Source organism: Nerophis lumbriciformis, linkage group LG16 (assembly GCF_033978685.3).
Source record: "Nerophis lumbriciformis linkage group LG16, RoL_Nlum_v2.1, whole genome shotgun sequence".
In the NCBI taxonomy this organism is placed as follows: domain Eukaryota; kingdom Metazoa; phylum Chordata; class Actinopteri; order Syngnathiformes; family Syngnathidae; genus Nerophis; species Nerophis lumbriciformis.
This window is the reverse complement of record NC_084563.2, coordinates 36,124,923-36,197,011: the sequence shown is the minus strand read 5'-3', so window position 1 is coordinate 36,197,011 and position 72,089 is coordinate 36,124,923. Positions and strand designations below refer to the sequence as shown.

The 72,089-nt window shown below is 39.6% G+C and overlaps 2 protein-coding genes across 2 annotated transcripts; both read left to right on the top strand.

Annotated features, from left to right (window-relative positions):
• Nucleotides 1-2,275: 2,275 nt before the first annotated feature.
• LOC133617219 (N-acetylaspartate synthetase-like) lies at nt 2,276-20,892 on the top strand. The gene is made up of 4 exons (XM_061977064.1): nt 2,276-2,431; nt 5,169-5,456; nt 8,592-8,756; nt 19,638-20,892. Exons 2-4 carry the CDS (start codon nt 5,267-5,269, stop codon nt 20,027-20,029), a joined length of 747 nt encoding a protein of 248 aa, XP_061833048.1. The 5' UTR covers nt 2,276-2,431; nt 5,169-5,266; the 3' UTR covers nt 20,030-20,892.
• Nucleotides 20,893-28,393: 7,501 nt separating this feature from the next.
• LOC133617218 (uncharacterized) lies at nt 28,394-63,235 on the top strand. Its single transcript, XM_061977063.1, has 7 exons — nt 28,394-28,592; nt 28,696-28,794; nt 33,868-33,966; nt 41,903-42,694; nt 45,286-45,431; nt 62,650-62,759; nt 62,864-63,235. Exons 2-7 carry the CDS (start codon nt 28,725-28,727, stop codon nt 62,997-62,999), a joined length of 1,353 nt encoding a protein of 450 aa, XP_061833047.1. The 5' UTR covers nt 28,394-28,592; nt 28,696-28,724; the 3' UTR covers nt 63,000-63,235.
• Nucleotides 63,236-72,089: the final 8,854 nt, after the last annotated feature.

Sequence of the window (72,089 nt, the reverse complement as noted above, 5' to 3'; positions counted from 1 at the left end):
CAGGGATCAATAAAGTACTTTCTATTCTATTTTATTCTATTGACGGCACTCGAGGATCTTGTGCGATGGCGCTGGCTGCTGCCAGCTTAGTAAGAACAAAAAAAGAATGACCGTCAGAAACGCTAGGAGCACTTTTTTAATTCAACAAACTCTCTCCCTGTATCCGCTGTCAAAACTGTAAAGGCCGACTGCACAGTTCCTGTCTTCACAGTAAAAGTGCTGCTCTAACTAAGCCCGTGACCTTCGATCCCTTAGGCTGTACTGCATCAACAAGCGACATCAGTGTGCAAAGGATATCACCACATGGGCTCAGGAACACTTCAGAAACCCACTGTCAGTAACTACAGTTGGTCGCTACATCTGTAAGTGCAAGTTAAAACTCTCCTATGCAAGGCGAAAACCGTTTATCAACAACACCCAGAAACGCCGTCGGCTTCGCTGGGCCTGAGATAATCTAAGATGGACTAATACAAAGTGGAAAAGTGTTCTGTGGTCTGACGAGTCCACATTTCAAATTGTTTTTGGAAACTGTGGACGTCGTGTCCTCCGGACCAAAGAGGAAAAGAACCATCCGGTTGTTATAGGCGCATAGTTGAAAAGCCAGCATCTGTGATGGAATGGGGATTAGTGCCCAAGGCATGGGTAATTTACACATCTGTGAAGGCGCCATTAATGCTGAAAGGTACATACAGGTTTTGGATCAACATATGTTGCCATCCAAGCAACGTTACCATGGATGCCCCTGCTTATTTCAACAAGACAATGCCAAGCCACGTGTTACATCAACGTGGCTTCATAATAAAAGAGTGCGGGTACTAGACTGGCCTGCCTGTAGTCCAGACCTGTCTCCCATTGAAAATGTGTGGCGCATTATGAAGCCTAAAATACCACAACGGAGACCCCCGGACTGTTGAACAACTTAAGCTGTACATCAAGCAAGAATGGGAAAGAATTCCACCTGAGAAGCTTAAAAATTGTGTCTCCTCAGTTCCCAAACGTTTATTGAGTGTTGTTAAAAGGAAAGGCTATGTAACACAGTGGTGAACATGCCCTTTCTCAACTAATTTGGCACGTGTTGCAGCCATGAAATTCTAAGTTAATTACTATTTGCAAAAAAACATTAAAGTTTATGAGTTTGAACATCAAATATCTTGCATTCAATTGAATATGGGTTGAAAAGGATTTGCAAATCATTATATTCTGTTTATATTTACATCTAACACAATTTCCCAACTCATATGGAAACAGGGTTTGTAGACCACATTGCTTAGTACAGTGGTACCCAACCTTTTGGTAGCTGCGGACCGGTCAACGCTTGAAAATGTGTCCCACGGACCCGGGGGTCCGTGGGGGGTATTTTTTTTGTTGTTATTTTTTTTTGCTATAAAGAAATACAATCATGTGTTCTTACAGATTGTATCCCTGCAGACTATATTGATCTATATTGATATATAATGTATATATTGTGTTTTTATGTTGATTTAATAAAGAAAAAAAAAGGTTTATTTGTTTTAATTTTCTTTTATTTCTTGTGCGGCCTGGTACCAATCGGTCCGGTGGTTGGGGACCACTGGCTTAGCAGATTTCAGTGATGCAAATGCATGTCAAGTTGATCAATAGATTGTATTATTCTCCAGTGCAATAACAGTACTAAAATTAAGGCTAAAAGGGCATTATTGGGAGCCTTAAAAAAAAAAAAAAAAAAAAAAAAAAAAAAAAAGAAGAAGAAGTAACTTAATAGTTACTTTTCACAGTAACACATTACTTTTTGGTGTAAGTAACTGAGTTAGTAACTGAGTTACTTTTGAAAGAAGGTAACTAGTAACTGTAACTAGTTACTGGTTTTCAGTAACTAACCCAACACTGCATTTGAGTAATGGGGATCCCAAATACACAGACAGGTACATCAACATGTAAGGGGAATTCATTTGTAAAATGTGTTGTAGCAAAATATTTAAAAAAATGATTAAAAATAAAAATATATTACCCCTACATATTAATAAAAAAAATAACTGATTCAAGAAATAATGGCTTGGTGGAACCCTACTTTTTATGAAGAAAGCAGCTGTGGTACAATACAATGTCATGTGTACACAATCCAAACAAGTCAAGTTACCTGTTATCGAGGAAACATCTAAAGTAAATACTGTGTCTGTTTTGAAAGCGCTCAAATTTGCATGCAAAAAGATGAAACTTTTATCATAAATGAGCCAAACTTGACAACACATCCCGCCCCAGACCAGGCGTCCATCAGAAGGCGGTGTCAGGCAGGGTTTAACTGTCTTATATGAAACGTGTTGGTAAACATGATCTGCAGACTGGAGAAGCATAACTGACATGAACTGACACGACTGCGTCAAGTATTTGCAGATGTCACTGACAGTTAACTGGGAGGAAACCACTGAAGAGACAGAAGCAACTTTTGCTGATGGTAGGTACAAATGATTTACTTTTTTAAGACACTGATGTTGATTAACGCTGTAGTTTGATGAACTGGAAACGAACGTCTTTGATGCAAACTGCATAGCATCTAAAGTGCTTTGTATCAAATGTTGTGAAATCATTCAGCAGGAATGTGTCACATAACAGACGACTCTGTACATTCCAAGCTGCTCTTTCCTATGTGCATGCTTTTCATACAGTTAATACTGCACTTATAGCTCCCTTTCTATTGGTAATCCGTTCCAGAAGATCAGACTGAAACAGGGTAGTCCATAAAAAGAAATGTTTTCCCCACAAAAAGTAATATAATTAATCAATTTAATCCAGACACCCAAATATGAGCTGCATAACACAACCAATTCAGCTCGAATCCCGAGGTACATGTGTATGTTATGTCACAATAAAGCCTACAGTCTACACATGGTACTGCATGCAGTGCAGGTCAAAGAGGAAACAGTTTCGATGTATGTTTACTTTACATTATGGAGTTTGCCTTGCTGTGATTATGTAGTATTATTGAGTATTAATATGATGTTTTGTCGCAGTAATTTCTACTCCAAAGCCAGGGGTGTCCAAAGTGAGGCCCGGGGGCCATTTGTGGCCCTCAGCTAATTTTTTTAACGGCCCCCGGCACACTTTAAAATACTACTGAAAAAGAAAATGAAACATAAAAAAGTGTAATAAAAGAGCAAACAGGTGAAATGTAATGAGAAAATGTTGCAATTTTGTCTCTAATAACACAAAGCTGTTATGCAGGCATTTTTTTCATTTAAAAATGTCATAATAATCTATCAAAATGTAATATTTTGAATTATTGACCTATTTAAAGCTCCAATTACTTCACATCAAAAATGAAATATATTTTTTGGGGAAAATATTGCTTAATTTATGTGTTGCCATATAAAAAACTAAGTTTTCTTTGACGTAAAGGGTATAAAATAAACAAACAAACCAAAACATTTCTAAAATAATGAAACCTTATAAGCAACAGATAGCTCTGAAGATGATCTAGATACTCAAGCATTGGAAAAAAGCAAAAAACTTATTTTTAACACTTTCATGAGTGGGACCCTTTTGGATGCCCAAATATTTTAGTGGGACTTTTTTTTCTTTTTTTTTTAATTGTCATTGCTCAAAAAAAAAAAATTAATCAAAATCAATTGTGTTATATTCATTATATAATATTAAAAGATTGTATATTTTGTGTTTTTGCCAAAAAAATTGGATTTGAGAAAAAAAATAACATATGACTGATTTAACATTTTAATGACTGGGACCCTTTCATGTCCCTGTGACCAAACTTGAGGGAAGCCATAAAGGTAAAAGAAATCTATATATTGTATAGGTTTTAAAAATTACAAATATTAAAATGGCCCCTGCATGCTTTAATTTTTCAGTGCGCGGCCCTCAGTGGAAATAGTTTGAACTCCTCTGACCAAAGAGGAACAAATAGTTAAAATATTTGTGTGACAGAAAATCGGCGCACCTTGAAAAAGCACAGAGAGGAGCTACTGCTGAGGAACTACTGTTATGTCGTTAAGTCTGTTGGGACGTCACCTGTGAAATATTAGCCCCAAGCTAATTTTTTAACAGGGAGAGACACATTCGAACAGAAATATTATCATACTATCAGAGCGACTCCAAAATGTTGTCACATTTGCTAAAATCCGATTCCCCCAGGCCCAAGATATTGTCCATTTCGTTGAGAGGAAAGTTGATCATTACATTGTTTAGATTTTAGAGAGCCGTGCAAAAAGAGGCAACAAGAAAGTTAAAGCGAGACAAAACAAAGGAGCAAGCAGGTGAGTTAAGGAAGAGGGAAAGGGGAGTGTCCGCTTTCAATGAACGCAAACAGGCGAAAAGAGAAGACGTTGAAAAGTTGCTTTTAACACTATGTTGACATGAAAAAAGTTTATTTTTTTCTTTAAAAAAATCTATACCACTGAAATAAACCAAAAACATATGTCCGCTGTCGAGGACGTTGGTTATATGGGGGATTTTTAAAAGTGTGGTATTCTGAGCCTCGCATTACTTTGACAACACAGTTTGTATGAATATTAATATTTCTTGTGTTCACACAATATTAAAATATAATAATATTCCTAAAGTATTCTAGTTATTATTTTGACCTATTTTTCATCCCATTCAAAATGTCGATGCCATTCATGACACGTGTGCTACTGTACCATATTTATTTATTTTACACAAATTTCCACGTTTCCAGGAATTCCATTTTTGTTCCCTTATTCGAAATGAACAAACAATTTCTCAAACAATTCAAACCATTCCCAAGTCATAATGCTCCTAGATAATGTTAATCAACTGCTTGCTTTTGGAGCTTCATTTTCAGGTATACATCTCAGAGTCAGAAATGTCGGTACTTGACACATTCTCACTTTTCGCAGGCTAATATTAGAAAGTTAGCTTTTTATTTGAGGTAATTTTTACTGTGACACATCACAGAGATATAAAAATGTTGTACTTGAAGTGTGCGAACTGTTGGCATGCTAATGTTAGCATGCTAACGTATCATTGTGCAGCTATTCATGTAAGATTATTTTTGGCTTTGGCTTTTCTGCATTTGCACACAACTTCTAGGATGACTTCATTATGACACACAATACACCTGATGATTTGTACATATGTATTCATTGTTATTGTTATTTTTTTTTTATTGATGATTTGGTCATCTTTGTGGCTAACATGGTTATTCACTTTGCTTGCAGACGTCCTGGGCATCTTGTTCTGACTGACACTTGACTAAACTCACAAACCCAACCAGCATTACTTTCCACAATCAGCAGCAAGTACTTCCAGATCTGTCATGGAGGAAAAACACATACAAGGAAAAAAAGTAATACAGTTCAATGGTGTTGTGCGTGAGTTTAAGCCTGAGGATCGAGTGCACGTACAACGCATCTTTTCTGAGGGGATGATGGAGATGATATACGACACGTCTATCAGAGGCTTCAGATATCATCCTGAGAGCCTCCTGCTCTATTCAGCTATGACAAGTGCAGTAAACATTACACTTTATACACGTTCACTTTATACACATTTTACTTTATACACATACAGTACCCTTAATACGCCTTACACTTGATACAACTACACTGTATACACCTTACACATACAGTACACTGTACTTTATACACACACATATGCTTTTTACACTTACATACACCTTACACTTTAAACACATCACACTTTATACACATCACACTTTATCAGTGGTGGGCCGTGCGTTTCCCACCTAGGCCTTCAGCGATGTCCAACTTCAATGATTACCCCTCAAAATACCATCATGTATGTCCCCATATGACCATTGCTGGAGAAATACTATATGTATATACACATGTACGCACTACTGAGCATTGAAGACCTCAACACTGTACAAAGCGGGTTATTTTCTGGCGCATTTAAAAATCAATAAACCCGCATCAGCAAATAAAACATATCTTGTGTGGTACTGTCACAATTAAAATAGCAAAAAAACATATTAAACATGAAAAAAATAAAGAAAATATTTGAACTCACAGTTTGTAGCACCCATTTGACGCCGTATAAGCCAGTGGTACCCCTCGTAGTCGGTTGATTCGAGTGGAAATGGCGGGCATTTCCCCATTTCATCGCCGGGAGAGCTGAGCTAGCTTCCGGGATTGGCCTACATCGTCTCACAAGATGTAGTTTCTCTCTAAATGTCCTTCTTGAAAATGGCCTTGCAAATATATATCTGCCACCTAATCGATCCCTGCTAGCCTGGTATGGCTATGGCGCAACACTTCCTGCTTCCTGCTAAATTGCAACTTGTGATTGGATACTCACTTTGGAGTGACAAGTTAGTATCCAATCACAGCCTCCTTATCATCAGGCTACCTAGATAGGCTACTGTCAACAACTTGTGATCTGATTGGCTATAGCAACTGTCTATCAACTGTATGTGTTCTCAAATGCATCCACTAACGGACAAATGGCTCTGCTAATCTGCATAGCACCGCCAAGGCTCAAACCAGTGAGTATCCAATCACAGGACGCGTAAATATCACGTTCAACCTCAGGCCAGCTAGAAGGCCTTACTGACAACAACTCGATCTGATTGGCTATTGCAATTATCTATCAACTGTATGTGCCCGTTCACTTACAGTGCAGAGACGCCCGTATTTTTGATTCTGAAGGCACCGGGCACATTTGGTACAGCATGGCAACATAAACTAGCTGAATTCTGATTGGATAAAAACTCTAACCTAAAAACAACAGCACTGGGACGAGCATAATATGACATGAAGAGAATATGAATACTTTTAGATATTCAGGGAAAGTAAATAAAAAAATACTTGTATCTTTAATTATGATCATGATTTCTGGTTATGTTAGGCCAGCGGAGAAGGCCTTGTTGGCTCTGACAGCACACCACTTTGCACATCTCACTTTAAGTACAACATACTTTATACACATACACTTTGTACATGTACACTTTGTACGCATACACTTTATACTACACATGCACTTCATCATTTCATGATCAACTGATTTTGAATGGACATTCCTTAAACTGTCTCGTTACAGTACGAGAGCAAACATGTACATGAACATAGGCCCAGTCTTGTATCGTAAAACTGGAGCTGAAAGCTGAGAACAAAAGAATGTTTATACACATGCATGCAGACACTGTAGGTTAAATAGCTAGTTAGCTTACATAAGTTGTTAGCTTACCAACCAACAAGCCTCTGCAATATAAATATAGTATTTAATATGTGACACAACACCTACAGTGTGAATGTAATATTTTAGTGCATGGACCTCCTATTGTTGGTCCATTTTTTCCCAGACAAATCTGGTGATGTATTTTACTAGGCAGTAGATGATAAGAGATGATATTATCTACTCATATACGTCATCTGGTGGTTGTTTGCGCACAATGCAGCTCCTCCTAGAATAAAATTTAAAAATTAAACCCCCCAACCCTCCCAACATCAGACTGGCACATGAGATCAGATGGTTTGACAAAAACAGACTATTTGAATCTCAGTAAGAGTAAAATAATGGTATTTTGGTAACAGTAGAAGAGAAAGTCAAACACAAATACAAATAGACGGGATAGAAATTGAAAGAGTAAATTAAACCAATGTTTTAGATATAATGATTGATTTAAATTGAACTGGAAATCTCATGTAAAAAATATACAACATAAATTAGCAAGAAACACATCAATAATGAATAAAGCAAAACATGTTCTAGACCAAAAATCACTTCATATTCTCTGCTGCTCGCTAGTGTTACCATATCTAAGTTACTGTGTAGAAATATGGGGAAATAACTACAAAAGTACACTTCTTTCATTAACGGTGTTACAAAAAAGATAATAAAAGAATAATACATAATGTTGTATATAGAGAACATACAAATCCCTTATTTATTGAATCAAAAATACTGAAATTCCACAACAGAGTGAATTTGCAAACAGCTAAAATTATACACAAATCAAACTATAATCTGCTACCCAAGAATATACAACAATTTTTCTCAACAAAAGAGAAAATATAATCTTAGAGAAAAATGTAATTTAAAACATTTGTACGCACATACAACACTTATAAAATTATGGAATGGATTAAGCAAATCAAACAATGTACTAATATGATCCATTTCAAGAAACTCTTCAAACTTAAAGTGTTTACAAAATACAAAGAAGAACAACCATGATAAACACTCTGAATTTATCTCATCCATCCATTCGTTTTCTAGATAATCTTACTCATCTCACCATATGAAATATAACTTACTTCACCAATTATTATTGATTTATTTATTTTGATTGTTATTACTTATGGAGTATATTGTGAATAAATTGAGAACAGGATGTGAACAAAAATTTTAGCAACTGCTATGTAAAGGAAAAGGGGTAGGATTAAATAAGCTCTGCTTCTTCCTACTCCTTTTCGAACATGTTGAATAGACAAACTGGAAATTGTGATGTATCATGTTGTATGCATGCATGTTCGAAATAAACTCAAACTCAACTCAACTCAACTCAGAATCAGATTTAGAATCTGCTTTATTGGACAAGTCTCCACCCAAGAATGGGGCCATATGAATCCCGTCCCTACTGTATGTGTATTTAAAGATCTGTCCTTATCTTCCACTGTCAGTTGCTGGCTTCGTGCTCACCAAGTGTTGGTGGATGATAGTACTCCTCCCTGTGCTGGTGCTGTGTGGCCGTTATTTGTGCAGCAGGTGGGTGATTCTGGCTTATCTGACGGAAGCCATGAGGACTGACATGAGCCACATGGAAGAAGTCTACATAAACTCACCAAGTAAGTACTGTTTAAAACCAAAATAAATTACCTTTTATTCTGAAAAACAAACTTATAGGAAGGTTGCATATGACGTCACATCTCTTTTTCACATGATGGTCAAGCAGCCTGAGTGTAGCATCAAAACAAGTGAGAGTGAGTGTAAAGTTTGAGCAGAAAATGCCGTATTGCTGTATTGCTGTTCTGTTCTTGGGTGTTCCAGTCGTTCAAATAGAGAGATAGAAAAAAGCTTTCATAGAGTCCCGGAAGAAGGTAATAAAGTCAGGAAGAAAACTAAAGTGTGTCAAAGAAAATGGCTCTTAAAGATATCCCTTTCATCATCTTGTGGAATACAATCGTACCATGCTCGTGTCTGCAGGGATTACTTTGTAAAATATTTGAACATTTGAAACTACTACTGTATTAGTAGTGCTTTATAGCAAAACTAAACGTAAACAAAGGACAATCGATCACATTATTTTTTTGTTCTTTTTAAATATAAATACGAAGACCTGGTTGTGCAAATAAACTCACGTCATGTTAAGTCCTAGTAACAAATATTGTGATTGTTAGTCCAAGCCACCATGTATTTATTGCCGATTTTCATAATGGAAACTTTGGTGATGTTTGTTAGGATCAAAAACATATCCTTAACCGTATTAAAAAAACTAGATGAGGCTCAACAGCAATATCACATTGATATTGCTAGCAAACATTGCAGCGGGGACATCTATAGCTAAATAATGAGATATACGAAAATACAAGCATGTTTAACACATGTATCATGTTGTAATTGTATGCATGTTCGAAATAAACTCAAACCATAACCATAAGCTAAACATATAGATTACTTTCTTTAATGAAGACAATAATATAAGTTGGTGTATTACCTAACCTTATTCTGATGACTTGCATTGATTGGAGTCAGACAGGATTCACAGCTGTGCTCCATAACTCCTCTTTTTCGAATTTACATTATGGAAGTGAAAACAAGTCTTCCTTTCTGTCCAATACCACATGAAAGTGGTTGGTTTTTGGCATCTTATTTGTCAAGCTTCCATACTCGTTTTTAAACACTTTGCAAGACATACATCGACGGCAAACTCCGTAATTTGCCAGCTTGTGTGTGCTAGCTTTTTGAGACTTATTTTGTTAGCGCAAGCAGGATGAAGCAGCACTTTTATTGTGGAGACAGGAACCGTGCGGTCGGTTTTCAAGCTTGTGACAGCATGTGTATTACGTACGCTATATTTGTGTCTCAATGTTAAGGTCGCAAAGGCAGATTTTGAGTACAGAAAAACATGTTTTGCAAGGACATTATATTTTGAAAATAAATTAAACTCACGCAAAAAAAAGAGTGAATATAGATGTATTTTGTGCACAATAACATGCTTGCTTGTTTGCTATTATCCATATTAAGGCTCAATAATTAGTGCTGTCTGCAGTCAGACGGATGAGCTCTCTCTCTTCCGCTCTCTCAACCTCACCCTTCTGTGCATTCAACTTTTTTTTCTACGTTCGCTCAAATTCCTGCTCTGCGCTCACGCAAGTTTAGACATATAGTGTTATACTTGTATCAAAAAGGCAACCAATCAGAGAACTGGACACGTGAACTCTGATTGGCTGCTTGGTCTCCAATCAGATCGCTTGTTATGTTATCCCGGAAGCATCCGTTCGCACCTGATGGAGTCAATTGTCGGGTCCCAATTCGGGGGCTGCATCTTTGTGGGTCATTGAGAGAGTCCTTCAGTCGCAGCTGGAGCGATTTTATTTGGGACGGACGAGCCTTTAAAAATCACAGCACTTCCTGTTTGTGTCACATGGCCTTGTGGTTAGAGTGTCCACCCTGAAGTTGGATAGGTTGTGAGTTCAAACCCCGGCCGAGTCATACCAAGACTATAAAATGGGACCCATTACCTCCAAGGGTTGGAATTGGGGGTTAACTCACCAAAATGATTCCCGAGCACGGCCACCACTGCTGCTCACTGCTCCCCTCACCTCCCAGGAGGTGAACAAGGGACTGGGTCATATGCAGAGGTTAATTACACCACACTTAGTGTGTGTGTGACAATCATTGGTACTTTAATGTTCACATCCTCCAGCTCAGGTCCACAAAGTGAAGAAAAGAAGATAAATAAATCTAACAAAATATTAAATTATGAAAAATTGTTTTATATTATCCTGTGTAATCTCCTGCTCATAGACAAATCGGTTATTTTTTAAACATAGCCTATATATACTATATAGTGTAACCTAAATTGTATAGAGCACTCTGGTCAACTTTATTTTTAAAATATGCTTTAAATATGCAGTGAATTTCGGCAATAAGAGGTTTTTAGGATTTTTACATGTTATGCATTACATTTTGTATTATTTATTCATTAATTAATTTGTATTATCTGGATCGAGGTATAAAGCAAATAGGTATTGGTTAGTTTATGGAGAAATGTTATACGAAGGTTGAGTTAGTTTTTAGATAAAATTGTAATATGCAATACAACAATCAGCTTAGCAAATTGACTTGAGGTAGTTGGACATATGTGCACCCTCAAAATGGAGACAATCTAGATCAGTGTTTTTCAACCTTTTTTGAATCAAGGCACAATTTTTTCATTGAAAAAATCCGGAGGCACACCACCAGCAGAAATCCTTAAAATATGAAACTCAATAGATATAAAAAGTCAATGTCGCTATTGTTGGATATGAATTTAAACCATAACCAACAGTAACATCACACAGTACTACTCAGATATTATTTTAAACACACAAAATTGGCCCTAGTGTGTGAATGTGAATGATGTCTATCTGTGTTGGCCCTGTGAGGAGGTGGCAACTTGTCCAGGGTAAACCCTGCCCTCTGCCCGAGTGCAGTTGGGACAGACACCCGAAATCCCGAGAGTAACTAATGGAAAACCCCTTGAGATGCACCATCTCGTTTTCAAGGGGGACCAAAGACATTTAAAATTAACACAATGCAATACAACAAAGGACAAGTTACACAACAAACAATTACAGACAATCATTGAAGACAATTTTGCTCAGATACCTCTCAGCTCACACAACTCTCTCATGTAGAAAAAAACCATATTGTTTTTACCATTTTTCCCCAGGAGATTTCCCATATTTTAAAATGCAAATGTTGATGCTCCTCTTAAATACGTGAACTGAAAGTGTTTGTGAAATTCCTTGATGATTTTTGGTGCTAAATTGAACACAACATTAGTGCCGCATAAAACATTGTGACGCTATTGCTCTGAAGTCTTCTAAAAAAAAAAAATGTTAAAAAGAAAAAAAATACTTTATGCCTTATCCAGCTTTTTACTGACATGTACTATTGTTGTTTAGCTAAATTTTACTGCATTTTTAGTGGATTTTTAAAAATGTGTATTTAATTATTTTTAAAGCAATCACTCGTTTTTGAACTCTCCTTTAAATTACCTGAAAGTTACTGAGTCTGTAGTAGTGATCTTGACTTTTCTCTGTTTTGTTATGAATGTTATTGTGGTTTGATTGTATGTATACACAAACCTGTCTGGGACTTATAGATTTGGCTAAAACCTGACATATTTACAAAATTTGATCTTTGTTTATTAATATGGACTGTCACTAAACTAAATAAATAATTGAAATTGAAATTGAATTTAATATTGGCTTCAAATATTGGTTTTCGGACTCCTTGACTACTAATAATTAGTATCGACATCGGCCCTGAAAAAAAAATATCGGTCAATCTTTAGTGCTGACAGGCATGCTCATGAAATATTTCAATACATCATCAAATTAGGAAATAGTTATTTAAATCATGAAATCATTAACTAATTAATGAAATAAATAAATAAATCATAAAACAATAAATTAATTAAATGATTGAATAATTGATTACATTTAGTAATGATCAGTGTTGGGTTAGTCACTGAAAACCAGTAACTAGTTACAGTTACTAGTTACTTTATTTCAAAAGTAACTCAGTTACTAACTCAGTTACTTACACCAAAAAGTAATGTGTTAATGTGAAAAGTAACTATTTAATTACTTATATTTATTTTTTTAAGGCCCCCTTTAATGCCCTTTTAGCCTTCATTTCAGTACTGTTATTGCACTGGAGAATAATACAATCTGTTGATCAACTTGACATGCATTTGGTTATTTCAATTAAGAGGAGAAAACTATAATTTACGGGGATATTGATTTTTAAAATAGGTAAAGTAAGAACAAATATAAAATACAAATGCATTTCAGTTTTAGGAGTTAAATGGTGGAACAAGCTCAGTGATGAGTTGAAGACATGTTAAGGTTTAAGAAAACCTTGAAAGGTGAAATAATTGAAAATGATAAAATATAGTAACAATTACTTTCATCCCATTGATTTTTTTTTTAATGCTGATGTTCCAGGCAATCTAATGTTCAGTGAATGTATAGGATAGGCAAATATAAGCTTTGGCTTCAACCTATTCCTTTTTCGGTAATTATTTTTCTTTTCTTTTTGTGTGTAAATGTGTATGATTGTTAATATGTCTAATCTGTACTGTTAACTGGTCACACAAAATGGTTGATGGTTGATTATATGACCGAAATAAACTTATTTAATTCATTCATTTGCATCACTGAACTCTGTTAAGCAAAGCGGTCCTCTCCAAGGTTTCTCATAGTCATTCACATCGACGTCCCACTGGGGTGAGTTTTTCCTTGCCCGTATGTGGGCTTTGTACCGAGGATGTCGTTGTGGCTTGTGCAGCCCTTTGAGACACTTGTGATTTAGGGCTATATAAATAAAGATTGATTGATTGAAAGTGGTCTACATACAACACACAAAGACAAATATATGTTTCAAAGGGTCAATTTGTTTCAAGCCGGAACAAATAGACCAAACTATTTTAAATAGCTGCAACATAACATACATAAGTAACAAACAGCATAATAACAACATAGCTGTAAACCAAGGAAGGCACACACGACATACACTGGCCCACTAGCATCCCTCTTTATGTTTGTTAACTTTATAGTCTATACATTTCGAGTGACGTGATAATCAAACACTCTAGAAGTCTAGAATGAAAGAGTGTATAAGAGAATTGACGGAGTGTGTGTACCTTCAGTGCTGCAATGGCTCTATCAATGTTGTCCTGGCTAGCAGTGCCTCGCTAAAATCCAGCCGCTGTTGCTTAGGAGGTGAGGTGTGTCACTCTTTACTAGCTGTGTCGAAGCATGTTGCTTTTGTAGCTGTTTCAGCAGATTTGAATTGTTAGGATAGGATCTTTGATCCAAGACACAACTTACATTTAAATAAAATGTTATTTTCTTTGTGGTCGACAAAAGAAAAGTAGTGAGATTATCTCCATGTTAAGAAACTCAGCTTCGGGCTTTGCCATGTCTTGTTAGTAAACGTAGACACGCCCCCTCCCACACACACACAAAGCACACTTTTTCCTTGTCGCCTCATCTCCGTCTCCTCTTCTGCAGCTCTCCAATAAAACACACTCAGATCTTCTCAGTTTCTAGCCGATACTACATAAAAAGTAACGTAAAATAACGCAGTAACGCATCATGTAGTAACGGTAACTGAGTTACTGAATATAAAAAATAACGCGTTAGATTACTATTTACCGCCGAAAGTAACGGCGTTACAGTGTTAGTCCCAACACTGGTAATGATTAGTTGAAATTATTAAATAATTAAATGTACTATTTAATAGCATGCATTTAATTCCAATTCCAAATATTTATTAAATGAAGTCCCATTTTACCCCATCATACGAAACATTGTCGCCCATAGACATTAATTTAAATCAATGTACAAAACCTTCCAATTTTAACATGTAACATGCCTTATACAAATAGATGAGAAATATTGTAGGAAAAACCATACTGTAATGTAATGTAATGTAGTACAACTACAGTAGTTTTATGACATAATGTAAAAGTACAATGCTTACCTTAGAGAGTGCACTTCTGCAGTGTTTCCTTTGAGCTGCTTGCCCGTCAAAAACGCTATCAGTAGGTTCTCCATATGTTCATGGATAAATGTCCTTCCCAGAATTCCCTGCACCACCAACTCTTCCGGGACGCTACAATATAAACAAACGCCATTGGTGGATCTACACCTTAAATCCACTGTAATGATACCAAGTACAGGATCGTATCTAGTCGATATTACTATGATTACATCGATATTTTTTAGCATCACAAAATCTTGTTTGTTTTTTTTTGTTTTTTTTTTATATTATGTTTATAAACTCAGGAAATATGTCTCTGGACACATGACTTTGAATATGAGCAATGTATGATCCTATCATACATTCTTCTGTTGTATCAAACAACAGAAGAATAAGTGATTATTACATTTTAACAGAAGTGTAGATAATCAATCAATCAATCAATCAATGTTTATTTATATAGCCCTAAATCACAAGTGTCTCAAAGGGCTGCACAAGCCACAACGACATCCTCGGTACAGAGCCCACATAAGGGCAAGGAAAAACTCACCCCAGTGGGACGTCGATGTGAATGACTATGAGAAACCTTGGAGAGGACCGCATATGTGGGTAATGCGACATACCAATACGTGCTTTGATACGCTCTAATAAAATATTATGATCGACGGTATCGAAAGCAGCGCTAAGATCAAGAAGCAGCAACATAGATGACGCATCAGAATCCATTGTTAGCAGTAGATCATTAGTCATTTTTGCGAAGGCTGTCTCCGTAGAGTGATTTGCCCTGAAACCGGATTGAAAAGGTTCACAGAGATTGTTAGACACTAAGTGTTAATTTAGCTGCTGTGCGACAATTATTTCGAGGATTTTCGAAATAAACGGAAGGTGGGACACCGGTCGGTAGTTTACCATGAGGTCAGGATCGAGATTAGGTCTTTTGAGCAGAGGATGAATAACCGCTTTCTTGAATGCAAGGGTAACAGTGCCAGAGGAAAGTGATAAGTTTATAATATTTAGCACTGATGGACCTAATAATACAAAAAGCTCCTTGATAAGTTTCCCAGGAAGTGGATCAAGTAAACATGTTGTTTGTTTTATCCCACTTACACGCCGTAATAGTTCTTCTAATGTTATTTCATCAAAAATAACAATAATAAAAAGAAACTTACAATCCTGCGCGCGCTCTGAGGTCCGAGAGCCAGCTCCAGCTCGTGGTGTCCAAGACGAGACTTAAAACCAGGGGAGACAGGGCCTTCTCTGTGGTCGGCCCTAAGCTCTGGAACACTCTGCCCCTCCATGTTCGAACTGCTCCCACAGTGGAGTGTTTTAAGTCTCGTCTTAAGACCCACTTTTATTCTCTGGCTTTTAACACTACGTGAGTTGTGTGGTCCTCTGTTGTCCTCTGTGTTTTTAAAATTTTGCTTTTGCTTTCTATTTACTGTTTTAATTGGTTTTACCCTTTGAAATAGTTTTTAATCACATTTATTTTATATTGTTTTTAATTGTGTTTAATATTGTTGTGCAGCACTTTGGAAACATTTTGTTGTTTAAATGTGCTATATAAATAAAGTGGATTGGATTGGATTGAAAAAGACAGAGACTATTTTGGATTGCAGTATCCGTCGTATATACAGTTGTATCTGTGTTAATAGAACCCAGTTGTAGCTGGGATGCATTGTCTTTAATCTCCTTTCTAATGAGTTCAATTTTCTTATTAAAGAAATTCATAAAGTCATCTGCCGAGTGGGTGGAGCTATTGGGAAGAGTCCCTTGTTGGGTTAGCGATGCTACTGTACTAAACAAAAATTTAGGGTCGTTTTTGTTGAGGCGGATGAGATTTGAGTAATATTTAGCTTTAGCTAAGGTAAGCATGCGTTTATAAGTTATTAAACTATCACTCCATGCTTGATGGAAAACCTCAAGCTTCGTCGCGAGCCATTTGCGTTCCAGCTTTCTACATGATAAGTTATGAGCTCTAGTTTCTTCTGTAAACTATGGGGTGCGCCTTTTAGGGGCCCTTTTTTGTTTTAGCGGTGCTATACTATCAATAGTTTCGCGCAGGGCATTGTCAAAGTTGTTAGTGAGGTTATCAATAGAGCCGACATAATTTGGGAATGGTGCCATTACCGAAGGCAGTAGGTCAGCAAGAGTCATCGATGTGGCAGCATTAATGTTGCGGCTGCTATAGCAATTATTATTATTATTAGCTTTTTGACAATGAGTCAGAACTTTGAAATTTATAAGGTAATGATCGGACATTACTTTAGTATACGGGAGTACCATAACTTTGGAGGTAGTGACACCCCTGACCAGCACTAGATCTATCGTATTACCGTTGCGATGCGTAGGTTCATTTGTTATTTGTGTAAGACCACAGCTATCAATTATAGTCTGGAGCACCACGCACTGAGGGTCCGATGGGGTATTCATATGGATATTAAAGTCCCCCATTATGATTATATTGTTGGCGTGCGTCACTAGATCAGCAACGAACTCTGAGAATTCATTGATAAAGTCCGAGTAGGGCCCTTATGTTTAAAAAGCCCATATTATAAGTATTGGGCTGTTTTGACGAGTTTTTGTTGAAATTATCCGTAGGAGCAATATTAATAATGTTGCGTTTATTATGCGTAGTGCACTTTAAATAGTTTCGACCATATCTAGGAATTGATATGACGGGAATTTTTAGATTGTTTGCTTGGTGCTGCGATAAACTGAACGCATCATAATTTGCCACCTCAGTAGAATGCATATCTACCTCTGACACAGTCACAACAGAAAAAACATTATGTGAGTTGTGTATTATTTTAAGATAATTGCTATGCGTACAGGGATTATCCAGCCTGGCGCTGGCTAGTTCTATCTTAACTGACTCCTCACCCGGACTAGCAGGCTCTGTAATTGCCTGTGACCGGGCTTGCTCTAGTGTAGTTAGTCAAGTGTGACTTAAACAGTAGTCTATGTTTTTAGACAGGATGATGGCGCCTTCCTGGTTAGAGTGAAGGCCGTCTCTCATCAGCAAGCCTGGTTTGCCCCAGAAAGAGGGCCAATTATCAATAAACGTTAGTCCCTGTTGTCTACAGAAGCTCGCCAGCCACTTGTTAAGCGAGACTAATCTGCTATATCTCTCATCATTGCCTCTCGCAGGCAGGGGGCCAGAGACAATTACTCGATGCCTGGACATCTTTCTAGCGAGATCACAAGTCCTGGCTATGTTTCTCTTTGTAATCTCTGACTGTCTCATTCTAGTGTCACCACTATATTCGCATAACTAGTGGTGCGATTAGCCTGTCGTACGTGTTTACTAGGCCTGTTGCGAGTTAGCTCCCTAAGATTAGCTTCAATGTCAGGTGCTCTGGCCCCGGGAATACACTTAATTGTGGCTGGTTTGCTAAGCTTTATGTTTCGGGTGATGGAGTCCCCTATGAGTAAAGTGTGGTGCCCGGTAGACTGGGGTGTAGGACTAGCTAAAGAGCTAAATCTATTATGCGTCTCAACCGGTACACCGTAGCTTGTAGGTCGCTTAGGACAACTACAAGCTGGGCTAGTTAGCTCGCTACAGCTAACGCTAGCAGATGTGTAAAATTACGAGATTACTCTGCTCTAACTGGCGGACACGGCCCTCTAGCAGAGCCAACCTATCCATGAGTAAGGTGCACGAAGCGCAGGAAGTCATACTCACGCGGTATTTTTTCTGTCACCAAGTGAAGTTCCTGCTGTCTTCCGGGAAGTCGTGGTCACGGTGTGCGGGAGTAGCTTCCTTCCGACCGACGCCGCCTTTCTCCACGCTAGCTTCGTTAGTTTAGCAGCTAGCAGCTAGCTAGCTGCGGGAGGGGTGGTGAGACAGAGATCGGGTGATTTGCAAGTTAAATAGTACTACTAAATATGTTTAGGAAGTAGTAAAGAAAGCTGCAGAACAATTAAAAGCACACAGATAGAACGATACTTAGCTTTCTCGAAACAGCAAGCAGTCAGCGAGCAGTCACGCACGGTGAACCGGAACCGGAAGTCTATAGATAAAACATGTTAAAAGAGAAAATAACCACATAATAACAGTTAATGAACCAGTAGATTAATAATTTATTTTCTACCACTTGTTTTGACAAAATAATAGAATGATACATGACACAATATGTTACTTTATATGTCAGCAGCTAAATTAGGAGCCTTTGTGTGTTTACTTACTACTAAAAGACAAGTTGTCTTGTTTGTTCACTATTTTATTTAAGGACAAACTTGCAATAAGAAACATATGTTTAATGTACCGTAAGATTTTTTTGTTAAAATAAAGACAATAATGACATTTTTTGTGGTCCCCTTTATTTAGAAAAGTACTGAAAAGTATTGAAATAGTTTTGGTATCATCCAGTTATAGCTAAAAACCTATGTAATATTTTTGATGATTTTTTTTCTTTAATTCAATGAATATTATTTGCTTCTTTGTCTCAACACTGTCCTTCACCCTCACTTACCTACTTCCCATGCTTGGAAATACTCAATTATGTACATTTCTGGCTACAGGCTAACGATAGCGAGGATGACCTAATGTTTTGGTCGATCTTATGGGGTTCACTGTGACATTCACTACGCTAACTGGCGATGGGCACGAGTGTAATCAGAATGTTTACTTGGAAATTAAAGCATAATAATTAGCCAAGGTACTACTGCATAGGATGCAAATTAAAGTGATTGTTCGCTGATAGCAGTTTTCCAGACATTATTGTTTTTCTGATTTCCCCTCTTTGTGTTCAAACATTGCCAACATTTACGATACTGTTTAGGCTATAGATAATCTGATACTGTGAAAAACTAAGCATCCTGAATAACACGTACATTTTGTCTTTGAATCCATTGAAAAGTGTTAATGAATCACTGGTGTGAATCATCGACTCCTAACATATTTGCATCAGAATCACGTCATGTCTGTTATTTTTATGTCCTTCATTCATTCATCTTCATTATTTCCTCAGACTCGTGCCTGTGGGTCGCCGTTCTAAAAGACCAAGTGGTGGGCGTCGTAGCGGCAGTTCATGAAGGAAAAAATTCTGCCCGGCTGAAGCGCATGTCAGTGGACAGGAGGTTCCGCAGATGCGGAGTGGGCAAGGCTCTTGGGTGGAAAGTTCTGGAGTATGCCGTCGCTCAGGGATTCTCCACTGTTGTGCTGGGAACCACGGCCTACTCGGCCGCTGCCCACAAACTCTACCAGGGACTGGGATTTCAGTGTGTTGCAGTTGAAAATGGGCACATGGCGCCTAGTGAACCAACATTTCCTCTGATAGGAATATTCTACAGGGTCTACCTTAATCACTACATCCTGGAAGTGCAAAATATACCTGTTGACCTTTGTAAGAGACAAGAATAGGTGCGTAATCATCATTTTGAAACATCCTGGATTAGCGACATCGTGTGACTGGACGAATAACGAGTGTGTAGAAGATTAGGCATTCCGTCAAATTAGAGTCTTACTGTATCACGTTGGGTGTTGTCAAATTTGGCAATTCCTTTTGCCTCCGAACTTTAGGCAAGGGATGAGTATTGGCTGAAACATGTACTCAAGTTACTTAAACGTTTGTGGTATAATCTAGTCCAGATTTGACCTGGACTAATGCGGTCTGCATGCTTTAAAATGGGTTATGGGTGTCTTCATAGCGTTTTCACAAATGAATTAAAGGTTTCAGGTTCAAGGTTTGAAGAATTTATTGTCATATACACAATATGAAACATGTTTCGCCTGTACAATTCTTTCTTTGCTGAACACACTAATGCCAAGTAATAATATAAAGAGAAAAGAAATAATTATATATTTTATGCAGAGAATATGTGGCAGTGTGCATATTTTGTAACGTGTACAGAAATCAGTGTGCATCTGAACTTGTGTAAAACTGCAGTATAGATCAGGTACTGCGTATGATGTTGATATAGTGAGAATACATGACTGTGATTACAACTCCTGTCAGCGGTTTAGGGGTATGATGGTTGAGGGAAAGAAAGCGTTTTTTTAGTCACCAAATGATTCCCAAGCGCGGCCACCGCTGTTGCTCACTGCTCCCCTCACCTCCAAGGGAGTGAACATGAGGATGGGTCAAATGCAGAGCATAATTTCACCACTCCTAGTGTGTGTGTGACTATCGTTGGGACTTTATCTTAACTTTAACTTTAACAGTTTAACAGTTTGTGCTGGGGGTGGTGTCGTACGTGGACCAATAAACATTGAAAAAAAAATGGTTGTTTTCTTTGTCACATTGTTGTTTTTCGTCGTTATTTTGCACAAGTGACCCAATTATTCAATGATCATAACATGTCAAGTAAAAAGTATCAGCCTGGTATCAACTGGTATCAGTTCCTCCCACCATCCGAAGAGCTGTCAAACCAGTCTGACTCGTCACGGCTTCGCAAACGTTTGTACTAAACAGAATTCGTAATGTCATCATCCAATAGTGATATCAGATGTCAGTATCACATTATATCTTCTTGCATCTAAATGTCCCATACAAGCAGTCCTGCAGCGTGTTTACTTGTGCAAAGCTGGACAGCCAGTTAGCTAAGGATTCATTGCCAAATGTCCTCCAATCATCACACAATGTTGGTCTTTTCTTGTACTTTAGTCAAGTCGTTTACAAACGATAAACATGGTAGACCAATGGCTACTATGAGCTAGCAGCTAGATAACAGCTAAGCACACAATAGCACACAAGTTAAACATATGTAATAAGTGTACACATGTTGCAGTTTAAAGCAGCACATTTGTCAATATACACAATTATCACATAGTTTTAGTTGTCTATTAATTATACAAATACTCCAAGGCAGAAGCGTATTAGAAAGTATTCAGTTACAAACATGTCTGCATCATTCAACTTCATGAGCTTAATTTATAGAGAAACAATTATGCAAAACTAACGTTTCTTACCTATTGGTACCTTTTGCTGTGTTAAGGGCTTTGTATCAATCCCTAAAATGTGAAATCAAACCATGGAGGCATGGCGAAGATATTTATAAAACAATCTTGCCTTCCTCATACTACCTCCAAACTAGCCATTTAGCCGTCGTAGTCCGACATTGTAGTCAGTACATACTTGCCAACCCTGCCGAAATTCAGCACCTCTCCCGAAAACCTCCCGGGACAAAATTTCTCCCGAAAAAGCTTTTAGAGAGTGCAGTGCACAACTGCGCACACAACAAGGAGACGAAGCAGAAGAACGAGGAAGATACAGCCGTGGCGACGCCAACGACGAGTAAGATGAAGAAATACGCTTGTAAGTTCCAAGCCACAGCTCCGTTTGGACCTGGATAGCCTCCGGGAAGAAGTAGTGGACTACCAAGTGCTTGGCAGTGAAGATCTTCCTCAGGAAGCAAAGATTGACCGGTTTTGGGCCATGCTAGGGAGAGATGGAAGATTACAGACTCTAGTGCATTTGATGAGAGCACTTTTGTGCGTGCCACACAGCAATACATCATCAGAGAGGGTGTTCAGCATGGTTAGAAAAATAGTGACAGAGAATAGAACGAGGATGGACAATTCAACCCTTAACTCAACAATGAGTAGATAGATGAGTGTTATGTGTGTGTATATGTGTAAATAAATGAACACTGAAATTCAAGTATTTCTCTTATTTATATGTATATATATATATATATATATATATATATATATATATATATATATATATATATATATATATGTATATATATATATAATAAAATATATATATATATATATATATATATATATATATATATATATATATACATATATGTATATATATATATATATAGCTAGAATTCACTGAAAGTCAAGTATTTCTTATATATATATATATATATATGAAATACTTGACTTGGTGAATTCTAGCTGTAAATATACTCCTCCCCTCTAACCACGCCCACAACCACGCCCCCCGACCACGCCCCCACCCCCACCCCCACCTCATGAAATCAGAGGTCTCAAGGTTGGCAAGTATGAGTCAGTAAGTCTTCTTAGTTCTCTCAAGCCACAAAAATAAGACCGCTCACAAAACGGTGCATCTTAAACAAAACGGTTAGAAAGCGGCTTGAAGATGGTCTGTAAAACATAATCTATTCACATTTTTGACCACATAACCACAATTGCATGTTACATGTTGTGCAGACCACAAGGAAGTGATATAAATGTAGAAAAAAAAAATCATAATATGACCCCTTCATCAAATATTGTGACCAATAAGTGTTGCAAAAAATGTATATATTAGACTTAGACTTAGACTTAAACTTCCTTTTTATTGTCATTCAAATTTGAACTTTACAGCACAGATAAGAACGAAATTTCGTTACGTAAACTCATGGTAGTGCAGGATAAAAAAGCAATAAGGTGCATATATAAATAAATAAATAAATATATATATATATATATATAAATAATATATAAATATATATATATAAAATATAGTATATATATATATATATAAATATATATAAATAAATATATATAAATAAATAAATAGATTACTGTACAGATAACTATATTGCACTTTTTCACATGCGTCCACATTTATGGATGTATGTTATATTGTCTTTTTTATTCCAGCGAGTTAATCCATTTGGGGGGGGGGGGGGTTGAGGGGATAATTTAATTATGATGCATTCAAGAGTCTTACGGCTTGAGGGAAGAAGCTGTTACAGACCTGGAGGTTCTGCTTCGGAGGCTGCAGAACCTCTTTCTAGAGTCCAGCAGTGAAAACAGTCCTTGGTGGGGGTGGGACGAGTCTTTGCAGATTTTCTGAGCCCTGGTCAGGCAGTGGCTTTTTGCGATCTCCTGGATAGGAGGAAGAGGAGTCCTGATGATCTTTTCCGCCATCCTCACCACTCTCTTCAAAGACTTCCAGTCTGAGGCATTGCAGGCTCCAGTCCAGACAGAGATGCTGTTGGGGGGAGGGAGCTGTGCTCTTTTCATCCGACGCAAAAAGTGAATGCACTGCTGAGCTCTTTTTACAAGTTATCAGTTATCTGCACCCCCAGGAACTATTACTATCTCCACCGCTGTGCCGTTGATGTAGAGTGGAGCGTGGCTGGACTGGTGCTTCCTGAAGTCAACGATGATCTCCTTGGTCTTATTGACATTCAGGACCAGGTTGTTGGTTCTGCACCAGTCAACCAGATGTTTCACCTCTTCCCTGTAGTCCATGTCGTTGTTGTCACGGATGAGGCCCACTACTGTCGTGTTGTCCGCATACTTCACAATGTGGTCGGTAGTGGACCTAGCGCAGCAGTCATGAGTCATCAACGTGAACAGCAGCGGACTCAGGACGCAGCCCTGGGGGGTGCCGGTGCTCAGGGAGATGGCACTGGAGGTGTTGTTGCCCACTCTCACAGATTGGGGTCTGTCTGTGAGGAAGTCAAGCAGCCAGTTGCATAAGGAGGTACTGAATCCAAGGGGGGTCAGTTTGCTCACCAAGTGCTGTGGGATGATGGTGTTGAATGCTGAGCTGAAGTCCAGGAACAACAGTGTGTGTCCTTTCTTTCCAGATGTTCTAAGCTCAGGTTGAGTGCAGAGGAGATGGCGTCCTCTGTGGAGCGGTTAGGGCGATAAGCAAACTGGTATGGGTCGAATGTGGGGGGAAGTCTGGAGACAATATATTCTTTTACCAGCCTCTCGAAGCACTTCATTATGATGGGGCGGTAATCATTGAGGGAGGAGATTGTGTTTTTTTTAGGCACTGGGATGATTGTGGCCGTCTTAAAACATGATGGTACCACAGCCTGGGTCAGCGAGATGTTGAAGATGTCTGTGAGAACCACAGCCAGCTGGTCTGCACATCCCTTAAGTACCTTGCCCGGAATGTCATCAGGTCCCGGTGCTTTCCGGGGGTTCACTCTCCTCAGGGTTTTCCGGACATCCGCTATATCCAGGTTGAGCGGCTGCTCATCAGGGCGAGGGATGGATTTTCTCGCCAGAGTGGTGTTAGGTGCCTCAAACGTTGCAAAGAAGTTGTTAAGTTCATCTCGGAAGCTGATACCTCGTTACCTTGCGTAATGACAATAAAGCTGATTCTGATTCTGATTCTGATACTATTGTCACAGGGACAGGGGACAGCTTTATAGTCCGTGATGACCTGTATGCCCTGCCACATTTGTCTAGTGTTTGGAGGGTTCTTGAAGAAGTCCTGCACTTTCTGACTGTGAGCAAGGATGGAAGGAAGCGGCGTTCTGTGGGGATTAGCCTTCAGCTTTGTTGTTAGCCACGCTCGGCATTCCCGCTTCTGCTTCCGATCACACCGCTTACGTGTCTTTCGTTGACGGTCCCCGCTGGTACTTGACTCCGCTGCGTCAAAGGCCGCTGGATGTAGCCGTCGTAGAATTCCGATGCTAGCGAGGAGGTCCAACGTACACGCATCTTTCAGTTCGAAACAGCCCGATCTATCCACATCCAGAATTGTCTGTCGGTCGTATGTGACCACGGAGTGTCCATGCTGTAAGCCAGCCATGAAATTTACAGAATTGTCCAGTATTTTTGCCAAATGTTATATTTGTACCATGAGCGTCTGCAAGCCGCAGCCCGTCAGGGCGCCGCCATCTTGACACATATATACCCCTCAACTTTTAATTTAAGGACAACTTAAATCACCATACGTAATGGTAGGATAAATAAAAGTGTATCCTATCGCATCCTATAGCTGGGTTGCAATCACGTGACCAAGAGGCACATCCGGGCACTTCCGGGTTTCAGGGTTTGATTGATTGATTGAAACTTTTATTAGTAGATTGCACAGTGAAGTACATATTCCGTACAATTAACCACTAAATGGTAACACCCGAATACGTTTTTCAACTTTTTTAAGTCGGGGTCCACATGATATGATTCATGATACAGATATATACTATCACATATATACTAATATCATAATACAGTCATCACACAAGATAATCATCAGAGTATATACATTGAATTATTTACATTATTTACATTATTTACAATCCGGGGTGTGGGATATGGAGGGGGGGGGGGGGGGGGGATTAGGTTTGGTTGGTATCAACACTTCAGTCATCAACAATCAGTATCAACAATTGCATCATTAGAGAAATGGATATTGAAACAAACAACTGACTTGGTAGGATATGTACAGCAAGTAGTGGACATAGAGAGAGAGATCAGAACGTATAAGAAAAAGTGTCTACATTTGATTGTTTACATTTGATTATTTACAATCCGAAGAGGTATTATGTGGAAGGGAGGGTGTTAGTTTAGGGTAGTAGTTGCCTGGAGGTGTTCTTTTAGTGCGGTTTTGAAGGAGGATAGAGATGCCCTTTCTTTTACACCTGTTGGGAGTGCATTCCATATTGATGTGGCATAGAAAGAAAATGAGTTAAGACCTTTGTTATTTCGGAATCTGGGTTTAACGTGGTTAGTTGAGCTCCCTCTGGTGTTGTGGTTATGGCGGTCATTTAAGTTAAGTTAGTAAGTAAGTTAAGGAAGTAGTTTGACATGTACTTCGGTATTAGGGAGGTGTAGCGAATTTTATAGACTAGGCTCAGTGCAAGTTGTTTTACTCTGTCCTCCACCCTGAGCCAGCCCACTTTGGAGAAGTGGGTAGGAGTGAGGTGTGACCTGGGGTGGAGGTCTAGAAGTAATCTGACTAGCTTGTTCTGGGATGTTTGGAGTCTAGATTTGAGGGATTTGGAGGTGCTAGGGTACCAGGAGGTGCATGCGTAATCGAAAAAGGGTTGAACGAGAGTTCCCGCTAGAATCTTCATGGTGCTTTTTTTGACCAGAGAGGAGATTCTATAGAGAAATCCCATTCGTTGGTTGACCTTTTTGATTACCTTGGGGATGGTCTAAGCCCCATTAGGCTACTGTTTATTTACCTGAATCAGTGCAGATGTAGCCTTATTTTTGAAAGGTTTAGAGGCAAATATAAAAGCTATCATGAAAAGTGGATTTTTACACTCTCATAACATTTTTTTTTTTCAAATATTTATACCATTTATCATCACCAAGAGGTTACTCTGTATACCTCACTTCACTTGAAACTCACGGTATTTAGAGAAGAAAAGATTGGAGGCACATTATGTCTTTACATCTGAGGGGTCCACAAATTAAGTATTAATCGGTGAAAGACAATGTTGGACTTATTTGTGCATCGCTAAGCAACATATTTCATTGACATAACGAGTGTCGTGCGGCTGTGATAGTGACGCTAATGAGAAAAAGGATATGTTTGTTTGCAGTTGATTTCCTGCTACAAATATTAGTCTCAGCTACAATTCATGTCTGCAGTTGTTTTTATGCTGTGAAGTTCATATTTTCTCTCATTATTTAGCTGTAGACGTCCTTATTGTTCAACAATGTTTGCTGGTGATATCAATAGTCAGTATATGTTGTTGAGCCTACAAGAGATTTATTCATAGTTTATTAATACTATTAAGGCTATTTTCTTGATGCTAACGAATAGCACTAAAGACGCTATAATGTGGTTATCCATGTCGAATAAAGCACTTGGCTTTTCTGCACAACAGCAACTAAGCTTTTAGTTTCTGTTAAGAAAATTTAACAACGAAAACACGGTGGATTGGACCAACAATCACAATATTTAATAATAGGACGTAACTTCACGTTAGTTTATTTGCACAAGCAGGTCTTTGTGGTTATATTTAGGCATATCAACCACAAAAGGACACAAACTAATGTGATCTATTGACCTTTATTTACTTTTAGTTCTGCTACCAAACACTACTAATATAGTAGAGAATAAACTTGATTGCATCACAGAAAGTTTGTCAAACAAATCAAATGTTCAAACAAACATTTTCAAAGCAATCACTGCAGACACGAGCGGTCCAATTGTATTCCACAAGATGATGAAAGTGATATTTTTAAGAGCCATTTCCTTTGACACACTTTCGTTTCATCCCTCACTTTATTACCTTTATGAACCATTTATTTCGGGAATATATGAAAGCTCTTTCCTATCTCTCTATTTGAATGACTGGAACACCCAAGTACAAAACAGCAATACTCAAACTGTACACTCACTCTCACTTGTTGGAATGATAATCTCAAGCTGCTTGACCATTGTGTGAATTAAGCCGCAAAGAACAAAAACCGAATGTGACGTCCCATGCAACCCTCCTATTCCAGGCGGTTAATAATAAATGGTTCATGTTTTTTACACCTACTATTGTTTTCTGTCTTGACTAATTTCACTTGATCAAACCTTTTCTAACTTTCCACACTATGAAATGATAAAAAAATGAATCATTTGTGCTGGTATCATATCATATCATCATCATTGGTATCATATCAAAAGTAAAAAAGTTGTATCAGTGTAATCCGAAATAAAACTAACATTACCATCAGACTTAATAAAATCAAACGCAACATAAAAAAGTTCAGGAAAGGGAGTTGGATTCTGCTTTATTATGATATATTATATATAATATAATATACCGATTAAATGAATGTGGGTGATTTTGCATCATTTATATTTATATAATTTACATAATGCAGAGATTCATGGTGTGTAAAATATAGAAAACAAAAGTCAAAAACTGGTGTTGAGGTTTCTGTCCGAAAATGTAATTGTGCATAAATGTGTGGAATCAGCAAATTTGAGATTCTTTGTGTAACAAATAAAAATGTTGGGAAAGTTAAACAACTGACTCAGACTTCTTTTTTTTTTCAAAAGTTTGACGGTATAAAACTGATCATTCAGCATCTTTGCGGTTTGTGAAATCGCTTCTTCCTGATATTGTTTCATGTTGTGAAATAGTGAGCTTCTGAAATCAAGCTGCTTTATTTCTCACGATGTCAAGTGCAGAATAGTTTGACTCTAACTCAGACTTTTACCAAGAACTGCTCTGCACAATATATATTATATATACTCTGTACTTCTACTGCTTTTGCTTTGCCTGTTAAGAAAACAACTTTTATATCATCATATCTACAAGGACTGGTAAGTTTTCTTTCCTTAAAACTGACATTCATTATTTGTTTCAAATCAAACACTAAAACTTTTATTCATACTACCACGCTGGATCAACTATTGCATTCAAAAGGAAACTTGAGTGTTTCTACAGCGACAACAATGGACATTGAGGAAGACAATGCAGGATACAAGCGTCTAATAATGAATGGCACCAAGCTTCCATTTTCAGGTAACAGAACAACTGTTAATAACCCGTTTTAGATAGCATTTTATATGTTGCAGTACAAACTGTTACTGTTTTATATTATGATTTATTTTACGACTATCGGTATAACCAATGATGGTTATGGTGTTCGTTTATTTCGAACATGCATACAATTACAATATGAGATGTCACATTTTTCCAGTTTCTCATGACAACATGTCCGAAAAGTTGTAGGAAGGAGCAGAGCGTATTTAATCCTACCCCTTTTCCTTTCATAGTCATTTCTAACACATTTGTTTGTACTCAATATGTAACACAACAGTTACTTTTAATAAACTAGTACGTAAATACATAAATGAATTAGTAAGTAAATAAATACCAATACATAAATTGACAATAAATAATGTTCTTATTAATTAATGGTTAGGAAGTTTAGATTCACACAATGAGATGAATAACATTTTTAAATAAGGTTCAAAATGTTCATCAGGCTTATTCTTTCTTGTACTTTCTAAACACTCCGACACGTCACTTTCTGTTTTCCGAGGACGACAAAAACTAGAAGAGCTCCGCTCCTGACACCACAAATTAACTAAAAACTGTAATCTCCTGACTACTGATTGTGATAACAGCTACAGGACAGCTTGTTAACATATTCGACTTCAACTCATAACCGAAGGTGCCGAAAAGCTGGGGGCTAACTAGCTAAATGCTCGTAACCCAAAGCTAGACCACAAAACTGAAAAAGTTGGACATATTTTAAACGCTTCTGACCACACAAGTGATCCACGGTGAAAAAACACCTTAGAGCCGCCACTTGCCGTGGAAGCGAACAACACCAACTTTGCTGCCGACCAACCATGAGCACGACAAGAAGTCGTCAACAGGGCAATAATACAGCCTTACCAGAGGTGGAACCGGACTTAAAAGCGCCAATAGGAACCAACAATCTCCATGAACATATTATCAATGGTGTACAAAAATATCTTGTAAATCTCCAAGAACAGATTATCAGAGACAGAAAATAATCTCGTAATGATATGATGGAATTTAGAAAGTTCAGAGAAGAAATGAAGATTTTCAATGAAGACAACACAGCATTAAAACAGGAGGTGGAGAAGCTGGAAGAGGACAATGCAACATTGCGCCAACAGTCGAATGCCAAACAGCAAGACAACAACCATTGGGACAACAGCAGTGTTGTGGAGAACATTAAAGTGGCGATAGAAGCAGTGTGCCAACAGTTGCTACAAGATAACACTGACTTCAAGAACTTACCATGAATTGATTAACGTGGACCCTGACTTAAACAACTTAAAAAACTTATTTGGGTCAATTGTACGGAATATGTACTGTACTATGCAATCTACTAATACAAGTTTCAATCAATCATTCAATCAATCAAGGGAAGAGATTTTAGACAACAAAATATCACCAACCTGGGGAATATCAGTGTTTTGGAAAACATCAACCAGGAAATGGATAAGTTTACACGACAGAATGACATCATTGCAGGGCTATGCATCAATCTTCGATTCTATTCAAGAGCAGTTGACAATGGAGGAAAACCAAACGACATAGACACCGCTTCAACGGAGCAACAAGTGGTCAACTTTCTGCAATCAAAGAGAATTGATGTCAATATTAACGCCATCGATGCGTGCATGGCCTGAATAGAAGAGGCAACAACACCATGCCAGTCATCATTGTGAAGCTTGCCAACAGGAAATCCGAAATGGCATTGCTGACACAGGGAAAAAAGCTGACCGGTACAAATGTATACATGAATGACTTGAATACTTGAAGAAATGGTGGAAAATTCAGGGAATTGGAGCGCCAACTGCAAAATCTACATCAAACTGAATAGGGGTCCAGAAGCAAGAGTCCTTGTTGTCAAATACATCAAGGACCTGGACAAATTTTGAAACACAGAGAGCAACCCAAACAACAACAACAGCAATAATGGAGTTCGACGGAAAACAAATATTGACATTTAACTATAAAATTACAACGCTCTAAGGGAAAACCGAACAAGAAGATCTGTGCTGAGGTGCAAATTAATACATTCATTGAGAAAAACAAAAGACTGCTGAACAGAAATATATGGAACTGAAAACCTTCAGCATATATACATATAGTCCAGAATTAGATGAGGATATAAATCCAGATGCAATTTTTTTCTTTCACACAAGTAATACTTGTTTTTATTATGCAGACGAACAATATAATGGAAACATTACAATCGGAAACAAACTGTTGATTATTCATCATAACAGCAGAAGTTTGTATGCAAACGACAACAACATGAAGCATGTTTTGGAACAATTCAATGATGTGATCGCTATCTCAGAAAAATGGTTAGATGCGAAATAAATTGATTTTGAACTGGAAGAATATAAACAAAAATATATCAGATAATTATAATGATATCATATAGAACTAACAAGAACGGAGAGAGAGTAACTGTGAAAATGATGAAGAACTTAAACTACAAAGTGGTAAAAAAAATATGTACATCAGTGATCATCTGCTAGTTTTCACAATCTATGACGGAAACTACAAGAAAAGGAACATCCATGACTAAAAGACATTTCGAACAATCTGCACAGAACAAAGTATGACTGCTCTCAGAAATGATCTGAGAGATCAAAGTTGGGACCATGCATACAGTGAAAATGATGTAGATGATGCATATGGTAATTGTTTTTATACTTACGTGATGCTTTATGACAAACACTGTCCATTGAAACAAATTCGTAAGAAGTAAACGAAAAACAGTCAATCAACCAGAAGAATTTATTATCGTCAATCATATACTTTATTAGTCCCGGAGGAGAAATTCAGATTTTAGAACAAAGAACATTTATAAAACAAAGCTCTACAGAGGCAGAAAACAAGTACAAAACATATAATAACAAGCTAACTGGCATATTACGAACACATAGGAAATATTTGTCAATTATTAGACTGGAACAAAAACAATGTGAGCGCAACATGGGGCATCCTAAATAGCATTATTAAAAATGGTGCTCAGAATGATTATCCTAAATACTTCTCAGACGGAAATGTTGAAGATGACAATATGAACAAAGTAGTTGAAAACTTTGAGAAGTACTTTGTGAACATTGGACGAAATCTAGAGGAAAAGATTCCGGATCCCAAATCAGTTGAGGACTTGATGACACCCCAACTCGATGTTCCTAGAAGGTGTGACAAAAGAGGAAATAATTAATATTGTAAAAAAAGGTAAAGCCAAGACCTCAACTGACTGTAGCAGAATTTATATGGACTCTTTATTGAAAAGATTTCAGAACCTTTAACATATATCAGCAACCTATCATTTTAAACAGGCAAATTCCCAAATAACATTTGTAAGACTGGAAACAAACACCAGTTTATAAACTCTGCACCTGTTTCTCTACTTCCACAATTTTCTAAAACCAAGGAAAAACTGTTTAAGATAAGATTGGACGAATTCATGAATACAAATTAAACACTGACAGAAAACCTATACGGATACAGAGCTAATATTTCAGCATCAATGGCATTAATCGAAATAACGGAAGAGATCACCAATGCAATAGATAGTAAAAAATGTGGTGCTGCATCCATCCATGTACCGCTTGTCCCGTTTGGGGTTGCGGGGGGTTCTTGTGCCTATCTCAGCTGCAGTGTTTATGAATTTAACAAAAGCAGTTGACACAATCAATCAGAATATCTTAATAAACTACAAACCCTGTTTCCATATGAGTTGGGAAATTGTGTTAGATGTAAATATAAACGGAATACAATGATTTGCAAATCATTTTCAACCCATATTCAGTTGAATATGCTACAAAGACAACATATTTGTTGTTCAAACTGATAAACATTTTTTTTTTTTTTCAAATAATCATTAACTTTACAATTTGATGCAACACGTGACAAAGAAGTTGGGAAAGGTGGCAATAAATATTGATAAAGTTGAGGAATGCTCATCAAACACTTATTTGGAACATCCCACAGGTAAACAGGCAAATTGGGAACAGGTGGGTGCCATGATTGGGTATAAAAGTAGATTCCATGAAATGCTCAGTCATTCACAAACAAGGATGGGGTGAGGGGCACCACTTTGTCAACAAATGCGTGAGCAAATTGTTGAACAGTTTATTTCGTCAGGAAATCTAACATCAGTACGACTCAGTTGCATGCTTACGGGCACAGCCGTACACGTCTTTGGTACCAAACATGGCGCCAGTTGTTAAGTTGTTCAGACGTCCTGCACACAACTTTGGCATCTCGTATGTGTGACTGCCATCACCATGCACCGGTCACACTTATCACTACACCATGTACCAAAAAAATTGATTCGAGGTCTTGAAGCACAACCAGAATTATTCCGTACATTAGGCGCACCGGGTTTTAAGGCGCAACTGTCTGTTTTTGAGAAAATAAAATGAATTTATAGTCCAAAAAATATTGTAATTTATGGAATGGATTAGTAAATAACTCAAATAGTGTAGCCAATGTGATCCAGTTTAAGAAACAGTACAAGCAGATGGTGTTTACAAAGTATGCAAAAGAACTGTTGAGTTAAGTAAAGTGTCTGATATTGCTATCATATACTCATTAAAGGACTGGGGTAGAATTAGAATAATTTCTGCTTTATACTACTGTACTCCTTTTGAAATATTTATTTTTTTATCTATAGCTGATCTCTGTGGTTTTTAAGTCTTTCTCTCTTTCTATACACAACTGCTCGAGACGGACGGCCACCCCACAGAGCCTGGGTTCTGTCCAAGGTTTCTTCCCACTGGGGAGATTTTCCTTACCTCCGTTGCCGCGTGCTTGCTCATGTAGTGTTCAGCTGGTTCTTTCTTTATGTTTTTTTCCCTGCTGTTTATGGCACAGGGGTGTGGTACCAGACAAGCTTTGCTTTTTTCCACACATTTTGGACAGTCGATCACTTGAGCAAAATTTGTGCTTGAAAAGTTTAAACATGTTCCAAATAAATTGAAATTAAAATTAAATTGAAATGAATAATGATCCGTGGCCGATCGATCGGCGTATATCTATAAAATGTGCAATATTAATTGTAGTTTGATATTTTTCTTTCAGTCTATGCATTGAAAAACAGTCCTTTCAAGACTGCGACGCTCTGCTTTGGTGTGCTGTGTGCTGCCCTGGTGATTGGGCTCATAGGTCAAGCAGCCTATTGTAAGTATATTTTTATTATATTTGCTACACTGTAAAAAAAAATCATTATGGTAAAAAAATGTCAGCTCAATCAGTAGAATTGTATCATTAACAAAAAGGTGGTACTGTTTTTCTAATTACAGTAATTACCTATAAGAAAATTGACCGTACATTTTGACAGTAAAAAAAACAACTGGCAGCTCCGTTGCAATAATTTTACAGTAAAACTAACAGTCATGCAGTTTTTCCACTTACAGTACACAACAACTGAGGTTTTTACGGTGAAGAAAAGTAGCAACTCACTCACTAGAATTTTAACATAAATATAACATTAGAACTGTTTTTCTTTTGGAATTGCCACAAAACACATTTTAAGATATTCAACACTCTACTGCCATCTAGTGAAGTGAAGTGAATTATATTTTATAGCGCTTTTCTCTAGTGACTCAAAGCGCTTTACATAGTGGAACCCAATATCTCAGTTACATTTAAACCAGTGTGGGTGGCACTGGGAGCAGGTGGGTCTTGCCCAAGGACACAACGGCAGTGACTAGGATGGCGGAAGCGGGGATCGAACCTGGAACCCTCAAGTTGCTGGCACGGTCACTCTACCAACCGAGCTATATATCCCCCACTTTACTTTAGCCCCTATGCTAAAGTAAAGTGTAACCCTCCCAATTTGTCATGTTTCAAGTGTCAGGTAAACCGCAACAAATGGGGCTTTATGAATGCCCTTCCTACTGTACAGTGATGCACTGTAAAAACAACGACCATTGATCTTATGCTAGAAGACGAAATGGACAGCTCAATCACTAGAATATTATCATAAAAAATAACAGGAGGTATCATTTTTCCATTTACAAGTTTGTACATTAATACATTGTTAACCTGACTCTCGCCAGATCCTTGTAGTTTGCTGAGCTCAACAAAAGGGTCTGGGCTCGAAGGCATTGCAAACTCCTTCAAGATAGCAAAAAATAATGAACCAATCAGGATCGCCGGGCGTGATTTCATAGATGTGACGTAGCGCCGAAGGGAATGTTTGATTCAAACAACAATGACGGCACGGAGCGAGGAGTCGTGTGCTGACATTGATTCTGTTATTGCAACTGTTTTGGGACATTGATCGAATATTAATTATTTAAAAGATAAACAGAGAACGGTTTTGAAGGCATTTATTGGTGGCAAGAATGTTTTGGCTCTTCTTCCGACCGTGTTTGGATTTCCCAGCGCTGCTCTCATCAGCGTCACGGGTTGATTTCGATGTGAGTGGTTGAAGTAGCACGTCATTCAAGATAACGGACAAGTGGTTTATCCAATTGATTGATTGATTGAAACTTTTATTAGTAGATTGCACAGTACAGTACATATTCCGTACAATTGACCACTAAATGGTAACACCCTGTGGTGCTCTTCCTTCCCATCATGGCCTCCGGCACCCCTAATAAGGGAGACAGGTGATTAGATAACCCGCTTCAGCTGGGAAATCCACTCACCTGTCAGCTGCTTTGTAGCTGGCTCCTGCACACGCCCTTCCCGCAGGAGACGCGCCGACCACGCCCCCTCCACATACCTCTACCGCCAGACTCAGGCTGGGCAGCCTTTCGGCCGCGCCCCCTCCCGCCCCCCCTCTGTAGAGGAGCGTGAGAGGAAGTCGGCCACGGCCATCTGCGCACCCGGTCTGTGGACCACTCGGAAGTTGTAGGGTTGCAAAGCGAGATACCACCGGGTGATCCGCGCGTTGGCATCCTTCATGCGGTGAAGCCACTGGAGGGGTTTGTGGTCCGAGCAGAGGCTGAAGGAGCGCCCCAGCAGGTAGTACCGGAGGGCCCCGACCGCCCACCGGATAGCGAGGCACTCCCTCTCCACCGTGCTGTACCTCGCCTCCCGGTCCGAGAGCTTTTGGCTAATGTATAGTACGGGTCGGTCGACGCCCTCCACCCGCTGGGACAGCACCGCTCCCAGCCCCCTGCCCCCTGCCCGACGCGTCCGCCTGCAGACAGAAGGGGATAGCAAAGTTAGGCATGTGCAGTACCGGCTCCTCGCAGAGGGCTGTTTTTACCTTCTCGAACACCTGCTGACACTGCTCCGTCCACCGGACCAGATCTGGAGCACCCTCTCGGGTGAGGTCAGTCAGTGGGCTGGTCAGGTCCGCACACAGGGGAATGAACCTACAGTAGTAGCCGGCCAGACCCAAAAACTGCCTCACCTCTTTTTTCGTCTTGGGGGGTGGACAGGCTGCGATCGCTGCTGTTTTGTCTATTGGCGGGCGCACCTGCCCTCCTCCCAAGTGGTATCCCAGATACCGTACTTTCCTCCGGCCAACCGCGCACTTCGCCGGGTTGGCTGTGAGCCCTGCCTGCCTAAGGACTCGAGTACTGCCCCCACCCGCCGCATGTTTTCTTCCCAGCCGCCATTATGGATGATGATGTCATCCAGATAAGCGGCCGCGTATGCTTTGTGAGGGCGCAGCACCTGGTCCATGAGGCGCTGGAACGTAGCGGACGCACCGAACAAGCCGAACGGAAGGGTCACAAATTGGTATAATCCTTCTGGAGTGGAAAATGCCGTTTTTTTCCTTGGACTCTGGTGACAAGGGAATCTGCCAGTAGCCCTTGGTCGAATCCCGTGTCGTAAAAAAACAAGCAGTGCCCAGCTGATCCAGGAGCTCGTCGACCCGGGGCATTGGGTAAGCGTCAAAACGTGATATCTCATTTACCTTGCGGTAATCCACACAGAACTGCATTGACCCATCCTTCTTCTCTACCAGAACGATGTGGGATTCCTCTATTGCCCCCAACATCAGCATGGATTTTAAATTACTCCCGAACCACTTTGCGTTTGTGTTCGGGGAGCCTGTAGGGCCGAGACCGCACTGTAACACCCGGGCTGGTCTCAATATGATGTTGGATGAGGTAAGTGCGGCCGGGCCGAGTGGAGAACACATCAGAAAAGCGCTGCTGCAGTTTGGCAACATACGCTTTCTGCGCTAACGTGAGCTAATTATCACAGAAGAGGGGGAGGGCAGGACAGAGCGCCGGACCTTTGGTCTGAACTCCTCCCCCTCCTCTACGCCGTATAATAATTCAAAAGGAGAGAATCCTGTGGAGGACTGGGGTACTTCCCACATTGCAAACAGTAGGGGCTCTAGCCATTTATCCCAATTTTGTTTGTCCTTATGCGTAAACTTACGGATCATGGTTTTCAGCGTTTTATTTAGCCGCTCCACCAGCCCGTCAGTTTGTGGGTGGTACACGCGGTGCGGATCGCTTTAATTCCCAGTAACCCGTATAGTTCCTTTATCGTGCGTGACATAAAGGACGCACCCTGGTCAGTCAGAATCTCTTTCGGGATTCCGACCCGGGAGATGACCTGAAACAGCGCTTGTGCTAAATTCTTTGCAGAGATGGAACGCAGCGGCACGGCTTCGGGATACAGAGTTGCGTAATCAACCAGGACTAGCACAAAACGATATCCCGTGTGCTCGGTTGAAATGGTCCGATGAGGTCCACACCAATTATTTCAAAGGGGACCTCCATGAGTGGCAATTGGCGCAAGGGCGCCTTGGGGTTTGCCGCCGGGTTCACCACCTGGCAGTTTGGGCAGGCACACCAGCGGTGCACATCTGCCCGGATGCCCGGCCAATAGAATGGGACCATTACCCGATTGAGTGTCTAATCATACCCCATGTGGCATCTCAGCAGTGCCTGGACCCTGGAAGAAAGGAGGAGCAGAGGAGAGATTAAAACCCCAGGACCCCCCCTGGTGAAGCTGTCTGTTGCCATTGGCGCGTCCTGCGCCGCGTTGTCATGGGTGTATGAAAACCTGGTAGCAGGTCGAGGCCGCGTCTGCCGGGCGGTGTCGCGGAACCAGTGGCGCCGCCTCCTCCTGCTGTGCGTGCCATCTGCGCGGGGCTGGTACGGGGCGCTCGGCCGTCCTCTAGGTCACCTGCTCCCGCCGCGCTTCCCGGTGCACCGCCAGGTGATCCTTGGCCAGCGTCACCGCCGCTGTAAGGTCGCGTGGGCGGTAGTATCTGACCCACGCTGATGTCCCCGCGGGTATGGCTTCCAGGAACTGCTCCAGCAGGATGAGCTCCAGTATTGGGTTGTCGCTCGTTGTTGTGTGCAGCCACCGGGTCGCCGCGTCTCGAAGCTGCTGCCCGAGCGCGAATGGGCGGTCCTCTGCTCCCAGCCGCAGCGCCCGGAACCGGCATCGGTGGTCCTCTGCCGACCCGGGCCAGTATTGCCCTTCTCAAGTCCGGGAAGTGCACCCGGGAGGCCGCCGGTAGGCGAAGCGCTGCCAGCTGTGCTTCCCATGCCAGCAGCGGTAGCAAGTGCACCCCCCATTCCTTTCCAGGCTACCCGCACGATGCTGCCGTGGCCTTGAAGATGTTGAGGAAGGCCCGGGGGTCTTCGGCCTCCGCCATGCGCTGCATGGAGGCCGCTGGACCTGGTGGTGGTGCCGCTCACATCCGGCCGGCCATCGCCTACAGGATTTAGTCTTGCTGGGCCATTTGTTGGCGGACATTTTTTCCAGCCACAGGCCAGTTGGGCGCCAGTTGTGGGGATCTCTGTCTGTGTGGTTTCGCTGTGGCGTGTTGGATTGAGGGGACCTCCAGTCCAAGGTTCAACAAGTCTTTTATTTGAGGTATTTTCAGATTTTTTTCTCTCTCGCTGGCATGTGCTTTCTCTTTTCTCTCCGCTCTCCCTTCCCATCATGGCCTTGGGCGCCCCTAATAAGGGAGACAGGTGATTAGATAACCCGCTTCAGCTGGGAAATCCACTCACCTGTCAGCTGCTTCGTAGCCGGCTCCTGCACACGCCCTTCCCGCAGGAGACGCGCCAACCACGCCCCCTCCACACACCCGAATACGTTTTTCAACTTGTTTAAGTCGGGGTCCACGTTAATCAATTCATCACATACAATGATTTTTTTACAAGGGCCCGCCTTCTGAAATACATCTCCTATTGAGATGTCCCAGATTCTTGAGTGGAGCTCAGCGCACAACAAGGATCTGGCGAGAGTCAGGTTAATACATTGTAAAACAAAAACTAGATTTTACAGTAAAAGAAAAACAGCAGCTCAGTTGCTGTATTATAACAGTGGTGCTGTTTTTCAATCAATCAATCAAAGTTTATTTAATCACATATGCCTCGAAGGGCTTCACAAACCACAACAACATCCTCGTTCTGATCCCACATCATGGCAAGAAAAAACTCAACCTAACGGGCACAATGAGAATGGGGATCCTCTTGTATGTAGACAAGTCCGCAGTGTAGCAACGTCACCAACTGATGCTCAGGGGAGTGGTCCCTAATTGGACAGCTAGCACTTCATCCATTAAAACTGATCTGTGGCCACCTGATAACCTCTCTTCGCAGGAGAGGGAAGCAGAGCAGAAAACAGAAACGGCAGATCACTGGTCTAAAAAGGGTTCTATTTAAAGGCTACAATATACAAATTAGTTTTAAGATGGGACTTAAATGCTTCTACTGAGATAGCATCTCTAAGTGTTACCGGTAGGGCATTCCAGAGTACTGGAGCCCGAATAGAAAACGCTCTATAGCCCGCAGACTTTTTTTGGTCACTGGGAATCATTAATAGGCCGGAGTTCTTAGAACGCAAATTTCTGGCCGGGACATATGGTACAATACAATCAGCAAGATAGGACGGAGCTAGGACGTTTAGTATTTTATACGTAAGTAGTAAAACCTTAACGTCGCATTTTAAGTGCACGGGAAGCCAGTGCAGGTGAGCCAGTATAGGCGTAATATGATCAAACTTGCTTGTTCTTGTCAAAAGTCTAGCAGCCGCATTTTGTACCAAATGTAATCTTTTAATGCTAGACATAGGAAGACAAGAAAATAACACGTTACAGTAATCGAGACGAGACGTACCGAACGCATGATTAATAATCTCAATGTGGATGGTGGACAAAATTGGACAAATTTTAGCAATATTACGGAGATGAAAGAAGGTTGTTTTACAAAGTAGTAACACTCTTAATGTGTGACTCAAATGAGAGAGTTGGGTCAAAGATAATACTGAGATTCTTTACCAAGTTGCTTTGTGTAATTGTTTGGCTGTCAAATGTTAAGGTGGTATTATTAAATAGGTTTTGGTGTCTAGCAGGACCTATAGTGAACATTTCCATTTTCTTAACGTTAAGATGCAAAATGTTGCTGGACATCCATTGTTTGATTTCATTTAGACACACCTCCAGGTGACTACAATCTGGCATGTTGATCAGCTCTAAGGGCATGTATAGTTGGGTGTCATAAAAGTGAAAGCTAACACCATATTAGCATGTGATGTCACCTAGCGGCAGCATATTGATACGGAGGAGTGCATGGCCAAGAATCGAACCCTATAGAACTTCTCACGTTACCTCAACATACTCCAAGGTCAGGTTGTTATGGAAGACAGACTAAAACCTGTTAGTAAGTAAGAGTTAAGCCAAGAAAAGGCTAAGTCTGACATACCAATACATGTTTTGATACGTTCTAATAAAATGTTTTGATCGACGGTATTGAAAGCAGCGCTGAGATCAAGTAGCAGCAACATGTATGACATATCAGCATCCATATTTGGCAACAGATCATTAATTTATTGCAAGGGCCGTCTCAGTAGAGTGATTGATCCTGAAACTGGATTGAAAGGGTTCACAGAGATGTTTCTGTTTCTAGAAAGAGTGGTGGCGCCTTCTCGGTTAGGGTGAAGGCCGTCCTTCCTCAGCAAGCCTGGTTTGCCCCAGAAAGAGGGCCAATTATCAATAAACGTCAGTCTCTGTTCTCTACAAAAACTAGCCATCCCCTTGTTAAGCGAGACTAATCTGCTGTACCTCTCATCATTGCCTTCTCCAGGCAGGGGGCCCGAGACAAGTACTTGATGCCGAGCCATCTTTCTGGCGAGATTACAAGTCCGGGCTATGTCCCTCTTTATAATCTCTGACTGTCTCATCCTAGTGTCATTGGAGCAGATGTGTACATCTATGTCTGCGTAGCTAGTGGCACTTAATTATGGCTGGTTCTCCAAGCCATAATGTCCCCTATCACTTAGGTGTGGTGTCCGATAGACTGGGGTGTGGAACTAGCTCAAAGGCTAAATCTATTATGCGTCTCAACCGTTTCACTGTTGCTTGTAAGCCGCTTAGGGCTGCTACAAACTGGGCTAGTCGTGGAGCCTAAAGTTACGAAATGACTCTGCTCACCTTGTTTCGGACCGGGACTAGCTTACCTTTGCTAGCTTAGCAACTAGCTAGCTGATAGTGAGGGAGTCTAACTGATAGTGGGTGCTTTGTAAGTTGATAAGACTACTAAATTTGTTGGGGAAGGAATAAAGAAAGCTGTAAAATAATTAGAAGCACACATATAGAAAGACAGCACTTAACTTTGAACGGCGAACTGCAGCAGCAGGCGCAAGTAGCAGCAGCGGGGCAACAGGACTTTGTTATTACTTTCACCGAGTCGAGTGCTTGCTGTCTTCGAAGCACAGTAGCTTTGGACCGGAACTAGCTTAGCTTAGCAGCTAGCTCGCTGAAAGTGCGGCTGTGAAACAGAAGGTGCTGTGTAAGTTTGATAAGACTACTAAATGTGTTGGAGAAGTAATAAAGAAAGCTGTAAAACAATTAGAAGCACACAGATAGAAAAATAGCACTTAGCTTTTTGAGCGGCAACAATCGGTGGTGAGCTGCCAGTGATACACTATAAACCTGACTAATTTAGCTGCTAGTGATACACTATAAACAAAACTGTCAATTTTGAGCTGCCAGGTCTTTACTGTAAAATCAACAGATTTTAGTAACAGTGTACAAATAAGAATCCGATTCATTGGCCAAGTATGTTTAACACACAAGGAATTTGACAAAGTAGACTTGTTTAATACAAGAAACAAAGAAAAACACAATGTCAAAAGTAGTGCAATTGACGATCCGTGTGTTTTCTTTCATGTGTGTCAGACAAGGGAGTCGGTAGAAACACTCAGGAGAAGTTAGAAGCCACGAAAGTGGAAAACGACAACTTACAAGAGAACCTGAAGAGTGTACAGAACGAGAAGAGGAACATGGTCACCAATAATGAGCAGGTGCAAAAAAACTTGGACTACATGTCGAAAATGAAAACCAAAATGGAAACCAACAACAACCTACTGACTGCGGAAACCAACCAGCTGAAAGAGAGTAAAAGCCAGTTGCAGGCCAGCAACACTGCTCTAAACAACGAGCTGGAGCAGCTAAAGGCCAGCAAGGAGCAGCTGCAGACTAATAACAACGCCTTGTCTACAGGCAATGACTTGCTGCAACAAAAGTATGATTCAGTGGTCAAGAGCAAAATGAGCCTACAGGCCAACTGTGACACGGTAACCAAAGAGAGGGACCTTTTGCAGAACAAATTCAATAATGCCACACGTTCCAAAGAGAAGCTGCAAATGAGTTACAACAGCCTGATAATTGATATTGAACACCTGCAGCAGCGGTACAACTCCTCCTCCAGTGAGAAAGACGACATCGCCAGCAGTCACCGAAATGTGACATTGGAAAAAGGCATCTTGCAGGACGCGTACTTGACACTCAGCAAAGCCGCAGACGAGCTGCTCGCCTCCTACAATTCCACCATTGAAGAGAAACGAGGACTTGAAAACTCGTTGAAAAATGTGTCGAAGGAGAGAGACCAGCAGAGGACCGTCATCACCAACCTGACTGCTGAGGTAGAACAGCTGAGGGCTACCGTCACCGAACTGAACACAACTAAAGGTAAAAACCTATTTAAGTTGTTTTTACGTGGGAAAGACAAACATTGAAAATTAGAACAAGAGCAGGCGCCTGCAGAGCAGTGCAGGTTCTGAATGGGAGGAAAGGATAGGACTTATTTGAATTTGGCACAGATAGTTTTATGATCCCTAGTGGACCTTAAGTAGGCTTTAATAAGCCTTAGCTTGGACAACTTTTGTCCATGAAGAATGTGTGAGCTCATCCTCAGGCACAGGAGAAACCACATATCTGTGTATGCATCTACGTGACGTATTGGCCCTTCTGCATGCACAGATTCATATTTTTATTTGTATATGTACAAACCCTGTTTCCATATGGGTTGGGAAATTGTGTTAGATGTAAATATAAACGGAATACAATGATTTGCAAATCATTTCCAACCCATATTCAGTTGAATATGCTACAAAGACAACATATTTAAAGTTCAAACTGATAAACATTTTTTTTTTGCAAATAATCATTAACTTTAGAATTTGATGCCAGCAACACGTGACAAAGAAGTTGGGAAAGGTGACAATGAATACTGATTAAGTTGAGGAATGCTCATCAAACACTTATTTGGAACATCCCACAGGTGAACAGGCAAATTGGGAACAGGTGGGTGCCATGATTGGGTATAAAAGTAGATTCCATGAAATGCTCAGTCATTCACAAACAAGGATGGGGCAAGGGTCACCACTTTGTCAAGAAATGCGTGAGCAAATTGTTGAACAGTTTAAGAAAAACCTTTCTCAACCAGCTATTGCAAGGAATTTAGGGATTTCACCATCTACGGTCTGTAATATCATCAAAGGGTTCAGAGAATCTGGGGAAATCACTGCACGTAAGCAGCTTAGCCCGTGACCTTCGATCCCTCAGGCTGTACTGCATCAACAAGCAACATCAGTGTGTAAAGGATATCACCACATGGGCTCAGGAACACTTCAGAAACCCACTGTCAGTAACTACAGTTGGTCGCTACATCTGTAAGTGCAAGTTAAAACTCTCCTATGCAAGGCGAAAACCGTTTATCAACAACACCCAGAAACGCTGTCGACTTCACTGGGCCTGAGCTCATCTAAGATGGACAGATACAAAGTGGAAAAGTGTTCTGTGGTCTGACGAGTCCACATTTCAAATTGTTTTTGGAAACTGTGGACGTCTTGTCCTCCGGACCAAAGAGGACCAGAACCATCCGGATTGTTATAGGCGCAAAGTTGAAAAGCCAGCATGTGTGATGGTATGGGGGTGTATTAGTGCCCTAAACATGGGTAACCTACACATCTGTGAAGGCGCCATTAATGCTGAAAGGTACATACGGGTTTTGGAGCAACATATGTTGCCATCCAAGCAACGTTACCATGGACGCCCCTGCTTATTTCAGCAAGACAATGCCAAGCCACGTGTTACCTCAACGTGGCTTCATAGTAAAAGAGTGTGGGTATTAGACTGGCCTGCCTGTAGTCCAGACCTGTCTCCCATTGAAAATGTGTGGCGCATTAGAAGCCTAAAATACCACAACGGAGACCCCCGGACTGTTGAACAACTTAAGCTGTACATCAAGCAAGAATGGGAAAGAATTCCAACTGAGAATCTTAAAAAATGTGTCTCTTCAGTTCCCAAACGTTTATAGAGTGTTGATAAAAGGAAAGGCCATGTAACACAGTGGTGAACATGCCCTTTCCAAACTACTTTGGCACGTGTTGCAGCCATGAAATTCTAAGTTAATTATTATTTTCCAAAAAAAAAAAAAGTTTATGAGTTTGAACATCAAATATGTTGTCTATGTAGTGCATTCAATTGAATATGGGTTGAAAAGGATTTGCAAATCATTGTATTCCATTTATATTTACATCTAACACAATTTCCCAACTCATATGGAAACGAGGTTTGTACATATGTGTATATACGTTAGGTCAGCAAACAACACAGAGGCTATTTCATCACTACATGCCTGTTTCGCAGGTTTCCCTGCTCTTCAGGGGATTTTATTGAAGTGTCAGTGGTTTTTACATATATATATATATATATATATATATAGGGTACATTACATGGGGATGTGGCCATTGTTACTCAGAAGTGCCCTGTTGTCAAGTTCTACACAACAGGGACTTAAATTTGGCTAAAACATTCTGAGTCTCTCCAAAGTTTTGAACTGAACCTGAAAGCCGGTCTGCTGTCATTCTTAGTTCTAGTCTGGCACTTTGTTTTTCTTGCCTTCCATCAATAAAGATATATTCATGTTTTGCATAACAGGGATGTTTTTCCTGAGATGTGTAAGTCTAAACTAAAAATAATAAAGTAAAAGCAAATGTTCACTGTGGAGGATGTTGTTTCTTGTCTGAATTTTCTTTACATGGACAAAATGTTGGAGAGAAAATAAACTTTCCTGACTACGCCCAGAGAAATAATTAGGGTCACACTGTCAATAAAAAAATAATTAACAGAATTGACACAAATACAAATAATGTACAGGATTTAATTATTCGTTAAAATGGTATTTGATAAGATCATCCTTCAATTCCATATTTCCATGTTAAAAATGGTTGTCATGTAAAAATGCTCAAATCAATTAACTTTTTTTTTTTTTTCAGTTAAAACCTGTCCAAGTGGCTGGAAGAAGTTTGAGACAAACTGCTATTATAGTTCTATTTCGTCCAAGAAGACATGGTACCTAAGCAGAAGCTACTGTCAAGGAAAAGGAGCTGACCTGGTAATCATAAACAGCAAAGACGAAATGGTGGGTTTGATCCTGTGATGTGTAACAGACTGTCTTTGTGTTTTATCAAGAAGCGCCACTAATCAAATAGTTTGTTCAGTATTTCGCGATTGGGTTAAAAAAAATTGCCGGGCTGTATATATTTTCCGAGCGCGATGATGTCACATTATCGATGGGGAAATGCATTTGTAGACAATATGATTTGGCTAGGTGACACCGAGAGTAACAAGCGCTAGAAAATGGATTAGAAAGGACAGATTTTAAAAAATACTCATAAAAAAACCTTCTTTTTTTTTGTTGTTTTTTTTTTAACTTGGGACTTCCCGCAGGCCAGTCTTTGGACGCTGGTCGGCCGAATCCGGCCCACGGGCCGTAATTTGGAGACCCCTGGTCTAATCAAGCGTATGTTCGTTTCTTGTATAGACGAAGCAGAAACAATGTGTAACAGTATATGAAGGGCCTAATTTACTAAGATCCAAATACCACTCACAAAACAGCGTGTGCAAAAAATAAAATAGCGTGTACTATGAGTTGTTGCGTGTGTTGTTAATAAGTGGTGCAGACCGCCTTATTTCAATGAGGATTTTGCGTGCATACATGGATTTTACCACGGAGACACTCATTTTCTGCACATTCATGTTATGCTGCTACCTGTGTGCAATGTTTTGAAATAGATGCACACATCTGTAATCTCTAACACCTTGTCTGAATCGCAACCGAGACAGATATGCACACTGACACTTGATTCTGTGCCCGAGGCTGTGGATTGCATCAGCAGCATTTGGAAAGACCTCTGGAAAGACTCAAATGCGAGAAAATGCACAATGGAAAGTGCCTTTTCATATAAGAGGTATATTGTAGTGATATATTTCCTAAATAAAAAATACAAACGACTTTTGAAAAAAAAGCCAGTAGACACCAAAATGCATCAATTGAATTAATTGTAATCCGTCTGTAAGCCTATACAAGTATAAAAGAAAATTGCTGAATAGACAATATGTCTAATATTTTTTGTTTCTACTGTTAAAAATGTTGACACGCACACGTCCGTCCATTTTCTGTGTTTGCAATGCAAGCAATGATCCTGCAGTCGTGAGTCAGTTTGCACGTCCTTCTGGCACTTGCTAAATAAAATGCTGAATACTACTTGCCAAACGCTGATGAGTGTTGATAAATTACACTGTGCATGCTAAATAATAAAGTTTGCATTTTCCGCTCCCAGTATTTTGGGCGTTTTGATGATCAGCATATAATTTGCATATTAATGAAGCCAGAGATGCAAAATGGATTGCAAGCCTTGTTCTGCTCTTTAAACGGGGAAATTCACTTTTTTGGGAATTTTGCCTATCGTTCACAATCATTATGAGAGACAATAAGACAAAAGTTTTTTTTTTCTTTTTGCAGTCCAACATATATAAATTGTCTCGTTCTTGGTAGCTAGCAATGCAGCTAATAGGAGCAATCAATTCTACCGCTAAATCATTTTAAAAATCTGTCAATACTTTATTTATGTTCCGTAACCCATATATTAGCCCAAGCTGTAGCGACATTGTTATTGTAAGAGTGAACGCTGAGGTACTCTTTTTCTATCGTAGTAACACATCGGTGTGCTTCGGTATTAGCCGTAAGAGCTAACCACGGCAAGTGATAGGCTAGCTTCAACAAAATCGCGAAACGCGTTTGAGTTTGTATTGCACAATACTGCGATAGAATACCAATCTGTACTGACTGAAAAACATGAACAATCATATTACAGAATAAGTAAAGTATTAGCCCACATTTCATGTTTTGTTTTGCAAAGCCCGCTATACAGCGTATGTACTGTAGTTGTAATGACAGGCATGACGTGCTGAGTGTATCATGATCGATATAAAGTGTGACTCATTCGATGGACGTCTGTCTGGTCCAGCTGGCCATGAACATTTATTTTTGATTTGGGGTAAGCACGCCATTTATGTCAAAATAGCTTGTCTCCAAATTCCACATTTTGCAGCTTCGAGTCGCTTTCACCTCACTCTATCGGCTTCTGTCTGCTCCAACGTTTCACCCTCTTCTTCGTGCTGTCTTCTATAGGCAGTAGTTCATCCTCCATATATTTAGCTTCAAAAAGATAACGTTGTGAATCCTCAGTTGTCCAAAAATAGTCGTGTTTCTTGTCTGTTACAAAGTCTGCCATGATTAGAACCCACACACACGTGTTTGATTCCGGAAGTTGGAACACACATGTTGCCAGAAGTCAGACATGCGCTGCTATGGAAACAAAAATCAATGCACGGAATAAAAAATCCCGGAAATTATTAAAATGATCAAAATACGGTATTACATATTGTTATGAACATGTCTGTTACTACATTATATCGATATACTTGCAGTGTGTATATAATACGTTGATTGAGGGTTTTGAAGTTGTCTTAGAGGGTTTGAAGGCTACAACGGTGACTCCCACATCTTTCAAGCGTTTTTTATCATCTTTAAAATCCTAAAAAGAAAAAAAATGTGTGGTCTTGTCTTTCATAATGATTGTGAACTCTAGGCAAACTTCCAAAAAAAGTGCAGTTACCCTCTAACAGACGCAATCCACTTTGCATACGTTTAGTAGATCAGCTCTGCTGATCTACTAAACTATCAGACCTGCTTCCTGTTTCTGTCTATGACAAAAAGCCTTCTAGGAAATTTGGTATATAAACATTTACTTCTTAGACGTAACCCATGATATTTCTTAATGTAACTTGTTAAACATGTCTGAAACAAGTCAATTATAACTAGGGATAGGCACCGAGTTCAGTACATTTTTGGCATGACCAAATCCTACTGGTCCTACCAGGCACAGATTCACGTGAAATCCAACGGTGCCATGTTACAGTACCTAGGTAGCACGGGACATCACGTCCAGTTGACTAGAGGTGTAGAGATAAATAGTTAATATTACCGTTTTAAATTAAAATTATTTAAAAAAAAAAAAACATGATTGATAACTGCACATTGATAAACTCACAGACTGACAGGTGCTTTAAGCTTTAAGGCTAACATAAAAACAAGAGACATAAACGTCTTTCCCCATTAAGAAACAACATCCATCCATATAAACTTACAGCCGTGGTCAAAAGTTTACATACACTTGTAAAGAACATAATGTCATGGCTGTCTTGAGTTTCCAATCATTTCTGCAGCTCTTATTTTTTTGTGATTGAGTGATTGGAGCACATACTTGTTGGTCACAAAAAACATTCATGAAGTTTGGTTCTTTTATGAATGTATTATGGGTCTACTGAAAATGTGACCAAATCTGCTGGGTCAATAGTATACATACAGCAATGTTAATATTTGGTTACATGTCCCTTGGCAAGTTTCACTGCAATAAGACGCTTTTGGTAGCCATCCACAAGCTTCTGACAAACTTCTGGTTGAATTTTTGACTACTCCTCTTGACAAAATTGGTGCAGTTCAGCTAAATTTGTTGGTTTTCTGACATGGACTTGTTTCTTCAGCATTGTCCACACATTTAAGTCAGGACTTTGGGAAGGCCATTCTAAAACCTTAATTCTAGCCTGATTTAGCCATTCCTTTACCACTTTTGACGTGTGTTTGGGGTCATTGTCCTGTTGGAACACCCAACTGCGCCCAAGACCCAACCTCCGGGCTGATGATTTTAGGTTGTCCTTAAGAATTTGGAGGTAATCCTCCTTTTTCATTGTCCCATTTACTCTCTGTAAAGCACCAGTACCATTGTCAGCAAAACAGGCCCAGAGCATAATACTACTACCACCATGCTTTACGGTAGGTATGGTGTTCCTGGGATTAAAGGCCTCACCTTTTCTCCCCCAAACATATTGCTAAGTGTTGTGGCCAAACAACTAAATTTTTGTTTCATTTGACATCACATGGACCTATATAAGACCTTCTGGTGGAAAGTTCTGTTGTCAGATGAAACAAAAATTGAGCTCTTTGGCCACAATACCCAACAATATGTTGGGTATTTTTAATTTGTTGGGTACATTTCCATTTGCAATGCTGACCAGAGGCAGCATTTACATGTTGGAGATGTTTAAGTGTGATGATAATCTCGCATTGTCTCTCATTTACCAACAAAAAAAAAAGCCATAGATGGCTCTTACAGTTCACAAATGCTATTAACATGTGATGGTAAATGTGTTGGAACATAAATTAATGTTTAAGCTGGACAAGTGCAAAACATACACGGAGAATGTCTGCAACTTGTGGACAACAGAGCAGACATCGGACAATAAGGAAGTGGTTGGTGTGTTTCTTTCTATGATTATAATTATAAATACAATTATATTTTATTATTATTATTATTAGTTCTAATTAATTTGACAATGAGCTCTGATTATGTGCTTTAACTGCCATCTAATGTCTATTTTTAAATTGTATTTTTATTTTTTATTTATTTTTTCTATTTTTTTGGGGGGGGGGGGGCGCCGTGGCGAAGTTGGTAGAGTGGCCGTGCCAGCAATCGGAGGGTTGCTGGTTACTGGGGTTCAATCCCCACCTTCTACCATCCTAGTCATGTCCGTTGTGTCTTTGGGCAAGACACTTCACCCCTTGCTCCTGATGGCTGCTGGTTAGCGCCTTGCATGGCAGCTCCCGCCATCAGTGTGTGAATGTGTGTGTGAATGGGTGAATGCATACCTGCCAACTTTTGAAATCAGAAAAACCTAGTAGCCAGGGTCCAAGGGCCGCAGGCCCCGGTAGGTCCAGGACAAAGTCCTGGTGGGGGGTTCCTTCGCCCCCCGACGCAAAATGATTATTAGCATTCAGACAGGTTAAAATGTTGCTAAAACCATCACTTTTCTATCAGTAACAGTGACTTTTCAAAACAAAAATATTACAGCAAAAATCATATGGGTTGATTGACATGTTTATTCTGTAAGCTAACTTCAATAGTTTGAAATTATTTTGACAGTTAATGGGCAGGGTGTGTATGAGGTAGTGCAAAGGGCCGCAGAGCAATGAGATGCGAGGCAAGGGGTTCGGCTATAAGCCGCCTACCGGCCCGACCAGAGCAGGTGGAGTTCAGGGGTTGAGAGGTGGAGATCCTTGGGCTCAGGCTCGAGGCCTATCTACAGCTCGCCATCCAAGACTTAGGGACCTGGCCTGCGTAAGCACAGGACCCGAAGTTCAATCAATGTGCGCACATAACATCAACATTAAGTCATCTATCGTTCGACCTTCAATAAATAAGTTACACTTATTATCATTATTAGCTATAATACTGCTAACATTAACAATATTTAAACAATCACATGCATGTATAAAATAAACACGACAGTACACAGTGTTGTCACTATGACGGGAGTAATATTAACAATAACAGTGACGTCACTATGACGGGTGTAACCGCACACCAGCGGCAGTATTCATTCATTGTCTTTACCATAGCATAAAAAGTGCAAATGGCCTCAAAACGCCACAACACTCAGTTACCATATGTAAATACTCAAAATAAAGACTCGACATAAATATAAATTCAATCGGATCAGAAACATTGGAGGAAACGGGATTAAAACCCGATGCTAACCGCCCATAGGAAATACATGGGTACGGCTAGTCGCTACTATTAGCAAACAGATTCACTTACCAACTCGGCTTAATATCTTATCATCGACACACTCTCTCGTCACAACACGTCCCTGATGTTCGGCACCTACAAGTTTACAATTAGTTGTAAAATGTTGGACGGTTGTTTTTACAAAATGCAAGCAAACGACAACTTTGAAACATACAGGCTTCATATGTCCCCAGACTTAGCCACCGCACCTGGCAGCCATCTCGGAATGCTGGATTTTATAGAGCCTGATTGGCTGCAGCGGGTCACGTGAGCGTGTGTGTTAAACTCGCGAGATTAAACGTGGAAACGGCGCAGGTAATATGAGGAGATGTCATGAGAGGAAATATGGCTTATTTCCCACCCGTGTTACACATGGCATTCGGAATGGCCCCGATAGGAAGCAGGCCAATCTGGCGCCCTAGGCAAGATTTTAGGTGGCGCCCCTCCCCACATCGGCAGTGAAGTGTATATACTCACAAGAACCCGAATAGCTTTGTCTTTGACCTTTTTTTTTTTTTACTTACAACTATACCTAATATATAAAGGGGTGGAAAAGTGACTATTACCTGCAGGGCAAACATTAGCTAACCAGAAGGCAATAACAATGTCAACAAAAAACACCTGCTTAAAAGATCTAATACAAACATTTATATGCACGTACAACACTTAGAACTTTTAGCATATCAGTAAGTGGAATTAAATGATGGAATGGATTAAGTAAAGAAGTTAAAAATTGTACTGATATGATCCAGTTTAAGAGGTTGTTCAAAATAATAGTGCTTACAGAGCACATTGAAAAACTGTTCAATAACAGATTAGAGAGTTTCATAAATAAAAATAGAATACTCGAAGAAAATCAATATGGATACAGAGCTAATGTTTCAACTTCGATGGCTTTAATTGATATTACAGAAGAAATTACCAATGCTATAGATAATAAAAAATGTGCGGCAGCAGTTTTTATGGATCTAACTAAAGCATTTGACACAATTAATCACAATATTTTAATAAAAAAACTAGAACGATATGGCATCAGAGGGTTAGTCTTAAACTGGATAAGAAGTTATCTAATGAACAGGAAACAATACGTGAAGGTAGGTGAACACACCTCTACAACGCTAAATATATCCTGTGGTGTACCTCAGGGATCAATACTAGGACCTAAATTATTCAATCTATATATAAATGACATTTGTAAAGTTACAAAAGATTTAAAGTTAGTATTATTTGCGGATGATACAACAGCGTTTTGTTCAGGAGAGAACACACAGAAGATACTACAAATAATAACAGAAGAAATTAACAAATTAAAAAGATGGTTTGACAAAAGAGACTATCGTTGAATCTCAGTAAAACTAAAATAATGCTATTTGGTAACAGTAGAAGAGAAAGTCAAACACAAATACAAATAGACGGAATAGAAATTGAAAGAGTAAATGAAACCAAATTTCTTGGTGTAATGATTGATGATAAATTGAACTGGAAATCTCACGTAAAAAATATACAACATAAAGTAGCAAGAAACACGTCAATAATGAATAAAGCAAAACATGTTCTAGACAAAAAATCACTTCATATTCTCTACTGCTCACTAGTGTTACCATATCTGAGTTATTGTGCAGAAATATGGGGAAATAATTACAAAAGTACACTTCATTCATTAACGGTGTTACAAAAAAGATCAGTTAGAATAATACATAATGTTGGATATAGAGAACACACAAATCCTTTATTTATTGAATCAAAGATACTGAAATTCTACGACATAGTGAATTTGCAAACAGCTAAAATTATACACAAAGCAAACTATAACCTGCTACCCAAGAATATACAACAATTCTTCTCAAAAAAAGAGGAGAAATATAATCTTAGGGAGAAATGTAATTTAAAACATGTGTATGCACGTACAACACTTAAGACCTTCAGTATATCAGTATGTGGAATTAAATTATGGAATGGATTAAGCAAAGCAATCAAACAATGTACTAATATGATCCACTTCAAGAAACTCTTCAAACTTAAAGTGTTTACAAAGTACAAAGAAGAAGAACCATGATAAACATTCTGAATTTATTTAACTCAACCATTCTTTCATTCTTTCACTCACAAAATAATCTTACTTATCTCAACATATGAAATGTAACTTACTTCACCAATTATCATTTATTTACTTATTTTATTGTGATTACTTATGGAGTATATTTTGAATAAATTGAGAACAGGAAGTGAACAAAGGTTTTAGCAACTGTTATGTAAAAGAAAAGGGGTAGGATTAAATAAGCTCTGCTTCTTCCTACTCCTTTTCGAACATGTTGAAAAGAGAAACTGGAGATTGTGATGTATCATGTTGTATACTTGCATGTTCGAAATAAACTCAAACTCAACTCAACTCAACTCAGAGTACAAAGAAGAAGAATTATGAGAAATACTTTCAACCTTATTGAAAATAAGATATTCTTCATCTCAGTATGTTAATAATGACTGAATTAATTAATTAATTACATATTACAAAACTGTTGTATACTAATTCATAGATGTTATTTTATTATATAAAAAGGTCAGTAAATGATTCTATATATTTGTAAACGCTTTGAAGTGGGAAAGGGGTAGGATTAAATAAGTTTTGCTTCTTCCTACTCCTTTTCGGGCATGATGTAAAATGAAATTGTGTGATGTATTATGATGTAAGTGTGTTCATGTTCCAAATAAATAAAAAAAAAGAAAGAAATGTCCCTGGGGAATGTAAGGTGGGAGTACTGTAATTACCTAACGTTACATTATTATTTTCCATAACAATTTAGCCCCCTCCACAATATTAACCCGACGTTAAAACGGAACTAGCTATTTATTGATTAGCAATTGCCGAATCATGTAGCATTAGCTTAATGCTAAAAAGCCAGGTTACTATCACATTCTGTAACAGACAAATAATTTCATGTAGGCTAACGTTACATTATTATTTTCCATAACAATTTAGCCCCCTCCACAATATTAACCCGACGTTAAAACAGAACTAGCTATTTATTGATTAGCAATTGCCGAATCATGTAGCATTAGCTTAATGCTAAAAAGCCAGGTTACTATCACATTCTGTAACAGACAAATAATTTCATGTAGGCTAACGTTACCTACCTGCTACTTCTGTCTTTTCTCGTTTCTCCTCCTCTTCTTTTCTCTTTTTTCTACCCTGGGCACCTGACAGTTTTGGCATCTTGTGTTGATTTTTTGATGTGATGACGTCCAAAAAGAGTCATGATACAGGAAGGGAGGGGGGGGGTAATGTTGTAACAAATAATATTTCTATTAAATAGGCTTTACTTTGCATTTTGATTAACGTGGGATTATTTTTTGTATTTAGAAATAATAGTACCAACTTTTTTCTTTTTTTTTTTCTCCAACATTTGTGGCAGTGGCGTGGCGCCCCCTGATGGACGGCGCCCTTAGCATTTGCCTATACGGCCTATGCCACGGGCCGGCCCTGATAGGAAGTTACGGGAAGCAGTGTCGATTGTCATTGTTGTTACGTGATTTCGTGAATAAAACTTAAAAAAAAAAAAATTTTTTAATTAATGAAAAACCGTATTTTTTATCACTGCAACCGTAACCCGGAATAGGTTGATGAAAACCGTACTAATTACGGGAAAACCGGAGTAGTTGGCAGGTATGTGAATGTGGAAATACTGTCAAAGCGCTTTGAGTACCTTGAAGGTAGAAAAGCGCTATACAAGTATAACCCATTATCATTTATATTTTTAAGTCTGTGTCGTATAAAAAGAGTAACACATCAATATAGTATTTGTTTTCCGATTATTTTTGAAACCCCATGATTTTTAGGTTAAGGTTACAATGAACGCTTAAAACACTGACAGCAAATTCATAAAATCACAAGTTGATTTAATGTTAATGGTGAAATAAGTCTCAAAACATTTCAACTTTTGCCGCAACTTTCTGAAAAAGTTGCCACAAAATCAGGCATTTTAAACAATCACAAACAAAATCCTGGACAAACAATGCAACATATGGTTCTTGAACAGGATTTATTAAATATAATTAAAAAAAGATTGTATATTAAAGCAACTGTTCTCATGAGAAACAATGTAAATATGAATGGCAGGTTCCAGCCTTAACACAAGTCCATATTTTAGTAAAAGTTTGTACACGTTGAAAAAACTTTAAAGTGCTATACAGTACTCTATTCAAACAAACATAACAAGGGGGTGATGGATCAACTATCTTCATATTAACAAAGTCAAAAAACAGCAAAAACTGAACTGTCCCTGTTATGCAACCGCCCTGCCGACACACACACACACTGTCATTAGCCCTGTGGTGCGCTCAATTTGAAATCACAAAACTCCTTAACTTTAACAGCATTTATTAGAAATAAAAAATAAAATCAACTCTACCTAATATGGACTGAGCAAAATTAACGTTTCATTAACGTCCTCGCGCTGCGAGGCCGTTAATGAACCTGCCTAACAATAAACCCACATAAGAAACCAAGAACTCGCCCTCGATCATTGTACAGCTATAACGTGATTGGGCAGGCACACTGTTTATATTGTGGGAAAGCGGACGTGAAAACAGGCTGTCGACACGTCACTCAGGTCCGCCTGAATTTTGGTAGATTTTCGGGAGAAAATTTGTCCTGGGAGGTTTTCGGGAGAGGCGCTGAATTTCGGGAGTCTCCGGGAAAATCCGGGAGGGTTGGCAAGTATGTATTAATTTAACATTAGACAATTGAAGTAAGGGAACTTGTCCCACTTAAGAACAAATAGGCCACCCTAAAAGTGCTCCGGAACACTCGTAGATTTGTTCTTACCTACGAACAGATCCCAGCTAAGAAAACATTGGTGAATACAAACATCTCCTTAAAAACTTCGTAAATGGGCCTAAGAACAAAATGTGTCCTTAAGAATGGTTGCTGAATGGGGCCCAATGTTCGTATACCAAAGCAGAAATTTATTCGGTCTGTGGTTTTATATAAAAGTTAGTACAATGAGGGTTTTGTAAATTGAGGTTACACTGGATGCTGTATGTATTCTCCTGTCAACCGGCGTCCACTACAGCGGACATTTGTTCTTGTTTCTTTTGTCGAAGTTCTGTGAACAAAATTAGCCATATTATGTAAAACACAATTGTTCAGTGCTGAGGACTCTGGTTCTGTGGAGAATGCATAATTAGGTAACTCTACAAAGTTCAAATTAAGAAAGCAAGAAACAAAGCCTGAAAATACATCTTGGACCGGTTGTAAAGTGCACATTCTGTCAATACACATTTTATGCACAATACAAAAGTGCCGTCTTTTGGCAAGCTTCTCTCAAGTGTGGGCTGAAGTCTCATAAGATTTGCTGAACCCCCCTGACTGACATCATTAATGATTTGGAGGACGTTCAAGGCATATTTTTATAAATAATATTTGGTTGAAATCCAAATTGCACCACTTTAACTTTGCAGGTTTAGGCTTTAACTTTAACACTGTAGGAGCAGTGATGTCTGCATCTGGCCCAGCTATCCCATCATGTGGCCTATTTCCTTGTGTGTCTTCCTTTTAGAACACTAGCCATAATAATACATAACAATAGTACATTTAATTTACAGGGGTGATGTGTCTCAGGCCTGAATGCGCTCATGAAAAAAGGGAAGGGAGGATGAGGTCGCCTGTTGTCACACTTTTTTTTATACTTACTTTTGCGAGAGCTGTCTCAGTAGAGTGATTTGCCCTAAACATTTACTTAAAGAGTTCACAAAGATTGTTTGACGCTAAGAGCCTGATTTACTAAAGGTTTGTGTGTGTTAAAACACGTGCAAACCTGACAGCACACGTAAAGCTGATCCAGTGACGTGCAGTCACCAGAGGCGGGGCCTCACCTGCCATCATGGAAAGAAAAAAAAATGTAAAAAGAAAAAAAAAAAATTAAATTGTTATATGTATCCAGTGATTATACTATAAAGTTATTTTCCATTTAACTTCACCAGTTTTAAATTATTCTTATTCAAAATCGCTGAATTTTCACATTTGCCGTTCAAATACTGAGAAGAGACGGTGCGGTGAACAGCAGCCAGTTGAGGCACGTCACTCAGTGCCTCAACATGGATTCCGGACTCGGCTAATTGCTGGCCTGCTGTGCAGTGAGACTGTATTGCTATATGAATTATATTATACATTTCCATAGTTGAGTTAGCTGAGGTATATAATGTACAGTGTATTTTGTCAACAACTGTATGTGTGTAACGTATTTCTTGTGCTGAGCGATCATAAAACGGCTGCAAAAGACGCACTGGCTGAGGCTCCAGTAATCCCGCCTGCTGCACCCCCGCCGTAGAATTGTTATATCAACTAAAGCCCACACTTAAACTTTCCACGTGCAAGATTTAATCTATTTAAAAAAGTTATTTCATAAGAAGCCAAAAAGTGCAAAAACAATAATGTTCGTGTTGGAGGAGTTGTGAATGACTGCAGGGCCACAACATTAGGTACACCTGCAGACTGCAGGTGTATCTAATTCACAACTCCTCCAACACGAACATTATTGTTTTTGCACTTTTTGGCTTCTTATTAAATAACTTTTGTAACCTATTTTCATGGGCTTTCCTCTTTGTGATGTTAAGTTCCTGTTATGCGCTGTTATACAGTATATGCCTTGAGCTCTTATTTTGAAGGCGCTAAGAGCGGAAGTGATGACACGTTGCGGAGGTTTTTGAAAGAAGGTAAATAAAGTGGTCCTCGTGTAAACTGGAGCCTCCGTGTTTGTTATTTTGTAGTTTCATACAGTATAGGCGACATTTATAAACCCTCGGTTACATTTTTTTAAATAGATTCAATCTTGCACGTGGAAAGTTTAAGTGAGGGCTTTAGTTGCGGCGCATGGACTTAATTTATAAGTAAAGGTAAGACCATAATAACGTTTTTTTTATTAAATATGCTTTTTTTGTGTGCTACAGTTTGTATGTGTAAAGTTAAAGTTAAGTTAAAGTACCAATGATTGTCACACACACACTAGGTGTAATGGAATTTGTAGTCTGCATTTGACCCATCCCCTTGTTCACCCCCTGGGAGGTGAGGGGAGCAGTGGGCAGCAGCGGCGCCGCGCCCGGGAATCATTTTTGGTGATTTAACCCCCAATTCCAACCCTTGATGCTGAGTGCCGAGCAGGGAAGAATGCTGGTATGAGCTTTTAAACATAACCAGTTAACTGCTGCCAATCAAATGGTGAATAAGATACTCTTTAGGGTTCATATGTTTGTAAATCTGACTGTGATGAAGTCAGTGCCTCACCAGCCATGAACCTCATCGCACGTCACTGAGCTGATCTACTAAACGCGTGCAAAGAGGATTGCGTCAGTTAAGTGAGCCCAGGGGTCATCGACCTGGAGTTCTTTAGCGCCGCCCTAGTGGCTCCCTGGAGCTTTTTAAAAAATATTTGAAAATGGAAAAACATGGGGAGATGGTATATGAATAAAAGTAGTGTATTTCACGTGTGGCTGCTCTTTGGGAAATCTCTTTAAACGCTAAAAAAAAAGTCACCAGGAAGACACATGGCGTTATCCTCCAAATAGCCTACAATAAAAGTATACATACAATTCTTTAATAACAACAGTAGTTCCCTCCAATCATGTTTCATTTAGACAATATCTAATTCATTAAAGGCCTACTGAAACCCACTACTACCGACCACGCAGTCTGATAGTTTATGTATCAATGATGAAATCTTAACATTGCAACACATGCCAATACGGCCGGGTTAGCTTACTAAAGTGCAATTTTAAATTTTGCGCGAAATATCCTGCTGAAAACGTCTCGGTATGATGACGTCAGCGCGTGACGTCACGGATTGTGGAGGACATTTTGGGACAGCATGGTGGCCAGCTATTAAGTCGTCTGTTTTCATCGCAAAATTCTACGGTATTCTGGACATCTGTGTTGGTGAATCTTTTGCAATTTGTTCAATGAACAATGGAGACAGCAAAGAAGAACGCTGTAGGTGGGAAGCGGTGTATTGCGGCCAACTGTAGCAACACAAACACAGCCGGTGTTTCATTGTTTACATTCCCGGAAGATGACAGTCAAGCTTTACCATTGGCCTGTGGAGAACTGGGACAACAGAGACTCTTACCAGGAGGACTTTGGGTTGGATGCGCAGACGCAGTACCGTGAGTACACATGCAGCTGCGGCTTCCAAACATTTGATCGCTTGCCCGTACGTGCGTGCCACTATGTGCATGTCACGTACGTAACTTTGGGGACTTTGGGGAAATATATGTGCTGTATGAACTTTGGGGAGGTGAACGGTACTTTGGGCTGTAGGATTGAGTGTGTTGTGCAGGTGTTTGAGTTGTATTGGAGGGTTATATGGACGGGAGGGGGGAGGTGTTTGTTATGCGGTATTAATTTGTGGCATATTAAATATAAGCCTGGTTGTGTTGTGGCTAATAGAGTATATATATGTCTTGTGTTTATTTACTGTTTTAGTCATTCCCAGCTGAATATCAGGTCCCACCCGCCTCTCACAGCATCTTCCCTATCTGAATCGCTTCCACTGCCTTCTAGTCCTTCACTCTCACTTTCCTCATCCACGAATCTTTCATCCTCGCTCAAATTAATGGGGAAATCGTCGCTTTCTCGGTCCGAATCGCTCTCGCTGCTGGTGGCCATGATTGGAAACAATGTGCAGATGTGAGGAGCTCCACAACCTGTGACGTCACGCTACTTGTCTGCTACTTCCGGTACAGGCAAGGCTTTTTTATCAGCGACCAAAAGTTGCGAAATTTATCGTCAATGTTCTCTACTAAATCCTTTCAGCAAAAATATGGCAATATCGCGAAATGATCAAGTATGACACATAGAATGGACCTGCTATCCCCGTTTAAATAAGAAAATCGCATTTCAGTAAGCCTTTAAGTTACTTTGCACTGTGTTGCTGATGGTGATATACATTATCTCAAATAACTAAAGTATCAAAAGTGCATATATTTTGATTTGTGAATCAATATTATAGCATAAAGATGGGGTATCGGCGGATCACCTTTAGGAAGTGCTTAAAGGCCCACCTGAAAAATTAAGTCATGCCCCCACCTCAGAAGTTTTGGGTGTGAAACCTGCATCCTCGTGCTTGCCACAATTAAAGTTAAAGTACCACTGATAGTCACACACACACTATGTGTGGTGAAATTACCCTCTGCATTTGACCCATCCCCTTGTTCCACCCCCTGGGAGGTGAGGGGAGCAGTGAGCTGCAGCGGTGGCCCCGCTCAGGAATCATTTTGGTGATTTAACTTCCAATTCCAACCCTTGATGCTGAGTGCCAAGGAGGGAGGTAATGGGTCCCATTTTTTTATAGTCTTTGGTATGACTCTAACCACAAGGCCACTGAGCAGGCTAATAAATAATAAATAAATAAAATATATATTAATATATAATAATATAATACAATAAATAAAAACATTTCCACATGTGTTGCCTTTATTATAAGGCCTATATAAGGCTTTTGTTTTTGCTGCTCCAGACAGATTTGTTTTTTTGGTCCAATTTCAACATTTTGGGTTGACGACCCCTGAGTGAGCAGAATAAGGGGTGCAATCTATGTGTCATTAATAAGAAAAATATATGCTTATCATCAAAACGCCCACAATACTGGAAGGAGAAGATGCAAATATGAATATTTAGCATGTGCAATGTGATTTATCAACACTCATCACCGTTTTACGAGCACTATTTGGCGTTTTATTTAGCAAGTGTCAAAAGGACGAGCAAGCTGACGGTTCCAGGATCAGCGCTTGCTTTGCAAAGACACACGATGGACTGACAAGAACCCTTCGTCCTACATGTATGTCAACATTTTGATGGATGGTCAAAAATACAATTATTGGAGATAACGTCTATTCAGCAAATTCCTTTTATCATTTTTTAGCCGTTGAATGACTTATCGGACTGATGAAAATTATTTCAATTGATGTGTTTTGGTGTCTGCAGGCGTTTTTTTAATGTAGTTTGTTTTTTAAATTTTATATAACAAATATATAAGTTAGTACAACAGTCCTCTTACATGAAAAGACATCTTTCATTATGCATTTTCTTGCATTTGAGTAATCCCAGACGAACAAATGCGCTGGTGATGCGATCTACAGCCTCGCGTACAGAATTAAGTGTCAGTGTGCATATGTTTCTGTTGTCTAGATTGTGGTTCAAAAAAGGTGTTACAGATTATAGACGTGTGCTTCTGGTTCAACCCACCGCATGATAACATGAATGTGCAGAACATGGTGGTCTCTGTGGTAAAATCCATGTATGCACGCAAAATCCTCATTTAAATAATGCGGTCGCACCACTTTTCATTTGCACGTGCAGAACATGGTGGTCTCTGTGGTAAATTTCATGTATGCGCGCAAAATCCTCATTTAAATAATGCGGTCTGCACCACTTTTTATTTGCACGTGCATTGTTAGTAGATCACACGAAACACGCCCACTCGCAGTACATGCTATTTTATTTTTTGTACACGCTGTTTAGAGCTTGGCATTTGGAATCTTAGTAAATCATACCCTTAGTGGTCAAAATAACGAATCGAGTTACAGGCATGACGAAGTAAGTTGAAGGATGCTGACACATTTGTTACTGGATACTTTTAATATGCGACTATAATTATTTGATACTAGTTTATGTTGACCCATGTGGTGTTTTAGACTTCAATATTGTTTAATAAAGGTCATTTATTCCGTATGACTAGCTTATGTGCTATTGTGTGCTTAACTGTTGTGTACTTGCAAGCTCCTAGTAGCCTATAACCTACCATATTTATATTTTGTATATGACTTGGCTAAAATACAATTATTGGGAAACATTTACATGTTGGCTTAAGAAACGCGCTGCAGAACTGCTTGTATCGGAGCTTATAGCGAATATTTTAGATGCAAGCTGATATCATCCGATACTTGTTTTTTCTGCTAATAAATATCTGATTGGACAGCCCCAATATGTACTATATATGAATACATGAGTATGAGTGACAATTAACCCCAAAGACAATGTGACGATCAAACTTAACTGGAATTTATTGCTAGCTTTAAGGCTAACAACCGTCCACCAACTAGAAAGATAGCTAGTAACTATATAAACTAGGGTTGTATGGTATACCGGTATTAGTATAGTACCGCAATACTAATAAATCATTTTCGGTACTATACTGTCTCTGAAACGTACCGGTCCCGCACCCCCTTGCGCCCGCGTCGAAGTCACGTCATGACATTGCTGGTTTACGAGCAGAGGAGCATGTTTGGCAGCACACAGTCACAGAGTACTTAAAAGCAGACACAGTGTGTAGACAGAAAAGGGTGAACGGACGCATTTTGCCTTAAAAACTAAAGATAAAGGTGAAGTTATAACACTGAAACACCTTCAGGTAGAGGTGCTTTAAGACATGGCTAGCTAACTAGCGACTAACGTCCACCCGCTGTCGGCAGTGTTTTAGCAACTTCTAAATCACTAATCCTGGTCTCCATGGCGACAAATTTAGTAAGTTTCTTACAAGTATCATCCCTGCAGGACGAGGAATAGCTAAACATGCTTCACTACACACAGTAGCTCACCGGCATCAAAATGTAAACAAACGTCATTGGGTTGTTTGTTGTACTCGAACTGTTACTGACAGAACTGATTTATTTTCTTGACAGGAGTTTGTTAATGGTATGTTTTCAAACAACAAGGAGGTCTGGATTGGACTGAATGATCAGGGTGTGGAGGGCCAGTGGAAGTGGGTGGATGGGACCACTCTGACCACAGCGTAAGTGACAGAACAAACATTTTGTATGTCCTTATTTTGCCGTGTTACCATGAATCACCGGAGATACAACATACGCCTTATGTAGTGTTTTCTTTGCCTTGCAGGTATTGGGCTGATAACCAGCCCAACAGTTACAATGGAGACCAAGACTGTGTGGAGTTTTGGCACCGCTCATCAGGAAAGGCCGAATGGAACGATGAAAAATGTAGCTCACAGAGAAACTGGGTGTGTGAGAAGTAGTCCATATATTTACAATTTCAGTGAAACATTTGTATAGCTTATATCTGAAGAGTACAGGTGGTCCTCCGTCTACGAAGAGTTCCGTTCCTACGTCATGTGACATAAGTTGAATTTTGGAATATGCCAGAAAGCACAATTTAAATAAAGCGCAGACTCCAGTCCTTATTTCCCAATACAACGTTTTGAAAAAATGATTAAATCATTAATCCAGTTGGTGATTCGGATCAACCCAAAAACTTGATGACTTGTTCCTTATTTAACTTATACGACATCACATCAAGAGGCGGGTATATATCGAGTTGTCTGGACACTAGGGGTCTTTTAATGCGGCCCATTGGCCACACTAACATCAGTAACAAGTCAGCATGTAAATGCTTCGCCTTCTTCCACGGAAATGCTAACTAGTGATTCAAACAAGCAAATTACAAAACCAGTGAAGTCGGCACGTTGTGTAAATGGTAAATAAAAACAGAATATAATGATTTGCAAATCCTTTTCAACTTATATTCAATTGAATAGACTGCAAAGACCAATTGATGTTCTAACTGAGAAACTTGTGTTTTTTTCAAATAATCATTAACTTAGAATTTAATGTCAGCAACACGCTGCAAAAAAGTTGGCACAGGGGCATTTTTACCACTGTATTACATGGCCTTTCCTTTTAACAACACTCAGTAAACGTTTGGGAACTGAGGAGACCAATTTTTGAAGCCTTTCAGGTGGAATTATTTCCCATTCTTGCTTGATGTACAGCTTAAGTTGTTCAACAGTCCAGGGTCTCCATTGTGATATTTTACGCTTCATAATGCGCCACACATTTTCAATGAGAGACAGGTCTGGACTCCAGGCAGGCCAGTCTAGTACCCGCACTCTTTTACTATGAAGCCACGCTGTTGTAACAAGTGGCTTGGCATTGTCTTGCTGAAATAAGCACGGGCTTCCATGATAACGTTGCTTGGATGGCAACATATGTTGCTCCAAAACCTGTATGTACCTTTCAGCATTAATGGTGCCTTCACAGATGTGTAAATCACCCATGCCTTTGGCACTAATACATCCCCATACCATCACAGATGCCAACTTTTGAACTTTGCGCCTATAACAATCCGGATGGTTATTTTCCTCTTTGGTCCAGAGGATACGACGTCCACAGTTTCCAAAAACAATTTCAAATGTGGACTCGTCAGACCACAGAATACTTTTCCACTTTGCATCAGTCCATCTTAGATGAGCTTGGGTGTTGTTGATAAATGGCTTTCGCTTTGCATAGTAGAGTTAAAACTTACACTTATTTGGAACATCCCACAGGTGAACAGGCTAATTGGGAACAGGTGGGCGCCATGATTGGGTATTAAAGCAGTCATTCACAAACAAGGATGGGGCGAGGGTCACCACTTTGTGAACAAATGTGTGAGCACATTGTCGAACAGTTTAAGAACAACATTTCTCAACGAGCTATTGCAAAGAATTTAGGGACACAGATGTAGCGATGAACTGTGGTTACTGGCAGTAGATTTCTATAGTGATCCTTTTTGATGCAGTACCGCCTGAGGGATTGAAGGTCCATAATATCATCGCTTACGTGCAGCGATTTCTCCAGATTCTCGGAACCTTTTGATGATATTACGGACCGTAGATGGTGAAATCTCTAAATTCTTTGCAATAGCTCGTTGAGAAATGTTGTTCTTAAACTGTTCGACAATGTGCTCACACATTTGTTCACAAAGTGGTGACCCTCGCCCAATCCTTGTTTGTGAATGACTGCTTTAATACCCAATCATGGCACTCACCTGTGGGATGTTCCAAATAAGTGTTTGATGAGCATTCCTCAACTTTGTCAGTCTTTTTTGCCACGTGTGCCAGCTTTTTTGAAACATGTTGCAGGCATCAAATTCCAAATGAGCTAATATTTGCAAAAATAACAAAGTTTTCCAGTTTGAACGTTAAGTATCTGGTCTTTGCAGTCTATTCAATTGAATATAGTTTGAAAAGGATTTGCAAATCATTGTATTTTGTTTTTATTTATGATTTACACAACGTGCCGACTTAACTGGTTTTGGGGTTTGCAATTTCAACTTGGTCCAAAACTCTTCCATGCCACAGTTGTCCGAGACATACAATGAAACACTGAACAAAGTTAACGACAGTCTGCCATCCCCCAAAATAACATAGCTGACATAGTCCGGATCAGCCCCCAAATCTATTCACTTGTTCTTTATCCTATTTCTGACATTTCCCGAAGGTTTCATCAAAATCCCCCCACAGCATTGTGAGCTATGTTGCTATCTATCTTAGACAGTTCCAGGCGGAGGTAATGAACATTTAAGTTACTCACACTATACAGGACAGAAAGTGCTAATAACGAAACAACTATGCTGCTTATTTATCAGCTGTTTAAAGATGCCATCGTTATCCTTTATGATGGCTGCTGTGTTTGACCGGTTTGGACCGAGCGACACAACCAACAGGCCTTTTTCCACCAAAAGTTCAAGAACTTTAGGTTCTTGGAACTAAAGTTTCTGTAGAAGTGTGTTGTTTGGGTTTCCACCATATTTACCAGTTCAGGTAGTTTATACAAATCAGTCTGATGACATATGGATGAGTATATTTCTACATTGATGCCATGTAAATAAACAGAGAATACTAGTTGTGTGAATGCTCCAAAGCATTCACACATATGGTTTTCTACACCAAAATTCATATATTTATTCTTCTACTTCTTCTTCTTCTTCTTGTCTTCCACATTTTTCATTCGATTCAAACCGTTCCAACTTGAAACTGTTCAGCCTATTCGGGAATCGCAGGCTTTCACTTGACAAATTCCAAAAATTTACAGATTTCCCAGAATTCCAGGTTTCCAGGGACATTTTCCCCCATTTTAAATGAATTGGCCATTTTTCAAACTTCCACCATTTCCAAATGTTTTTAATTCCATTTAATACCATTCCACCGTCAACATATTCCACTTATCCTGGAAATTCAAACTATCATTTTTCCAAGTTAAAAAAAAATTCCAGGAATTCCCAGAATTCCTTTTTTTTTCAAACCCTTTTTTCTGGCGACTACTCCTTCCACATTTTTCAACCCACTTCAACCGTTCCACCATCCAAACATTCCTCTTAATCAGGACAAAAAATGAATTTGTTTTTGAACTGTAAAAATTCCCGGTTTTCTTGAAATTCCTGGAATTCCTTAATACCATTTCTCAATTAAATACGTTGCTACTTCAACATTTCTCGACCGATTTGAAAAATTCCAACATCAACCATTTCAACTCATTCAGAACATTCAAGTCATTTAACATTTTCCAAAAAATTCCCACTTTTCCCGAAATTCCCAAATTTCCATTAATTTCCCATTGAAATGAATAGGACATTTTTCTAAGTTCCACAATTCCCACATTTTTCATCTGATTCAAACCGTTCCAACTCCAAAATATTTGGCCGTTAAGGAATTCTTGTTCTCCTTCAACAATTATTTAAAACATTTCCGGATTTCATTACATTACATTTTCCCCATTCAAAATGAATTATATATTTTTTTTTACTTCCACAATTCACACATTTTTCAACCTATTCAAACCATTCCAACAACAACATGTTCCACTCATCCAACTAACACTTTCCCAAGTTCCAAACCAAATTCCGTTTTTCCTGGAATTCTTACATTCATACTATATTCTATCAGCATTTCAGTTCAGCGTCAGCACTGGAGCATTCACACGCAATTCCTTCAGGTATTGCCTCATCTAGTTCATAGATATTTTACTAAAATTGAAAAAACATAAAAAGTCAGGTTTTTATCTACAATGTTTAACAGTCAGAAAGTCGTCCCCTTAGTAAATGATGAGTTCATGAAGGCCAGCAAGTCCTTATGGTCCATTTCAGATGTAAACAACAATGTATAATAAATAATGAATGTCAGTTTTTCTAACACGGCAAGAACATAAACTCATCCCATTTAGCATTAGCATTCGGTTCATTTGGGTTGAGACAAATAACTACACAAATGGCGTATCACTGACTACTTCTAACTGCATGCACCGTAACAAAGTAAATAGTAATATTTCATGTGATTTACCTTTGTTCCACTCGTCCTTCATTTCACATTTCTCTTCAAACTACAATGTCAGAGTTCCAGACAGCAGCTCGCCCTGCAGTTTTTGAGTCTGACTGAATACTTCATATTTCTCTGTAAATACTTTTAAAAGAGTACGTCCACATCTTGTAGCTTTGCGTATTGAAATTAAGTTTGTAAAAATTCATAAAGAACATTAAACTGCGACCTAGTTCAAAGACTACGGCTGAGTAAAAACACCGCAAGATAGTTCCACAAACATAACATTTTGTAAAAGGAGGACCACCTGCAGTTGTTTTGGCTCGCTCAAAAAGAAACCGTTGCATTTTTTATTTGAGATTTTTTTTAGATGTACCAACCAGAAAAAACCTCAAACGACGGGGATAACATTAATCGTCTACAATCTTATTTACAAATAATATTGAATTTTGTTTCAATTTAATTTTGAGTTAAACTCTCCTGCTTCAGCTTCTTACCTCAATCTTTGTTAATCATGGATGTATAACAATGACTTAATTTTTGAATTAAAACAAAGAAAGAATGATATAGTATGTTTGTATGCTCTTTATTGTCATTGCACAAGTACAACAATCTTTTATTTTCACCACAAACCCGTTCAAAATTAGACAAACATTGTACGGGAACACAACAGGTACAGTGATGGGTTGCCACCTAATGCGACCCGTAAAATGTGGGAGAAAGGTAGACACTGGGGGACGATGAGTAAAAAAAAATGTAATCTCAGACTGGGCTCCTAGGGGGAGGGATAACAAAAACCTGATCGCCTAGCAGGAGTGTCAAACTCATTTTAACTCAGGAGCCGCATGGAGGAAAATATGTGCGCACGCGGGCCGGACTATTAAAATCATGGCATTAAAACTATAAAATAAAGACAACTTCAGGTTGTTTTCTTCGTTTTACTTTGGCCAAAAATAGAACAAACACATTCTGAAAATATTACAATAGAACAAACACATTCTGAAAATATTACAATAACAATCTAGAAAAAAAATACCTGCAGCGTTAAAGTTTAGATCCATGAAGGAAAGAAGAAAGTGAATGAATGTTTATATTTGAATACATTTACATATGAATAAAAAATATATATATTTTGTATTTTTTAATGAATTAAGTAACGTTTATGACAACCTTTTTCCAAAACACAATATAGAATGTGAGCTATAACAGGATAATACATACATTTATAATTTGTTTTCAAAACGGTTACAAAAAAATGGGATCTCATTTTTATGACTTGATGGGGTCCCTGGGACCCCATTTTGAAAATTCCTAGTGCCCACACTGATGGAGAATTGGTGCGTTCAAAAACAGCAGCAGGCGGCTGTGGCCTGCGGGCCGATTCTATTACTAATCAAATATCATCCCGGTGGCTATAGATAATTAATTTGCAGGCCGGATCTGGCCCGCGGGCCTTGACTTTGACACATAGGGCCTAGGCGATATGCACATGTTGACCCAGAAACCACAATACTTGCAACAGGAGGGGTCAGGCACCCGGCTCGAAGCTGCCAGTCACTCGGGGCGTTACTTCGTCCGTCCGTCATACCACCCGGGGAGAAGCGGTGGCAAAGGCATGGGGTGGGGTTGGGGGTATGTGTGCATATGTAGCCATGGTCCATGGTGTGTGGGTTAAGTCTGTAGGGCCCGGAGTCGCTATGCATGCGGTGGCGAAGGAACATAGTTTATCTTTCCAGGTGTTGTTGACAGGGAAGGAAATTGCACTGTCCTCGAGGGGACTTTTGACAGAACGACCTTGCCACATCGCAGCCAGTAAAAACAATCAAGATTAGAATGGTTGTGTTTGAGTGAACAAAAACACATTTAAACTTTTTAACTGTAATTGTATATTTTTGGTCCTTGAATTCATCCTGCACAAAATTCTGAGTGCCTGCATTCTCGAAACAGTTGTGGCAGCTTTGGGGTACTTTGAATGGCTGCCAGCGTCTTCCAATTTATCGATACATCAGGGCAACTCTTATTCCAATCAGCAATGTCCTGTTATCATGGTTCCAAATAGGTAGATATCGTCAATGTCCTCAATTGAAAAAGTCGCCAAGCATGCAGCACTCCTCTTCTCCCAAGAGTCCGTCGTGTGTCCAGCAAGAACCGTTAAATCATGACAGAGAGGTTCCCCTGAGCCCGAGATCTTGTCAATTTTGTTGAGAGGGAAGTTGATCAATTCCATTGTTTGGATTTTGGAGAGCAGTGCAAAAAGAGGCAACAAGAAAATTCAACAAGACAGGACAAGACAAAGAGGCAAGGAGGGCATACACGGAGAGGGGAGGGAGTGCGACCGCCTTTGCCAAGAGCCAACGGAGAAAAAGACAACAAATAAATACAAAAAATAAATCTGCATTAACATCTCATTACCACAACAATGATTAATAAATCTTTTTGAAATACTAATAATAATTAAGCTCCAAGGCGCATTGGAAGAGAACACGTCTTGAAATCAGACCAGCACATAACGGATTGTAGACCTCCACCAAAAATGAATTTAGATTATTTTTATAGTCCTTCATCACTGGTGCCTCGAAGGGCTGCACATCCCACAATGGCATAATGAGTGATCGGCTGCAATGGATGCCAAGTTGGCACAGTTATTGAAAATTATTCATGACAATGAGAGTCGAGTCCATGAGGAGGCAAGCAGAGGATTGCAGGAGGTCTCCAACCAGGTCTCTAGACTGGTATCTCTCCATGGCATTTTGGCCAAAAGGGCAAAAAAAAGGAAGGCAGGTCAACTGGTGTAAAACTCTAACTCATTCATACTCTAAAGTTTATTTAGAGTATAAATGAGTTTAAGGTGCGACTTAAATGCTTCTACCAAATAATAAATAATTTAATAATTGCGTATTTATGTAGCATTTTAATTAATTATTTAAATATTTTATTAAGTAAGCATTGAATTATTTCACATTTTGTTGGTTTTATGATTGAATTTATATTTATTTTGTTATTAATTTTAGAAACAAGTGTGTCAGTACTAGAGATGCGCGGTTTGCGGACACAACCGCGGAGTCCGCGGATTATCCGCGGATCGGGCGGATGAAATTAAAAAAACTAAGATTTTATCCGCTCGCGGGTCGGGTCGGGCGGATTAATTTTTTTTTTTTTTTTTTTTTTGCGGGTGGCAGTTAAACCAATTCGGAAATATATATACATAGTTAAATGTTGTTACCCACATACGAAAAACGAGCAGGCACCTGCTGCATATGCCACAACAGAAGAAAAAAAAAGAAAAGAGATGGACACTTTTACGGAGCGGAGAAGGGACGCCTCGCCGGGGTCCTGGACCGAGGCCCCTTCCCCCGAGAGGGCCCCACCGGGAGCCGTAGCTGAAGCGATCCGCGAGAAGGGCCCGACGCACGTCCAGGGTCACTACCGCGCCCACCGCACCGACACCCCGCCTCGTCCGCTTTCGCCGCGGCCGGCGTCACGCGCAGCAGGTAAGCAGCTTACCTGCCCGCCACCCCCGTGGCCGGGGGCTCGTAACATGGGTCACTCCGCGCGCTCCGCCCGCGCAGCTTACCTGCTTGCCACCCCTGTTGCCGGGGGCGCGTAACAGGGGTCACTCCGCGCGTAGTGCGCTCATGAAAGGGGTGGGGCTCACCCTGGTTGATATAGAGAGCAGGACGGTGGCCATGGAAGTTGGAACCCGCTAAGGAGTGTGTAACAACCCACCTGCCGAATCAACTAGCCCTGAAAATGGATGGCGCTGGAGCGTGGGCCCATATCTGGCCGTCGCCGGCAGCGAGACGCGCTTGGAGGTGTGCTCAGCGCGGCTCCCATATGATTGCGCACTGGTGTGCGTCTGGGTCGTGACAGCGTGGCACGCGAATGTCTGTGCATTGGATCAGTCTCCTTTCTTTAACAGGCAAAAGCTTTATAACCTCACCATACCTGCCAACTTTTAAATCAGAAAAACCTAGTAGCCAGGGTCCAAGGGCCGCAGGCCCCGGTAGGTCCAGGACAAAGTCCTGGTGGAGGGTTCAGGGCTTCGCCCCCCGACGCAAAATGACTATTAGCATTCAGACAGGTTAAAATGTTGCTAAAACCATCACTTTTCTATCAGTCACAGTGACTTTTCAAAACAAAAATATTACAGCAAAAATCATATGGGTTGATTGACATGTTTATTCTGTAAGCTAACTTCAATAGTTTGAAATTATTTTGACAGTTAATGCCAGTTATCCTGTCAACCTTTCACAAGACTTCAATTTGTTAATTGAAAGTATAAATAGTATAAACACTTTTTACAGTATGTCGTGCTGTGAAATACAGCCGACAGGATTGCGCATGCGGTGCAGGAGAACAAAGGACTTCTTTCATTTAAGGTTTGTGATAAACCATCAAACTCATTCGTTAAAAGGACTCTATAGTAATATAAAGCGAATTTTTCTGGACATTATCATGCAAGAAAAGTTTATTTTTGGGATCGCGATCACCGCGTAATGATTTTTAAAGGTTGCATTACATTATTAACTGTCCCATGTGATCAGCCAGTGCGATTGGAAATCCATGCTCAATTATTGCCTCCGTAAATAAAACTTCGGCATTTATCACATCCAAAGAATCTGTTTGGGCGACGAAAAACGTTGAAAGTTTTCCACTTGTATCGCTAGCAACGGCATTAGACTTGTGTTTTTTTGTCCCAACGTGGTCTTTTACATCGCTAATTCCTCCGTGTCCGATCGAAAAATCTTGTCGGCACAAGGTGCAATTCGCGTAGTTTTCACCCTTTTTTTAAATTTTTTTATTAATATTAGATATATAACAACGGGCGGATGGTGGGCGGGTGCAGTTCTGATCAAACGTTACATCGGGTGGATGGCGGATGGTTGACGACTTTCTGACGCGGTTGCGGATGAAATAATTGCCTATCCGCGCATCTCTAGTCAGTACTTAATACATTTCTTTTAACCCTCAAACTCAGTGGGCGGGTCCTAACAACTGATTGGTTACTTGGCCATTACAATTGTCTGTGTAACT

Bases quoted from the DNA above. Each gene is read 5' to 3' on its own strand.
- LOC133617219 (XM_061977064.1), top strand. From the start codon at position 5,267: ATGGAGGAAAAACACATACAAGGAAAAAAAGTAATACAGTTCAATGGT. The intron at 5,457-8,591 runs GTGCAGTAAACA...TTCCACTGTCAG, and splicing joins GCTCTATTCAGCTATGACAA to TTGCTGGCTTCGTGCTCACC. The intron at 8,757-19,637 runs GTAAGTACTGTT...TTATTTCCTCAG, and splicing joins AGTCTACATAAACTCACCAA to ACTCGTGCCTGTGGGTCGCC.
- LOC133617218 (XM_061977063.1), top strand. From the start codon at position 28,725: ATGGACATTGAGGAAGACAATGCAGGATACAAGCGTCTAATAATGAAT. The intron at 33,967-41,902 runs GTAAGTATATTT...CATGTGTGTCAG, and splicing joins CATAGGTCAAGCAGCCTATT to ACAAGGGAGTCGGTAGAAAC. The intron at 45,432-62,649 runs GTGGGTTTGATC...TTTTCTTGACAG, and splicing joins TAAACAGCAAAGACGAAATG to GAGTTTGTTAATGGTATGTT.